The sequence below is a fragment of the Peromyscus californicus genome, unplaced genomic scaffold (genome assembly GCF_007827085.1).
Source record: "Peromyscus californicus insignis strain IS unplaced genomic scaffold, ASM782708v3 Scaffold_15__1_contigs__length_86483966, whole genome shotgun sequence".
In the NCBI taxonomy this organism is placed as follows: Eukaryota; Metazoa; Chordata; class Mammalia; order Rodentia; family Cricetidae; genus Peromyscus; species Peromyscus californicus.
In genome coordinates, this window is record NW_026294447.1 from 63,027,052 (window position 1) to 63,099,140 (window position 72,089).

Below are 72,089 nucleotides of genomic sequence, written 5' to 3' on the forward strand. Positions count from 1 at the left end.
CCACCATGACAAGCAGCATGTGAAGATGCCAGTAAGCCACGAGCCATGTGGCAAGGTATAGATTAATGGAAATGGATTAATTTAAGCTATAAGAACAGTTAGCAAGAAGACTGCCATGGCCATACAGTTTGTAAGCAATATAAGTCTCTGTGTTTACTTGGTTGGGTCTGAGCAGCTGTGGGACTGGCAGGTGAGAGACATTTGTCCTGACTGTGGGCCAGGCAGGAAAACTCTAGCTACAAATGTCACCCAACATGGGGCAAGAGTTTCCACCTAAAACCTGAGAAAAAAGATTCTAAAACAGAACTAAAAACAGTTCCTAGTTGTCTCTCTCAAGTCAGCGGGCAGCTTGCGTGTTTGAGCTACTATGGCAGGTTCCTGGCATGCATGCTGGACCTGCAGTATGGCCGGAATGAGGCCTCTGCAAGTGGCACATTAAGCTGCATGGTAGATTTAGCCTTTGCTAGTACAAAACAAAAAGGGGTTTCTGGGCTACACACTGCTTTGATAGAAGCATAGACCCACTATTTCTGAGAGTTGATGGCTCCCAGAGCTGGTGGAAAACGTACCACTGCCATGTTGGGAAGCTAAAGTGGGTGGAGCCAGCAGCCACAGTGCCGGTTCAGTCTTAAAATGCTGCAGTTTAAAGCAATAGGTTCAAGGTAATATAAAAAATAAGCCATGTAAAGTTGGCTATCACACAGAGAATCTGGATTATGTTTTCTTTGATATTCGTAACTGAAGAAAAACATTTGATTGCAAAAGCTGTTGAGTTATGCCAAAATATATATTTTAAAGGTACCTTGACTTCAAAATTTGGATATAAGGATATGTTGCTTTGGAAAGGAGGCTCTGCTTTTGTTTCCACAGAAAGCAAGAGGTTATGGATTTGTTCCAGATTAAGATACATTAGGTTTGACCAGCCAAGACCCCCTGAAAGGTCTCCGATGACACCATGGCCCAGATAATCCAACATCCAGATCAGATTCAAGGCAACTGGCTCAGACGATACACCCTCAGGGACTACTCCATAATCCTAAAATTTTCTTTGTGTTCCCATAAGATACAGCGCCCCCCCTCAAGCAGGAAGTAGTAAGAGAAGCTACGCCCAAATTCCCAAATATACCAAGCTGGCTTTGGAGATGTGTAAAAGTTAAAGCCTTCCTTTAAAAAAAAAAAGAAAAGGAGAAGTGCTGTGGGATGGTCTGCATGTCAAATACTCTGATTGGTAAATAAATAAAACACTGATTGGCCAGTAGCCAGGCAGGAAGTATAGTTGTCATCTGTTAGGGGTTAATTATAAGTTGTAATAGGGTTGGGGGTGGAACGATAAAGTTTACACTCAGAAATTTCTTTTGGAAAAGAAAAAAAGGGGATAGATAGGATAGGATAATAAAGTAGATTATTGTACCTACTTGTAAAGTAATTCAGCAACTATGAGGTTTAGATGATTTACATTGGTATGGATTCTTATATATTGATATACATGTAAAATTATTTTTCTATTTCTGTTTAAGTTAATTTATATATTGATAGAAATTCAAAACCATATTTGTCATAGTGTACATATGTTCCTACTTCTGTTTAAAATATCTTTGTATATTCATACAAATGTAATATTATACTTCTCATACTGTATGTATGTTCTATTTCTGTTTAGTATATTTTGTATATTGATACATATTAAGGATACTGTTTTCATATTACACTATACATTTGTACATCTTATTAAGACATTTTGTATATTGTCGCAAATTTGAGGTCATTGTCCTTATAATGCACATCTGTTTACAGATTGTATATTTTTATATGTGAAGCCTTAGTATTTAAGCTATTTAGTTTGATAATAATTGTAGGTTAATAGTCACCCATGCTTGTCATACTTAAATTCATGTTAGGTCTTCTAGATATACAGAAATACATATCAGGTGGATAGGTAATCTTTGAACCCTTCATAGATCTAGAGAATATATGATTTAAATGTTTTAATAACTTATAATTCTATTGATGTGAGACATAATTGCTCCTTGAAACACCAATATATTCCCGAGAGAATGTTGGGCATCGAACACAGTCCATATGGAATTTCTTCTTCTTGGCAAAATGGCCAGTTGGGTAAAGAACTGCCCTTGCCTCCACTGCTGACAGTAAGCAAGCTGTCCATTCAAGACAAGCAGGACACAGGGAAGAGTGACTACTGAAACTTGTCAAGACAGGGTAGAACAGTCTTTCAAAATTCCCTCCTTCTAAAAATGGTCTGGATCTGCCAGCATCCATTGGACTAAGAGGTGAGTCTTTGTTCTTCTAGCCAATCACCCCAGCCTCTAGGCTTTGGGCCCAGGGGCACAAACCCAGGCCTCTGCACCCCCACCTGGTGATGCCCCAGTTTCAGGCCAGTAGGCAAGTTTCCTACAGGCAGGCTGGACTACCACCATGCCCCACCAGACCCTTCAACCTACAAGCCCCACCCCATGCCCCAAACAGCTTCTCCCTGAGACACAGAGTCAACCAGCACAGATTGGACTAAAAGCTCCAATTGGACCAAGAGCTCCAATTAGACAAAAAACTCCCATTGAACCAAGAGTTCTGATTGTAGCAAGAGTGTCAATTGGACCAAGAGAGGCTCTCTCAGACACAGGCTCCCACCTGCATGAGTGGAGGAATTGGTAGGTAGATGCCAGTGCAAATATACAGTCAACAACATAAAGACCAATATGGCACCGCCAGAACCTAGTGTTTTTACATCAGCAAGACCTGAACATCTCAATGCAGAAGAAGGAGATGATATCAACCTTAAAAATGACTTTAAGAAGATGATAGAGGCCTTTAAAGAGGAAATGAAAAATTCCCTTAAAGAAATTGAGGAAAAGACAAACAAAAAATGGGAAGAAACCAATAAATCCCTTAAAAAAAGCCATGAAAAAGCAATTAAACAGGTGAAGGAAACAGTTCAAGACTTGAAAACTAAAATAGAGGCAATAAAACAGATACAAACTGAGGAAATACTGGAAATGGAAAATCTGAGTAAACAAACAGGAACTGCAGATGCAAGCATAACCAACAGAATGCAAGAGATGGAAGAGTGGATCTCTGGCATTGAAGATATGATAGAGGAAATAGATTCATCAGCCAAAGAAAACACTAAAACCAACAAAGTCACAACACCAAACATCCAGGAAATCTGGGACACCATGACATAGCCAACATAAGAATAATAGGTATAAAAGACGAAGAAGAATCCCAACTAAAAGGCACAAAAAATATATTTAACAAAATCATAGAAGAAAACTTTCCCAACCTAAAGAAGGAAATGCCTATGAAGATACAAGAAGCATACAGAACACCAAATAGACTGGATCCCCCCCCCAAAAAAAAAAACCCAAACCCAAAAAACAAAACTCCCCTCACCACATAATAATCAAACCACTAAACATATAGAATAAAGAAAAAAATATTAAGATCTGCAAAGGATAAAGGCCAAGTAACATATAAAAGCAGACCCATAAGAATAACACCTGACTTCTCAATGGAGACTCTAAAAGCCAGAAGGTTCTGGACAGACATTATGAAGACACCAAGAGACCATGGATGCCAGCCTAGACTATTACACCCAGAAAAATTCTCCATAACCATAGATGGAGTGATCAAAATATTCCATGAAGAAACCAGATATAAACAAAACCTATCCACAAATCTACTCCTACAGAGAGCACTAGAAGGAAAAATCTAACATAAAGAAGTTAGATGCACACTTGAGAACACAGGTAACAGATAAACACACACCAACAAATACCAAAGAATGGAAACACACAACACTACCACCAAAAAATAACAGGAATTAACAATCACTGGTCATTAATATCCATTAACACCAATGGACACATTTCGCCTATAAAAAGACACATGGTAACAGAATGGATACAAAAACAGGATCCATCTTTCTGCTGCATACAAGAAACATACCTCAACTTCAAAGACAGACATTACTTCAGAGTAAAAGGCTGGGAAAAAACTTTTCAATCAAATGCACTCAAGAAGCAAGCTGATGTAGCTATCCTAATATCTAACAAAGTAGACTTCAAATTAAAATCAATTGAAAAAGATCAGGAAGGACATTACATATTTATCACAGGAAAAATCAATCAAGATAAAGTCTCAATTCTGAACATTTATGCCCCAAATACTAGGGCACCTACATTTGTAAAAGAAATGTTACTAAACTTAAATCACACACCAAGCTCCTCACACTAGTAGGAGATTTCAACACCCAGCTCTCACCAATGGACAGGTCTGCCTGGCAGAAATTTTATAGAGAAATAAGGGAACTAGAGATATTATGACTCAAAAGGACTTAATAGATATCTACAGAACATTCCACCATAACACAAAAAAATATAACTTCTTCTCAGCACCCCATGGAACCTTCTCTAAAACTGACCACATACTTGGTCATAAAGCAAATCTCAACAGATATAAAAGAAATAAAATAACCTCCTGTATTTTTTATTTGTATATTTAGTATTTATATATATATTAATTTAATTTAATTTTATTTTACAATACAATTCAGTTCTACATACCAGCCACGGATTCCTTTGTTCTCCCCCCTCCCACCCCCTCCCCTTCCCCCAGCATACCCCCTATTCCTACCTAATCCAGGGCAAAGCCTCCCCCGAGGACTGAGATCAACCTGGTAGACTCAGTGAGGCAGGTCCAGTCCCCTCCTCCCAGGCCGAGCCAAGCGACCCTGTATAAGCCCCAGGTTTCAAACAGCCAACTCATTCAATGAGCACAGGACCCAGTCCCACTGCCTGGATGCCTCCCAAACAGATCAAGCCAATTGACTGTCACACCCATTCAGAGGGCCTGATCCAGTTGGGGGCCCCTCAGCCATTGGTTCATAGTTCATGTGTTTCCATTTGTTTGGCTATTTGTCCCTGTGCTTTATCCAAACTTGATCTCAACAATTCTAGCTCATATAAACCCTCCTCTATCTCGCTAATTGGACTCCTGGAGCTCCACCCAGGGCCTAACTGTGGATCTCTGCATCCAGTTCCCTCAGTCATTGGATGGGGTTTCTAGCATGACAATTAGGGTGTTTGGCCATCCCATCACCAGAGTAGGTCAGTTCGGGCTGTCTCTCGACCATTGCCAGCAGTCTATTGTGGGGGTATCTTTGTGGATTTCTGTGGGCCTCTCTAGCACTTTGCTTCTTCCTATTCTCATTTACCATGGTCTCCTATTCCTTGTTCTCCCTCTGTTCTTGATGCAGCTGGGATCTCCCGCTCCCCCAAGCTCTCTTTCCCTCAACCCTCACCCTTCATTACCCCCACTCATGTCCAGATTGTTCATGCAGATCTCATCCATTTCTCTGTCATTGGGTGATCCCCGTGTCTTTCTTGGGGTCCTGCTTTCCAGGTAGCCTCCCTGGTGATGTGAGTAGCAGTCCAGTCATCCTTGTTCCATATCTAGTATCCTCTTATGAGTGAGTATATACCATGTTTGTCTTTCTGAGTTTGGGTTACCTCACTCAGGATGATTTTTTCTAGATCCATCCATTTGCCTGCAAACCTCGTGATGTCATTGTTTTTCTCTGCTGAGCAGTATTCCATTGTGTATATGTACCACATTTTATTTATCCATTCTTCAGTTGAAGGGCATCTAGGTTGTTTCCAGGTTCTGGCTATTACAAACAATGCGGACATGAACATAGCTGAGCAAGTGCTCTTGTGGTATGATTGGGCATTCCTTGGGTATATGCCCAAGAGTGGTATAGCTGGATCTTGGGGGAGATTGATTCCAAATTTTCTAAGAAAGCACCATATTGATTTCCAAAGTAGTTGTACAAGCTTGCATTCCCACCAACAGTGGAGGAGAGTTCCCCTAGCTCCACATCCTCTCCAGCATAAGGTGACTTCAGTGTTTTTGATCTTAGCCATTCTGACAGGCGTAAGGTGGTATCTCAGAGTCATTTTGATTTGCATTTCCCTGATAATTAGGGATGTTGAGCAATTCCTTAAATGTATTTCAGCCATTTGAGTTTCCTCTGTTGAGAATTCTCTGTTTAGTTCTATAGCCCATTTCTTAATTGGACTGCTGGGCATTTTGATGTCTAATTTCTTGAGTTCCTTATATATTCTGGATATCAGCCCTCTGTCAGATGTGGGGTTGGTAAAGACCTTTTCCCATTCTCTAGGCTGTTGCTTTGCCTTGTTGACTGTATCCTTTGCTCTACAAAAGCTTCTCAGTTTCAAGAGGTCCCATTGATTGATTGTTTCTCTCAGTGTCTGTGCTACTAGTGTTATATTTAGGAAGTGATCTCCTATGCCAATGCGTTCAAAACTACTTCCTACTTTCTCTTCTAGCAGGTTCAGAGTAGCTGGATTTATGTTGAGGTCCTTGATCCACTTGGACTTAAGTTTTGTGCAGGGTGACAGATATGGGTCTATTTGCAGCCTTCTCCATGTTGATATCCAGGTATGCCAGCACCATTTGTTGAAGATGCTTTCTTTTTTCCATTGTACACTTTTGGCTTCTTTGTCAAAAATTATATTCATAGGTGTGTGGATTAATGTCAGGGTCTTCAATTCGATTCCATTGGTCCACATGTCGGTTTTTATGCCAGTACCAAGCAGTTTTTATTACTATAGCTCTATAGTAGAGCTTGAGGTCAGGGATCATGATGCCTCCAGAGGTTGTTTTATTGTACAGGATTCTTTTGGCTATCCTGGTTTTTTTGTTTTTCCATATGAAGTTGAGTATTATTCTTTCCAAGTCTGTTAAGAATTGTGTTGGTATTTTGATGGGGATTGCATTGAATCTGTAGCTTTGCTTTTGGTAAGATTGCCATTTTTACTATGTTAGTCCTGCCTATCCATGAGCACGGGAGATCTTTTCATTTTCTGACATCTTCTTCAATTTCTTTTTTCAGGGACTTAAAGTTCTTGTCACATAGGTCCTTCACTAGCTTGGTTAGTGTTACCCCAAGGTATCTTATATCATTTGTGGCTATTGTAAAGGGTGATGTATCTCTGATTTCCTTCTCAGCCTGTTCGTCAATTGTATATAGGAGGGCTACTGATTTTTTTGAGTTGATCTTATATCCTGATATGTTGCTGAAGGTGTTTATAAGTTGTATCTTTGGGGTCACTCAAGTATACTATCATGTCATCTTCAAATAGGGAAAGCTTAACTTCTTCCTTTCCAATTTGTTTCCCCTTACTCTCCTTATGTTGTCTTATTGCTCTGGCTAGAACTTCAAGGACTATATTGAATAAGTATGGGGAGAGTGGACAGCCTTGTCTCATTCCTGATTTTAGTAGAATTGCTTTGAGTTTCTCTCCATTTAATTTGATGTTGGCTGTTGGCTTGCTATAAATTGTCTTTATTATGTTTAGGTATGTTCCCTGTATTCCTGATCACTCCAAGTCCTTTATCATGAAGGGGTGTTGGATTTTGTCAAATGCCTTTTATCCATCTAGTGAGATGATCATGTAGTTTTTTTCTTTGAGTTTGTTTATATGGTGTATTACATTGATGGACTTTTGTATGTTGAACCACCCTTGCGTCCCTGGGATGAAGCCTACTTGATCATGTTGAATAATTGTTTTGATGTGTTCTTGGAGTCTGTTTGCCAGTATTTTATTGAGTATTTTTGCGTCAATATTCATGAGGGAGATCGGTCTGTAGTTCTCTTTCTTTGTTGTATCCTTGTTTGGTTTAGGAATCAAGGTAATTGTAGCCTCATAGAAGGAGTTTGGTAATGTTCCTTCTGTTTCTATTGTGTGGAACAATTTAAAGAGTATTGGTATTAACTCTTCTTTGAAGATATGGTAGAATTCTGTGCTGAAACCATCTGGTCCTGGGCTTTTTTTGGTTGGGAGACTTTTAATGACTGTTTCTATTTCCTCAGGGGTTATTGGACTATTTAAATAGTTCATCTGGTCTTGATTTAACTTAGGTATGTGGTATCTATCCAGAAAATTATCCATTTCATTTAGGTTTTCCAGTTTTGTGGAGTAGAGGTTTTTGAAGTATGACCTGATGATTCTCTGGATTTCCTCAATGTCTGTTGTTATGTCCCCCTTTTCATTTCTGATTTTGTTAATTTGGATGCTCTCTCTCTGTGTTTTGGTTAGTTTGGATAGGGCTTGTCTATCTTGTTGATTTTCTCAAAGAACCAACTCTTTGTTTCATTACTTTTTTGTATTGTTCTCTTTGTTTCTATTTTTATTGATTTCAGCTCTCAATTTGATAATTTCCTGGTGTCTATTCTTCCTGGGAGACTTTGCTTCTTCATGTTCTAGAGCTTTCAGGTGTGCTGTTAAGTCACTAGTGTGAGATTTCTCCAACTTCTTTATGTGGGTATTTAGTGCTCTGAATTTCCTTCTTAGCACTGCTTTCATAGTGTCCCATAAATTTAGGTATGTGCTGTCTTCATTTTCATTGATCTCTAGGAAGTCTTTAATTTGTTTCTTTATTTCTTCCTTAACCCATTGGTGATTCAGTTGAGCATTATTCATTTTCCATGAGATTGTAGGTTTTCTGTAGCTTTTGTTGTTGTTGAAATCTAACATTAAACCATGGTGGTCTGATAGAACACAGGAGGTTATTCCAATTGTTTTGTATCTGTTGAGATTTTCTTTGTGGCTATGCATGTCATCGATTTTAGAGAAGGTTCCATGGGGTGCAGAGAAGAAGTTATATTCTTTTTTTTTTTTTTTTTTTTTTTTTTAGGACGGAATGTTCTGTAGATATCGATTAAATCCATTTGAGTCATAACATCAGTTAAGTCCTTTATTTCTCTGTTAAGTTTCCATTTGGGAGATCTGTCCAGTGGTGAAAGTGGGTTGTTGAAGTCTCCCACTATTAATGTGTGGGGTTTTATATGTGGTTTAAGCTTTAGTAATGTTTCTTTTACATATGTGGGTGCCCTTGTGCTTGGGGTATAAATGTCCAGAATTGAAACTTCATCTTGGTGGATCTTTCCTGTGATGAGTATGTAATGCTCTTCTTGATCTCTTTTGATTGATTTTAGTTTGAAGTCTATTTTGCTGAATATCAGGGTGGCTAAACCTGCTTGTTTCTTAAGACCATTTGATTGGAAAGTCTTTTCCCAGCCTTTTATTCTTAGGTAGTGTCTATCTTTGAATTTGAGATGTGTTTCTTGTATGCAGCAGAAAGATGGGTCCTGCTTTTGTATCCATTCTGTAAGCCTGTGTCTTTTTATAGGTGAGTTAAGTCCATTGAAATTAAGGGATATTATTGACCAGTGATTGTTCACTCCTGTTATTTTTTGGTGGTAGTGTGTGTGTACTTCTTTTCTTTGGGTTTTACTGCTGTGGTTTTATCTATTGCCTGTGTTTTTGAGGGTGTATCTGACTTCCTTAGGTTGGACTTTTCCTTCTAGTGCTTTCTGTAGGGCTGGGTTTGTGGATAACTATTGTTTAAATCTGGCTTTGTCTTGGAATGTCTTGTTCACTCTGTCTATGATTATTGAAAGTTTTGCTGGGTATATTAGTCTAGGCTGGCATCCATGGTCTCTTAGTGTCTTCATTATATCTGACCTGGTCTTTCTGACTTTCAGAGTCTCCATTGAGAAGTCAGGTGTCATTCTGATGGGTTTGCCTTTATAAGTCACTTGGCCTTTTTCATTAGCTGCTCTTAATATTCTTTCTTTATTCTGTACGTTTAGTTGTTTAATTATTGTGTGTCAAGGGGACTTTTTTTGGGGTCTAGTCTGTTTGGTGTTCTATAGGCTTCTTGTATCTTCATAGGCATTTCGTTCTTTAAGTTGGGAAAGTTTTCTTCTATGATCTTGTTGAATATATTTTCTGTGCCTTTGAGTTGGTATTCTTCTCCTTCTTCTATTCCTATCATTCATAGGTTTGGTCTTTTCATGGTGTCCCAAATTTCTTGGACATTTTGGTTCATGACTTTGTTGGTTTTAGTGTTTTCTTTGACTGATGAATCTATTTCTTCTACTGTATCTTCAACACCAGAGATCCTGTCTTCCATGTCTTACATTCTGTTGGTTATACTTGCATCTGATGTTCCCATTCATTTACTCAGATTTTCTATTTCCCACATTCCCTCTATTTGTGTCTTCTTCTTTTTTCGATTTCCCTTTTCAGGTCTTGGACTGTTTCCTTCATTTGTTTCATTGCTTTTTCATGATTTTCTTTCAGTGCTTTATTGCTTTTTTCCAGGACTTTATTGTTTTCTCCTGCTTTATTTGTCCTTTCCTCTAGTTTTTTATAGCGTTTTTCCCATTTTTTTTGTCTTTTCCTCTATATAAGCCTTTACCTTCTTCATGATGTTATTCATAAAGCTGTTTTCTTCTGCTTCTTCCAATTTTTGATGTTCAGGTCTAGATGTTTATTGTATACAAATTATATATATTGAAATTGATATTGTTAGAAAATGCTATATGTATATTTCTAATTGTACCATTCATTTAACAATGTAATGCAATTTTCTGATTCTTGAATGTTGTTATTACCAACTATTAGGATATAAAGAAATGTAAGTTAGTAGTTAGACATTATAATAGAACTTGTAGTTATATTAGGTATATTTTCAAGATTGAGTAGATACATTTTAGATAGACAGGTTATCTTCAAACCCTTCAGAGATCTACAGAATATGGCATTTAAAATGTTTTTATAACTTAGAAAATTTTTCTTTTTTGTTATGACTATGAGACATGTCAGCTTCTGGCAGTACCAATCTACTTCAGAGAAAATATGGGCATTGAAAAAACTGCAATTGGAGTTAACTTTCATTGTGGCAAAAGTTAGCCACTGGACAACAAAGTATCCTCAAATCAACTGCTGACAAACAGGACAGACAGGACACGAAACAAAGGACTGATTCTTGTAAAAACAAGTGTGGTTATGGCTTTATCAAAAGGCATCTTCTGAGGTCAGGACAATATGGCACCATCCCTGAAGTGGCTTTCGCAATCCGGGAAAGGTACAGTGCCCTTTTCTTCGAAGGCAGCTTAACAGGCCATGGGCCGATGGCTTCTGATGTGCAATGGGAAGGTAGTTGAAACACTTATTCTTTTTTTTTTTTATTAATTTATTTTGCAATACAATTCAGTTCTACATATCAGCCACGGATTCCCTTGTTCTCCCCCCCTCCCGTCCCCCTCACCTTCCCCCCAACCCCCCCCCATTCCCATCTCCTCCAGGGCAAAGCCTTCCCCACAGACTGAGGTCAACCTGGTAGACTCAGTCCAGGTAGGTCTAGTCCCCTCCTCCCAGGCCGAGCCAAACAATCCTGCATAGGCCCCAGGTTTCAAACAGCCAACTCATGCAATGAGCACAAGATCTGGTCCCACTGCCTGGGTGCCTCCCAAACAGATCAAGTCAATCAACTGTCTCATCCATTCAGAGGGCCTGATCCAGTGGGGACCCCTCAGCCATTGGTTCATAGTTCATGTGTTTCCATTCATTTGGCTATTTGTCCCTGTGCTTTATCCAACCTTGGTCTCAACAATTCTCGCTCATATAAACCCTCCTCATTCTCGCTAATTGGACTCCCAGAGATCCACCCGGGGCCTAGTCATGGATTTCTGCATCCAGATCCCTCAGTAGTTGGATGAGGAAACACTTATTCTTGAAGAGTAATTAAGCTCACACCTCTCAATAGTAGAATGGCACTTAATAGAGGGATGTGGAGAAGAACGGGATGCTGAAATGAAGCCACATACACACATAGCCAAGAAGAATGGACAGCTGCATTCAAAAACCATCAACAATTTCCAGAATTTAAAATCCTGAATCACAACATGACACTAGTGGAATTCAGGTGTTTCTGGTATATAGACTGCTCTCACCCAATGTGAGGTTGAACTGTTGACCTTGTGTACATCCTACTTAACAAATGAGTCTGTCAGATACGTTAAGCCTATAGGCTGAAGATGATGCCCCAACACTGTGGAGAAACCTCAGATGATTGTCCAGGCACCTGGCTGTTTCTGTCAACTTATAATTTTTTGGAAGTTGCTTGCATATACTTCCTGTTTTTTTTTTTTGTTAGCTAATATTATTTCCTTCTTGGGTCTCTGAGGGAGTTGAAGATTAGTTGGTTATAGCTGAAGATTAATTAGGATAGAAAGTGAATTAGATACAATAGGATAGATAATGGAATTATTTTCTCCGAATTTGTCAAATACAAATGAACTAGACATTGTTTAGGTATTTATTACTTGTATATATTGTGTATAGTTATTGTACTTTTGTATATAGTTTTTCTTATATTAGTTATAAGCTTTTTCTTTTTTCCTTTTTATTAAAATAGAAAAGGGGAAATATGGTGATATTTTATTTGTATTAAAATGTTATTTGTATGTTAATAAATAAAGTTGCCTGGGGGTCAGAGCTATTAGCAAGCCATAGGAAAGGAGGGCAGTGGTGGCATACGCTTGTAATTCCAGCACTTGGTAGGCAGAGCTGGGTAAGTCTCGGTGTGTTCAGGGATACAGCCATTATTGGATACACGTGCCTTTAATCTCAATACCAAGCATGGAAAACCTGGATATCTATACAGACAGGCCGTGATGAGGCGGTCATGTGGTTGGGTTTACAACCAATGAGAAGGCAGAACAGGAACTCTATATAAAGACTTTAACACAGGGGTAGCTCTGGTTCGGGGAGGTAGGACCACTGCAGGAGGAAGGGTAAGGTTTTAGCTCTTAGCTCTGACCTCTTGGCTTTCTTCTTTGCATTGGTTCTGTGTTTCTTATTTAATAAGAAGGTTGGTTACATCTACAGATGTTGGAGGAGGGCTAGGTTCTGGTGATGCTGTATTGCTCTTCATTTTGTTGTATGTACTTCTGCCTTGATGTCTGCCCATCTCCTTGTGGATTCGTTCTTGGTCTTATCAGCACACTTGGTTCAGACAGAGCTGACAGAATCAGGAAGTCTCTCTCTTTTGTCCAGATGGGAGCTCTCTTGTCCAAATGGGAACTCTGGGGCAGGATGGGAACTCTTGTCCAGACGGAAAGTCCAGAGCAGGATGGGCGCTCTTGTCCAGAAGGGAAGTCCAGGGCAGGATGGGAGCTCTTGTCCAGAAGGGAAGTCTGGGGGCAAGATGGAAGCTCTTGTCCAGAAGGGAAGTCCGGGGGCAGGATGGGAGCTCTTGTCCAGAAGGGAAGTCTGGGGGCAAGATGGAAGCTCTTGTCCAGAAGGGAAGTCCGGGGGCAGGATGGGAGCTGGGGGCTGGTCTCTTAGTCTCAGGAAGTGGCTGGGGTCTCTGGCAGATGGGCGTGGGGGCAGGACGTGGAGATTGCAGGGTCTGCCTGGGGTCTTGGAGAAGTGGAGCCTTCCTGGTAGGGCTAGAAGGGAACCTGCCCGGTGGCTGGAGCCTGGGGCCAAGTTGGGCAGGTCTTCCCTGGAGTGGCTGGTGCCCAGGGATGGGGTCTAGGCTGAACCTGGACACTTACCTTGGTCCAGAAGGGAAGTCCGGGGCAGGATGGGAGCTGGGGGCTGGTCTCTAAGTCTCAGGAAGTGGCTGGAGTCTCAGGTGGATGGGCGTGAGGGCAGGGCATGGAGATTGCAGGGTCTGCCTGTGGTCTTGGAGAAGGGGATCCTTTCCAGTATGGCTAGAAGGGAACCTGCCCAGTGGCCAGAACCTGGGGCCAAGTTGGGCAGGACTTCCCTGGAGTGGCTTGTGCCCAGGGATGGGGTCTAGGCTGAGCCCTGACACTTACCTCTGGTCTAGCAACCACCTGTATTTTATCAGACCACCATGGCTTAAAGTTAGATTTCAACAACAACAAAATTTACAGAAAGCCTACAATCTCATGGAAACTGAATAATACTCAACTGAATGGGTCAAGGAGAAAATAAAGAAAGAAATTAAATATTTCCTAGAATTCAAGGAAAACGAATGTACAACATACCCAAACTTATGGGATGCTATGAAAACAGTGCTAAGAGGGAAATTCAGAGCACTAAATACCCACATAAAGAAGTTGGAGAAATCTCACACTTGTGACTTAACAGCACACCTGAAAGCTCTAGAACAAGAGGAAGCAAAGTCACTCAGGAGGAATAGACTCTAGGAATTAATCATTGATAGCTGAAATGAATAAAATAGAAACAAAGAGAACAATTAAAAGAATCAATAAAACAAAGAGTTGGTTCTTTGAGAAAATCAACAAGATAGACAAGCCCTTATCCAAATTAACCAAGAAGCAGAGAGAGAGCATCCAAATTAACAAAATCAGAAATGAAAAGAGAGATATAACAACTGACAATGAGGAAATCCAGAGAATCATCAGGTCATACTTCAAAAACCTGTACTCTACAAAATTGGAAAATCTAAAAGAAATGTACAATTTTCTGGATAGGTACAACATACCAAAGTTAAATTGAGACCAGATAAACAATTTAAATTGACCAATAACACCTAAGGAAATAGAAACAGTCAGTAAAAGTCTCCCAACCAAAAAAAAAAAAAAAAAAGAAAAAAAAGAAAAAAAAAAAGCCCAGGACTAGATGGTTTCAATGCAGAATTCTACCAGATTTTCAAAGAAGAGTTAATACCTATACCCTTCAAATTGTTCAACAGGATAGAAACAAAAGTAACATTACCAAACTCCTTTTATGAGGCTACAGTTACCCTGATACCCAAACCACACCAAGATGCAACAAACAAAGAGAATTACAGACCAATCTCCCCCATTAACATTGATGCAAAAATACTTAATAAAATATTGGCAAGCCGACTCTAAGAACACATGAAGAACATTATCCACCATGACCAAGTAGGCTTCATCCCAGAGATGCAGGGATGATTCAGCATACGAAATTCTGTTAATGTAATCCACCATATAAACAACCTGAAAGAAAAAAAACCACATGATCATTTCATTAGATGCTGAAAAAGCCTTTGATAAAATCCAGCACCCCTTCATGATAAAGATCTTGGAGAGATCAGGAACACAGGGAACATACCTAAACATAATAAAGGCAATTTACAGCAAGCCAACAACCAACATCAAATTAAATGGAGAGAAACTCAAAGCAATTCCACTAAAATCATGAACAAGAGAAAGCTGGCCACTCTTCCCATATGTATTCAATATAGTACTTGAAGTTCTAGCTAGAATAATAAAACAACAAATGGAGATCAAGTTAATTCAACTTGGAAAGGAAGAAGTCAAACTTTTCCTCTTTGCAGATGACATGATAGTATACATAAGTGATTCCAAAAATTCTACCAGGAAACTCCTTCAGTAATGTGGCAGGATATAAGATTAACTAAAATACATCAGTAGCCTATTGTGATATTTTCTTTGTGCACCCCAATAAAGCTCATCTTAAGGATCAGAGGAAAAAGCCAGCCCCTACAGTAGGCAATTGTAGCACATGCCTTTAATACTAGCATTTGGGAAGTAGAGATCCATTTGGAGCTCTGAATTCAAAATCACACTGGGAACAGAGGCAGGTGTGTTGGCACACTCCTTTAATTCTAACACTAGTTAGTTATAAAGGTCTTGAGGTCTGTACAGACAGACAGGAAGTGACAGAACCGGGCAGAAAGAAGAAATGAGAATGCAGAACAGAAAGATATATAGGCATGGATATATGGGAAGTAGGTCTCTTTGGAAGCAAAGAGTTGGTAAGGTGAGGTTGGTTTTGATTGTCCTATTCCTCTGATCTCTCAGTTTTAACCCAATATCTGGCTCTAGGTTTTTTTTTTTTATTAATAAGACCATTTAGAAATTCGTCTTACATCTGGTGGCCCAACGTTTGTGGTAAGAATTCATTAAAAAGCTGCTTGCCTGGGGCTCAGCCCTGTGCTGCACATGGCTAGATGAAAAAGCTGCCTGTGGCCTTACATGCCCAGCCTCGGGCCTAAAATGCACTCAGCCAAGGTTGCCACCCCACATGGGCCAGAGTCTCTTTGGCTTTTTATCTCCTGGTGGGTGATGAGCTCTCTCTGGATCCCCATCTCTGATTGCTACCACACTAGGTAACTGTTTTCAAATTCCCTCAGACTTCTGCTGTTATTTGCAGTCACCAAACTTGGTGTGTGAATTAAGATACCTTAAAGGGCAGAATTAGTTAAAAGAGAATTTTTTCCCATGTTAGAAAAAGAAAAACATTTTTACAATGGAGAGATTTAGTCTCTGTTTGATAACACATTAGGCAGTCTAAAAAATGGAGCCATTAAATGACAGGATAATTGATGCTAATGGGATTTACATACTATCAATTAAGAATATTATTTGTCTGATCATGTGTATTTTAGCATTAAAATGGTTGGTCAATTTGAGCGCCAAGATAAAAGTTTTTGAAAAACTTGTTAAAATGAATTGTAGAGAAATTCAGACTCAGACAGAAGAATTTAAAGGTGAACCTATCTCAACACTGAATTAGATTGTCACAGAGAAACAGCCTAAGATTTCCAGACAGCAAACATTAATCTAGCCAGTAACCTTACAGCACCAGCCAAATGCTCAAGACTGTGTACAAGCTAACTGGACTCCAGTGGAAATGTTAGATTTGAGGCGATTTAAAGAAGCTATAGTCTCATATGGTATGCATTCTCCATTTGTAAAGCAGATGTTAAACTTGTGGTCAACTTGTAACAGAATTATACCTCAGGACTGGAAAGATTTGGTTACAGCTGTCCTAGAGGCTGGTCCATAGTTACAATGGTTGACCTGGTAGAAAGAGAAGACAAAGACTATAGAACAATGAGGTAGGGCTAGATGTATAGAAATTTCTCAAAATCAACTTCTCGGAGAAGGCTATTATGCTGATATACAAAGACAATCTTTATATAATGACTATACCCTAATTTTATGCCAAATGTCAGCCCTAAGTTCTGTGGGACAGAATTGAAGAAGTAGGAAAGAAAACTGAGTCATTTATGAAAGTTATACAGGGCCCAAAAGAAACCTTCATGGATTTCTTACAAAGGTTGTCTTTAGCAGTAAATAGAATGATACCAAATTCAGAAGCTAGACAGATAATAATTGAATCTCTGGCTTTTGAAAATGCCAGTACAGCATGCAAAAGGGTGATTAGGTCATTAAAGGCACAATCAGCACCCTTGGAGGAATGGATCAGAGATAAAATTAATACTGAATCTCATGACCATGATGACACTTGGATAGGAGAGGTGATTTCCAGAGGCTTGAAGAAAAGTCATAATGTCAGATGCTTTAATTGCAGTAAACAAGGTACCTAAAAAGGGAGTGTACACAGGGCATTCCTAGAAACAATATTTCTTTAAGGAACAATGACAACAGAATGCCCCTACGTTCTGGATTATGCAGAAGGTGTGGTAAAGGCAAACTTTGTACTAATGAATGTAGATGTACAAGGGACAGACAAGGTAATCCTTTCCCTTTGCCATCAGGAAAGTTCCTGAGGGGACTCTTGCAGGCTCCCATGGCAAATTCAGTTCAGTTCTTTCCTGTCATTGTAGAAGAAACCCCATCTCAGAGCAAATAAATAACTAAATGCCTACTGTAATAAACCATACTGCTCGGGGTGATAGAACAGCTATAGCAGAGAGAACAAAAATTCAGGAGCAAGCATAAAGTGAATTTTTTGGCAAACTTCAATAAAGGAACAAAGACCAAAACTAAAAATATGAATAAATGATGTTCTCATGGAAGGTCTTGTAGACACAGTTGTGGATGTAACATTAATTGCACCAGAGTGGGAGTGTAAACTTGTACATGCCACTCTGGAAATCAGTATGGTGACTTCTCAGAAAATTGGGAATCAATCTAACTCAAGGCCCAATGATACCACTCTTGGGCATATACATAAGGGATACTCAATCCTAACACAAGGACACTTGATCAACCTAGTTCATAGCATCACTATTCGTAATAAGCAGCTCAAAGTTCTAAACCTAATTCCACAAACTCTCTCTTTCAGATGCTAATTGGGCTAATGATCCACTTCCTCATCAAAACATCCACTACTACCAGATTGTCCAGTGCTGTATGAGCAGAGATGCTGACCCTGGGCATGGAATTTGGGCCCTCTACTTCAAACTCAGTGTGTTTGCCTCAGAAGGTCCTTAATTGGATCTTAATACCTGAAGAGATGATTGCTCCTACTCTGGAACACATTTTTCCCATTGGACAGTTACCCTCCCTTTAAATAAAATAACGTGTCTGAGCCTTTGAATATCACACACACACATACACATGAGCACACACACACACACACACACACACACACACACACACACACACACACACCTTTCCAGTCTTCTTTATTTTCTCATCTAAGTCCTCTGCCTTAGGACTCTATCACTGAAGAATGGCCTGGGGGTTCATGTCAATTGGGACCTTATAAGGAAGGGGTGGATATTGTTTATGACTCCCTCAGTAAAAAATTCTCACAACAGCAGGGTCCCCTGTGGTCAGTCCTTGCACATCTGTCACAACTTCTATGGCTCTGCTTAGTGGTCATTATGCTAGATGAGGTCTGCCTTTCTCGAACATTGGAAGAGCAATATTCACTCACTTAGCTACTAAGGCAGATACATTCTGCACACCTATATATGTAGGGAAGAAAAAGGACTAAGGTGAACTTCCTATGGTCTGGTTTAAACCAGTTAGTTTTCTTCACAGACTCCAGAGGGAAGAATTTCAGACTCTCAACCCGCTCAGGGGGCACCACATTCACACCAAAACAGTCAATCCCATTATCCTGCTTAATCCTCCTTGTTTGGTGACCGAGTGGTGGCTGTTTGGCTGCTAGAACTGTCTTTTCTGGGGTTGAGAATCATTAGGGAGTGCAGGAGCATGGGTCAGAGCAGCAATATCATTCCTACAGTATTGGGGTGTAAATTATCTTCTGTCAGTGTGGGAGGGAACCTGGGGATGAACAGAGCCTAAAGGAATGAGGTGACCTTCAGTCTAATGCTGCAGACAACTTTTCTTCATATTTAGTGTACTTTTGTATGTTGATGCAACAAAGGAGGCAGTGATTCAAGGAAGGTTATTTGAGTTCAGAAAAACATGTGAATGAAAGTTAATTGAGCACATACCAAATATTAACAGAACAGCCCTTTCCCTGAGCACAATTGTCTGGCATGTACTACAGATTATATCTCAGGGAACACTAAAGCAAGAGAGAAGGTCATATCCAGATTTAGGGCACACTGAAGACTGATTCTCTGTCTATTGCTGCCTTGCAGGGGGCAGCCTCCAGCAGCACAGGGCTCAAAGAGAACCCGCAGAGTCAGCTTGTACTATGACTTCCTTATCTGAGGGGGTAAGGAAAAAGACACCCATACTCTCTCTTGATGATTTCCTTATTGACTCTCTCTATTCTTCTACTGTGTACTTCTTTTCTATAGCTTATGTACCAAAACAAAGTTTTTCCAAGCAATATGGCAATTACAATGTGATTACAGTCTATTTTTCAAGTGAATAATTATAACAAATACAAATAAAAAAACATCATGTTTTCCATCTCTTACATGATTGAACATTTCACATATTACAGGTGAAAAACAAATTATCTCAAGAACCCATGTATGTTCCTTCCCAAGCAACTTGTTACAGATTAACAGTGTGTAAGCAAGGAAGATATATATAATATATATTTACTGGCAGTCTGTGTTTTGTGGTTAAAAGAGAGGACCAATCACTTTGTTACTTATCTTGAAAGGTAATCTTGTAAGGAATCTTAAAGGAATCACAAATTTAAGCTTTTATATATGAAAAAGAATCAGTCAGCTCTCCTTTAAATCTTCAGGATATATACCCAACCGTCAATAGTTTTTTTTTTGTTTTTTTTTTTTTACATCAGGAGATTAAGGGCAAAAATGGGTAGAAGGAAGTAATCATCATCTTTGGCAATCAACCAATCCTAGCAAGAAAGTACTCAGCTAATGGTAATTGGGCTTCTTCGTTATTGTTTCTTGACCTTAAAGAGTTCTTACTCAACTATAAGCCTTTCTAAAACTTTAGATTGTCTTCTTGGGTTTTTCACCTCAAAGATATTTGACTAAAACATCTTAGTCTAACATTAAGTTATTTTCAAAGCTTTGTTTCAGGTGGTATTTTATTTGTACTGAAATGTGATTTTAATTGTATGTTAATAAATAAAGTTGCCCAGGGGTCAGAGCTATTAGAGCCATAGCAAGAGTGTGGCGGTGGTGGCGCACACCTTTAATCCCAGCACTTGGTAGACAGAGCCAGGTGGATCTCTGTGTGTTCAAGGATACAGGCAGCATTGGAGACACACGCCTTTAATCTCAATCCCAACCATAGAAGACCTGGAAGTCTCTACAGACAGGCAGTGATGATGAGGCAGTCATGTGTTTGGGTTTACAACCAATGAGAAGGCAGAACAGAAAGACTATATAAAGACATACACACAGGAAGTAGGACCCTTTCGGAGAGCTCTCTTGGCTGAAGCAGGAAGGGTAGGGCTCTTAGTTCTGACCTCTTGGCTTTCTTCTCTGAATTGGCTCTGTGTTTCTTATTTAATAAGACGGTTGGTTACATCTACAATGATGCACTCTGAATCCTGTGAACACACCACCCTACATTAAGATTAGAAGAATTCAAACTAGCTGGGCTACTGGGACTCAATTATTTTTCTTAATTATTAGCCTAAGTCACAGTCTATATGGCTCCGCAATAGAATCTCATGTGGTCTAGCTGTGTGAAACTTCCTTGTTTTATTATCATCAAAACTCTTTTAAACTAACATTATTATCAACTTGACAGTATAGTTTAAGAAGAAATCATCTTCATAATAATCCACAGGTAAAAGGGCCCAGTAGAACAGGATGTTTCCATGAGATAAACATATTACAGGCAGTGGGGACCACCTCGCACCCATTCCCACTTTGCCAAATACCAGGGAAAGATGGCAGCCTCAAACATGTAAAGGCACAGCGGAGCAGAAGACACTCTGGAAGTCTATGGTCTCAGGGCCTTGCCGATCTGAAATTCACCCATCAGGGAGTTTCCTCTTGGTGGCTGACCCCTGAACTTCAACTGCCATCTGCTGCAGCTCCTACATGGCCAATGGCATCTGTCCTGTGCCCTCAGAGCCTTCCTCTAGGAGACTCAGCATACCCTTCTCCAGATTGGGTTCTTTGTGATATTCTGACAGTGGGGCCTTGGGAAGGTTGTTTCCATGAGGTTGTGGGTAGTATGCTTAATGAGCCATGGATCTGTGTTAACGGTGATGTTCTGAATATCAGTTCCCTGGCTTAGTATGAGGTGATGCTTCTGTGCTCCTGTAACACACCCTCAACTGGATCCCAAGTCTGCCTTCACTCCCTCCATTCCTCTAACCATGTCCTTGAGAATCCTGTCCACAAGCTGTGGGAGAGAGGGCCACTGACAAAGATGGTGACAAGGGGTGGGAGAGAGTCAGTGCTCAGGAACCGCACTTTACAGAGTCACCCTAGATATGTTCTTAAAAGAGATGCAGACAACTTCCTTTAACCAGAGACCAGAGACCTAAGACCCAGAGCAATCCTGGCTCAAGGGCTTCTTCTACTAACAAGGAACAAGCTTAGGGCAGCTCCTAACAACTTATAAAAAGTGCAGATGACACCAATTTGCAATGTTGAAAGATTTATTCCAGTGTGAGTATCAGCAACATATCAAAGACAGATGGCCTCAGAATCCACACCTCCCGTGGCCGCACAAAGTAGACTCAGGCTCTTCAGAACTGTGCTCTTGAGTTTCACCTTGTTTTCTTACTGACACTCATATTTTCCTTTTATTTCTCTTTATTTTACAGGGGCCAGGAGGCTAACTCAGTTTTTACTTTGGCGCAGTGGCTGCAGTTCCATGCCGAAGTAAAGCAGCTTGCAAGTCTTCAAACTTGATAGGCTTTGTAGCTGCTACACGAACAGCCATCCCAAAGAGCAATGAGCCTATAAATACATAAATACGAGCAAAGACCACTCTTACGTATATCACTGGTAGTTGTCTCTGTCTTACTGTGCGCATTTTATGTGGAGGGGGTCCACTGTTTACACTCCCTCCAGGTCCTTCTCCCACGCAGTTTGGAGGGTCCCAACCTACATGACAATGGCAATTCCGATGATTATTGCATACTCCTCTAAAATTGCACTTTTCCGGGGTGCAGTCATAATTCAATTTAGTAAGAGTTCCATTGCAAGACCCTCGATCACAGAAATTAGTTTGGGAACATGGAGTACCATGTCTCACCCGTCCAGCATCTGTTGATTCTGTTGAACGATGCTCATCGAGCCCAAAACAGGAAAACCCAGAAATAAGTGACTGATGGAATGAAACATGTTCCTGCAAGTGTGGAAGGTGGGTGACATTGGTACACTGCAACCTTCCACACATCTTATCTCTATCAGCACAAGGTGTGAATAAGAGGCTTTCTTCTGCTCTCTGACAATGTCCAAATCGATACTGTTCCTTATTGATGTCATAGCACTTTTGATTGCCCTCATGAGCACTTGCACCAAAGATTTCCTTGCAATGCATATTGCGATCGGTGCAGTTTCCTTGATAGCAGTAACCCTCTTCTGAGCATGGTGTTCCATCTTGCAGATAAAAGTCTGTTGGGCAATGGAGTCCATTCCCACTACAGTACTCTGGAAGATCACATATGTTGTGGACACTTCTGCAAAGTGTCCCAGCAGGACTGTAGGTGCAGTTTATACAGCACGATTCTCTATCACAAATGCTACCTCTTGTGAAACTGCAATTAATCAGGCAGCAGGAATCTGTATAACATGCCTTGTGTGAGCCACAGTCACATTCCTCACCTTCATTTAGTACCGCATTTCCACAAATACCATAGGTCTTTGATTTATTATAATAAGTATGACGGTCATAGAAAAGACATGGCATGATACCGGGGGTATTGAGTATTTGGTTTAGCTCTACAAGGGAACAATTGCTGTAAACATCTGTTAGCAGAGGTCTCCTGAACATAACACAGGTGCGCCTTCTCTGGCAAACACAGGAACTCTCATCATCAAAATTCATACCTAAATTCCTCCCTACACGGTTGGCTACTACAACAGACACAAATATATAGTAGCGCGAATTTTGACCAACCCAGGTTAGAGCATTGGAACTACAGATACTCAGTTCAACTGGTCTAAAATTTTCATCTGGGGGCGAATCCCTATTAATTATACTTGAAGCGTCAGGCGTAAATCTGTTATAAAAGTTTGCGATATAGTATCTGTGAGACTCACTTCCTGGTACTGAGGGGTCGTGATTAAATGGATCCTCTACGTTATACACAGTCAAGAGAAAGGCATAGTAGCGCATATGGATATTTCTCATATAGGTGTCCATTAAACTGATCAGTGAAAACAAATATACGCAAATTCTATCAACATCCCAGACTCTACTATATACAGAATGAGTTGATTGAAAATGGCCTTTTACAGCAGCTGGATGTGTAGCATAGTCTCTACTAGATATTCTGGGCGCCACAGTGAAATTTGTTTTGGAGTAGAGGGGGCCTATGCTATGGTCCACATGCTTCCATTCATTCATAGGCCCGACTGTTTCAGAATCAGCCACTATCTGAGAAATAAAGTGCTCGAACCTGTGTGAATCATTGAGGGGCTTGATTTCATAGGCAAGGTCATCGAACATTATGACCCCATTCAGGCCCCCATAACAAGTATCCAGAGTGACCATGGATTGAGGGATCCCCTCCAGGTAGCCAATATAGTAACAATCTGCAGGAAAAAAGGGATAATCCATCTGTAAGGCTCCTTGGTCATCCTGAGTTGTCAGCAGCAAGTGCCTGGGCCAAATAAGTGTCTTTCTTCTCAGGTGGATGGTGTGTCTCTGGCCCCTGAAACGCAAGCTGTAGGAGAGCCGTCCTGGTGGTTGAAATCCCTTACCATGGTATGTCTCCTTCCGAGGAATGACCACCTCTGATGAGATAAAACGCCATGTGGGACGGCCTTGAAAACAGTGGCTTGGAACCAGGAGCAGCACCCAGAGTGCTACCAGCAACAGGGGGAGCCTGGGAGTCACAGGTCTTTCTACCAGCTTCATGCCCCAGGTCCGAGATAACATCCTGGATGAAGCTAGGCTAAAACCCTCTGCTGTGGCCATGCCTGGTGTAGGAGTCACTGATGGTGGGCAAAGGGCTTCTTCAGGCTCCTAGCACTGCTGGTTACCCAGACAACTTGAGGAGTTAGATAACAATTATTGGGTGTGGCAGGAGTGAGCCTGGTGATGTTAGCTGAGATGGAGGTGAAGCGGGGTCCAAAGCAGCGTCTATGAAGTCCACCTAGGAGAGAAAAGGCAGAAGAAGCAGAGGTGTCTCCTCTGGACAGGCTCTGGGCATACAAAATATCATGACCACATTTTCAGTCATCTGAGTTTATTTGGTTTCCAGTGTTACTCTGGGTCTGTTTCTACAAGTCAGTTTTTCTTTTTATTTTGCCTCATATTTCTCACATTTCTGGAAGTTGGAGGTAAATACTGTGAATATTACCCTTTTAGCTATGATTTATTTTATTCTTCTAACATATTTTTACTTGAGTTTTTAGTTAAGTATTTACAAATGGTTTTTCCTTTTTGGGTTTTATTTGGGAGTTTCGGGATTTCCACATGTTGAATTCTTTGGGATACTGCTGTGGGATGTTCTGTATGGCAAATGTGTTGCTCTGATTGGTTAGTAAATAAAACACTAATTGGCCAGTAGTCAGGCAGGTGGAAGTATAGGCGGGACAAGTAGGAGAATAAAGCTGGGAAGTGGAAGGCTGAGTCAGAGAGACACTGCCAGCCGCCACGATGACAAACAGCATGTGAAGATGCCGGTAAGCCACGAGCCATGTGACAAGGTATAGATTTATGGAAATGGATTAATTTAAGCTGTAAGAACAGTAGCAAGAAACCTGCCACGGCCGTACAGTTTGTAACCAATATAAGTCTCTGTGTTTACTTGGTTGTGTCTGAGGGGCTGTGGGACTGGCGGGTGACAGAGATTTGTCCTGACTGTGGGCCAGGCAGGAAAACTCTAGCTACAGGATACTGTCTGAAACACCTCGGAACTCTAGAATTTTTAAAAATCCCATCTCTTGTGAGCATACTTTATCTCTGACCCTGTCTTGGTTCCAGGTGTTGGTCCCCTCTAACCCTTAGTATATTTCCTTCTGGACCATTGGGATTACTTCAAACATGCAGGCTGATCAGTTCTAAGTGGGGGATACCAGCAGCTGTCTTTTGGATGAATGTGCAAGAAGTATGTCACACACTTTTTCCAGGTTGTCATTAGGGCTTTCATATCTCTTACTTTTGTAGAAGGAGAAGCATCCTCTGGGTTTCCTCCAAAAATCTCAATAGGGAAAGGGGGCAATAAGTGACACCACCACAGAGTCTCTGACAGGCCCTGTCTCAGACACATGACTAAAATCCACAGCCACAGAGACAGGTTGTATGGCAGCAGGCATCTTATATGACATGAGCAAAACATGGGGTTTTATCAGTTTACCTCCTCTCAAAAGTCTCCATCTCCCCTAAGTGTACAGGCGAAAAAATCCTCTGCAGGACCACTGGAGTCAGATTGCACTTTCCTACCCTCCCAGCCCAGTCTTCAGCCTTCTGACCAGCCAGATTCCCATAAATAAGCCTCTGCTGCTGCCCTGTGGTTACAAGCATCACTGCACTTAATGCCCATGGGAGGTTCTTAAGAGTAGGGAGGGAGGAAGTGGTTGGATCCCTGTCTGGTTGTGGTAACAGGAGATGAAAGCCCTGTTAGACATTCATCAATTAGGGTGAACGGGATCATGTGCTCTATCATTAGTGACCAATTTGGGGACATGGGCTCATACTGCAGTTTGGGAAAGGCTTCTCAAGGCTCATGATCCCTTGTGGTTACTCTGAGGCTCTGCATGCCACCAGGCTGGACTCCCAAGTCCTATGTGGACAAATGACCACACCAAGCACAGCGGGGTTTTATGTCTAAAGTGAAGGGTGTAGATGGGTATCTACACAACTAGGGAGTCCAGAGCCAGCCTGTCCAGTCTCTCTCTGTCTGTCTCTGTCTCTCTCTCTCTCTCTCTGTCTCTCCTCTCTCTCTCTGTCTCTGTCTCTCTCTGTCTCTCTGTCTCTGTCTCTGTCTCTGTCTCTCTCTCTCTCTCTCTCTCTCTCACACACACACACACACACACACACACACACACACCCACACACACCCACACACCCACACCCTTCTCCTACACTAGGCCCAACCCTGTGGGTGGTCAGAGCATCTTGGAGTCAGGTCACAAAGGCAGGTCACTTCATGCCCCTGGCACAGATCACAGAGCAGATCTCAGATGCCTCCTGGTGACCAGATTCATCTTGGCATGCTCTGCCTGGACAGCTCCAGGGAACTGGCTCCCTCCAGCCAAGTGGACTCTCAGGTGCAGGTGACAAAAACAGGCAGAGAGAGATGAGAGGTGAGAGGAGGGAGAGGGACAGAGACAGGGAATGTTAAATATTTACACAGCTGTGTTCCAATCCCTGACCTCTGATATCCACAGCACGAGAGTTCAAACATCACATTTTGGGGTTGGGCATAGGCAAGTGTAAATATGGTGGAAATAAAGGATCTGAGATCTGGAGTTTTCATGATGGCTTCGAAGTCTCAGTACTGACCCAACCCCTTCACTGGTCCATTTCCAGCTCCCTTTCGACATGTCCTTGTGTAATTCAAATACATCAAGCTCCCTGCTTGTTTAGAAAGATCTCCCCATTTGTGCTCCTCATCTTCCACTGCCCCACATAGGCTCTGGTCCTCCAGACCCTGATGTCTTCTCAGTGATTCAGGCCCTGCCTGTTCCACAACCACAAACCCGTACCTAAATGGTCTCTCTGTTGAGCCATGGTCTTGAATCAATCCTCCTTAAGCAGGCGTTTTGATTGTTTTTCCTCTGCTTCCGTACTGCAGAAGAGGAGTGGGCAAGCAGAAGCTGAGGCATGTCACATCACTCCAAGTACCCTCTCTCAGTCACTAATATGCCCCCTTGTTTCCTACACTGCAGACTCAAGAATCTTTAATTCACTCGTCTAAGATGGCCACAGGTACTATAGTGTTATGAGATGAAATATAATTCATTAATTACTCCCAACAAGCCCCATAAACTACTACCATTTATCAGCGATCCCCATGGAAGCGCTGGAACATCCTCCTACTCTATTCTTGGCCTTACCAGGGCACCTCTGAGATTACAGAAGCTCTCTTGTTTTCCAGCCAGAAAAACCTCCAGTCAGTCCACAGAAAGGCAGAAATATGCAGAATCTTTTAGAAGAGCAGCCCTTGACTGACTTCAGCAGGGCAGCCTAGGCACCCAGCTTCCTCGGTGCCCAGTTCCTGGCAGTCACACTGGTCATGCCTGACACTGTGGCCAGTTAACACTCCCACAGGGCTCACCCAGTGCAGAGCTGATGGCAGAGGCAGCAAGAACCTCTAGGCAGACAGTGCAAGAGCTGCCTGCAGCAGCAAGGTTCTAATTATGCTGTAGTCTCAAAGCTCATCAGCTTTGCACCAGTCTCCACACAGGCAACCGCAACCAACGTAGCTGTCGACCTCCAGTATATATACTACACAAGAACTACTTCCAAGCACTGGGGAGCAAGTTTTAATGACATATTTTATTTGTAATAATTTGCATGTTTCTGTATAGGTAGTATAGTGCTCATGGTAGGTAGAACAGTATTTATGGAGGCCAAGAGAGGGTACTGGTTCCTCCAGACTTACAGGTGGAGCTGCCAATTGTGATTGTCAGAAACTGAACCCCATTCTCTGTGGGAACGGAATGCTCTCTGAATCACTGAGATGTTTCTTCAGTGCCTGTAAGAGGGACCATAACCTTCCCTATCATATTTGCTGCAGCTTTGTTCACAATGGTGTAAAGATGACTTTGAGCTGGATGAATGTAGAGAGCTGCTGGTAGCAATGGCTTTACCAGAGGCTGTCACCATGAGGTGACAACTAGTGTTCAGCAGGTTGACCCACCAGGCGAACAACTCTCTGATCGGGAGGCCCACTTGGTGAGACCATGGGGTCACTGACTGAAAACGACTGGTCGCTCCTGTCTGTGATGTCACCTGTGCAAATACAGCTGCTATCTCCCCATTATCATGCATTGTCATGAAATGTGGAGATGCAATCTCATGATTACAGCTCCATCTTGTGGGCACTGGTGTTTGTGCATGGTCAGGAGAACAACTCCTCCTTACCCTGTGTTATTCTGGCATCTAAAACAACTCTCACAGTACAGCCTTTGTTCCACATTACAGTAAGAAACTTAGAAGCCCGTTCTCTATAATTAGCTTACTGACAGAGCAATTTGGCTAGACAAGAGTCTCTGTGGATAGATCACAAGTAGGACTTTCACAGATTAGCCTCAAGGATGAAATTACAAAGTGTCTCGCTTTGTTGATTCAAGGTCCTTCAGAGACTGAATTGCCCTGAGCTTCCTCTGCTGGCAGCTGATAATGCATTCACAGAATTCACCTGCTCTGACCCTTTAGCAATTAATAATTTGTACTAATGTTCTAACCTCAGTTTATGATATAAAACTCAAGTTTCAATTAACTAAATGTTTATTTACTTAGGTCTCAAATAACAACTAATCAATTAACCAAGTCGAAAGGGGGGAAAAATTTTTTTTGTCCAGCTGACTGTGGATGTCACAGGCTGGGAAAGTGCCAAGCACCTTGTCCCTTCCTATGTGTTGCCGTGGCAAATGGCTTTGCACCTTATCCTCTCAAGGAATGTGCATTTGAACTTGAGAGGGCTTTGTAACTTTTCTTATTATGACAAAGTGTCTCCTGCTAGAAAGATGTGTTTAGCTGTGTAGAGAAGAGGAGCTAGGAAAAATGAGCTGAAAAGAAGCTGTAGAATCAGAGCTGAGGAAGATTAAAAGAAAATGACCCTTAGAATGTGTATGGATCTTTTCCTTTCAGATAGATAGAAACTGATTTGTAAAGACCATCTGATTAAAAAAGTCTGATGCTCTAGACATACCCTCAGATAAGAAAATTCTAGATTAGATTTCACTGTGCTGTGGTTTATTCTATGAACCCTGTTATATCTGTGGAGCTGGACTCCATGGCATACTTTAGATGAACCTCAAGGACATTTTATGAGTGACAGCCAGGCACCAAGAGAAGAAAAGGATTTCATATCAAGTGGAACCTGAAAAAACTGACTTCAAGTTAACTACCACTGAGTGAAAGTTGACCATGGCTTACACACTATAGAGTGATGTCTAAACAGTTATACTGGAAGGATTAAACGGTGAGTTGTATGTATTTTGACCACAGTTAATATGATATTATATTCTTCATATATGGAGAGAGTTGAGATATCCCCTCAAAACAATAACTGTGTAGTCACTGAGCAAAAAATATGTATGTAAAAACATAATGTATGACAATGGGTTTCTTTTTTTCTTTATTAAGAAATTTTCTACTCACTCCACATACCATCCACAGATCTTCATCTTCCATCCCCACCCCGCCCAGACCTTTTTCTCAAGCCACCCCACATCCCCACATCCCCCAAATTGAGGTCTCCCATGGGGAGTCAGCAGAGGCCAGCACACTGAGCCTAGGGAGGTCCAAGCTCCTTCCCACTGCACCAAGGCTGTACAAGGTGTCACACCACAGGCACCAGCTTCCCAGAAACCTGCTCATGCACCAGGGACAGATCCCAATACTCCTGCCTGGGTGCCCCCCAAACAGTTCGAGCCAAACAACTGTCTTCCGTATCCAGAGGGCCTAATCTAGCCCATGGGGCCTACACAGCCACCAATCCACAGTTCATGGGCTTCCACTAGTGTGGCCGGTCATCTCTGTATGTCCTCCCATCATGATCTCAATGTCCCTCACCTGCGGTATCTCTCCTCTCTCTCATTAATTGGATTCTTGGAGCTCGCTCAGCCTGGTGCCTGGCCGTGGATCTCTGCATCTGCCTCCATCAGTCACTGGACAAAGGCTCTATGATGACAGCTAGGTTATTTGCTAGACAAGTCACCAGAGTAGACTAGTCCAGGCACCCTCTGGACCATTGCCAGCAGACCAAGGTGGGGTCATCCTTGTGGATTCCTGAGAGCCTCCCCAGCACCCTGCCTCTTCCTATTCCCATGATGTCCTCATCTAGCATGATATCTTCCTCCCTGCCCTCCCACTCTGTCCCTGTTCCAGCTCAGCTCCCCCATTTTCCTATATTCTCATCCCCCACTCCTCACCCTCTGCCACTCCCACCCCCCACACCCAGTCTGCTCATGTAGATCTCATCCACTTTTCCTTCACAGGGTCATCCATGTGTCCCTCCTAGTGACTTTCCCTGTTAGATAGCCTCTCTGAAGTTAGGGTTGCAGTCTGGCCATCCCTTCCCTCATATCTAGTATCCACTTATGAGTGAGTACATACTATGTTTGTCCTTCTGAATCTGGGTTACCTCATTCAAGATGATATTTTCTAGTTCAATCCATTTGCCTGCAAATTTCATGATATCATTGTTTTTTACTGCTGAGTAGTACTCCATTGTGTATATGTGCTACATTTTCTTTATCCATTCTTCAGTTGAGGGGCATCTAGGTTGTTTCCAAGTTCTAGCTATTATGAATAATTCTGATATGAACATAGCTAAGCATATGTCCTTGTGGTAAGATTGGGTATTCCTTGGGTATATGTCCAAGAGTGGTATAACTGGGTCTTGAGGAAGAATGATTCCCAATTTTCTGAGAAACTGCCATACTGATTTCCAAAGTGGCTGTACAAGTTTGCATTCCCACCAACAATGGAGGAATGTTCCCCTTGCTCCACATCCTCTCCAACAGAAGCTGTCTTCAGTGTTTTTGATCTTAGCCATTCTGACAGGTGTAAGATGGTATCTCAGAGTTGTTTTGATTTGCATTTCCCTGATGACTAAGGATGTTGAGCAATTCCTTAAATGTCTTTCAGCCATTTGAGATTCTTCTGTTGAGATTCTCTGTTCATCTCTGGATTTCCCTCACTGTCTCTAGGACAGTAATACATGGCTGTGTCTTCACTTTGCCAACTGCTCATTTAAAAAAAAACTTTGCTCTTGTAGGTGTCCCTGCTGATTCTGACTCAGGATTTGAGAGCTGAATTGTAGTTGTTGCTGTCCAAGCCTGCAGTCAGGACCCTGTGTCCACATCTTATAATTCGTTCTGAAGACATGTATTTCTGTGCATTATGACAGATCCTAGACCTTCATGTCAGAGTGTCCAGGAAGTTGAGAGTATGTGGGGATTTGAGGATTTCCTGTTGGTAAGGGGTACCAAAGAGGTAGCAGGGTGTTGTTACCTGGGCCTCTCAGGCCTATGGGTCAGTTGGAGTACTCTGACAGGTGGAGGGTGGCAGCATTCATGATTTTTATGTTTTATGTATTTGTTAAAAGTACATTTAATTAACATATACATGGTATGTGATGATTTTCAGCAAAGTGGGATACAAAGATGTTTCTCAGTAGAGATTCCTCACTTTTGAAGACACACACAGGTAGGCTGAAAGTGACAGGTTGGATAAAAACTATTCACTAGTATGGAAAACAGAGTGGCCAGGAAATTTTGCTTACATTAGGAAAATTCAGTCAATGTCTATACAAATGGAACAAAGAACACTGTCCAATGAGCAATGAGTGAACTCATGAAGAGCACAACCATTGTAAGCAAATGTTCCCCAAGTTGGATAACATAATCATATGAGGCAATCATGAAGGGGCCTTCAGAGAAATAATGACTGTTTTTCTGTCTAACACTATAATAATATTTTCATTGGTATAAACTCACTTGAAAACTCTTCATAATGTACATATTAGTATGCATAGATTACTATATTCCCACATTAGCTCAATAATTATTTTTAAAAAGTTATCCAATGTAGCTTCTGTCCCACTTTTACTCATGGACAGTTGCCATGCTGACCACACATAAGTGGAGGATCATGGGATGCGAGAGCTACAAGCACAATTTACTGAGGGTGTCTGTGAGACCTCACACCTCAGGCTTCACTTACAGAGAATCCAGCAGTGAGAGACAGTGCAGCAGTGGGATATTGACATCATCGTGGAAATTTGATAAACTATTTTAATTGAAAATGTCACTTTCTGTAACTACTCACACAGAAGTGAGATTGATTGGTCACATGGTCTCAGAAATGTAATTCTTTGAGGGACCTCCAAACTTTACACAGCACAGGAACACCTTCCTCTTCCTCTTCACAACACTTATTTTCATTATTTCCTTTAGTAAATGGCATTCATATCATTGGATGGAAGATAATTTATCATTTGGGATTTAATTTCCATTTGTCTGTAGATTAGAGATGTTGGCTTTATGCAGCCTCTTCTGCCCACATGCATGGGCCAAGGTGAAGGATTCCTGTCAGAGGATGGAGGTTAGAATGATGGCTGCTGACAAGGCCATCACTTTTCACCTTCATATCCCCTGAGCTATGTGTTATGTTGATGACTCAAATATCAGATAATTGATAGAAATGAGTTCTACTTGAGAAGAAAAATGAAACTGATTTCTTGGATGAGACAAACATTATCCTAACCGTTAACAGGAGTAGTGATGATTCAAATAGAATATTTATTAATCAAAATGAGGAATGTATTTCTGAAATATTAACATTTGAATCAAAGCCTCATTTATACTACAGAAATTCTCACACTGAGTTAGCTCCCAGCACTGGAAGTGAATATTTCAAATATTTTATTTTTAATTATGTGTATATGCTTCTGTGTATTGTAGTGCTAATGAAGGCCAAAGAGGGTCTCAGTCCTTTGTATTTACAGGTGGGTATGAGGTGACCAATGTGAGTGTCAGGAACAATAATCCTTCTTAACCACTGAGCTGCTTCTCCAGCACCTGGATTATCAATCATAACCTCACCTCTCATGTTTGCTGCAGCTCTGTTCACAAAGTGCTGAATATCACAAGAATCTGGATAAACACGGAGGACATTTTATAAATGACAGCCAGAAAGCAAGACAACATAAGGACCTCTTATCAAGTGGAACCTAAAAATCTGGTCTCAGGCAAAGTCACATTGAGAGCAGAATGACCCTGGCTTAGACGTTATAGAGAGTAGCATAATCGATTCCATGGGAAGGATTATTACAAATATTAAGTTGAATGGATGTTGACCACAGTTCATAACAACAAATTTTGTTTTTAAAGATGGAGAGAATAGATCTTACTAAGTATGCCCTTAAACAATAAAGTTATGGTCATTCAACACTGGACAAGCATTTGAAAACATCCTGTAAGACAGGGTGATTACAGACAACTTCAACTTCATTTAAGTAACATAAGGAGTAGTTCATGTTAATATAATTGCAGGAAGGAAAGGAATGAACCCATTACCAAAATCTTTTTGGGGGTCCTAACTCACACAGTGCTCCACTGAGGTTCTTGGAAATTTTCAGTTTAAATTCTTGTTTTTTTTTTAACACTCTTAGATTATGGGGGCATTACTATATTTAAACTTCCTAAAATGTAAAAATAATGTATATTACATAATTGTTTATTACACTGCTAGTTTCATAACTATAAATTGGATATATGATTTACTAAATTTCTCGGGTCCTTCTAATTAACTAAAATACTGTAGAAGTCTCAGAAGTTTAAATTTTGTCTGACATATAAATAATGAATAAGTTTATAAATCACTTAAACAACTGACAATTAAGAATGCCAATAAACTGATTTCAAGTGGGAAAAGATAATAACAGATTTGAAGCTACCAAGCACTGTTGAATTTCATTTTTGCATCTTCTATGTCTGTATCAGGATCAGGCACTTTATGTGGAACCACTGTCCTGACCAACTGAGAACTGGTGGAGTCCATCACTTATTTATTGAAAATTCTTTCACAGAAAAATTTAGCCATGTTTTGTAAAATAGTTATTTATATTTATTTAGTTGACACTTCTCACTAAGGTGATATTTACTCACCTGACAGAATTAGGGAAAGAACATCAGAGGGATCCCAGTCACATGCCATTTTTGTCACATACTATCAAAGGCACATGGTATAAGAACCCTAAATCTTGTGTTTTGGGGTGAGGCAGTGTGTGCCAGATTTTTGCACTCATGTCATCTGGGTGTCTCTTTTTTTATGACTCTAGAAATAACCAAGGACATGCTCAAGAAGAGAAATCCCAAGGACATCTCCATAGGTTATTGGTACATCTGTCATACTCTAGAGGTAAACGCTTGTCTGCAATTATTTGATCAGTCATTTCTTATGTCAGTCTGGACTACAGAAGGTTCTTTTGTACATGGTGTTAGAATCTCAACTGCACATCGTGCATTTTCTTGGTGAAAACTAAAATCATTGGAAATTAGAGCCAAAGACCTTGCTTAAAAGATTTTTCCCTGCTAATCATGTTTCCCCTGAGCTATTTAGGCTGCTCCTTGGCTTAACCCAAGATAAAATAACTATGGTCCTTTTCTCTCATCATTGTGTGGAGTTGTTCAATTCACTGTTACGTGTCCTTATCACAGGAATCTAATGACCTAGTCAACTTGGTCTCAAATCTTAATCTTTCACTATTAGTATCACTGCAAGAGTTTCCAGAGAAGCATCCACTTCAGATGAGGACATTCTCTTTTTCTTTTTAGAGCTGCCTCAAGTCGATGATCCATTAACGTGGATCCCACAGTCAATACTGCTTCTCTGAATGACACTTCTCTAGTTCACACAGGAGACACCAGGCTCTTCCAGTCAGCATCAACAGAGAGTGCCAGAGGAGTAACTCTGGGAGCCTTGGTAGGCAACAAAAGAACCAACAACTCACAAACTGAAAATCATAGAACTCAATTTCCTATGGGAAGGGCAGAAGAGAGATGGAACCAGAACTGGATCTGACACCAGCTGGGATGTACACACCGGTGGCTAAGAATTTTGTAGGTTGAGGACACAAATATGACTACAGAGGAATCATTACTTGGGACTATGGGTACAACTAATTTTTACCAGATGAAAATGTTTAAAAATAGAATTGTTCACAAGTAATAACCAATTATATTCTTTTAAGTTCTCTTGGTTTAGAAGAAGGAGATACTGGATATTTCAGTTTCAAATCTACCTTTGCAAAATGCCAATATTTCTAGGCACTTGCAGTATCTCTATCACATGTTCAAAAGCAAAGAGGACAAATTACAAATTACTCCATTTCCCAAGTTTTCTCAGTGAACTAAAGTCAATAAATGTCATAATTTAGGACTCAATTTTGAAATATCTATTGATACACACAGACAATTTGAATATATAAAATTAGGTGCTATTCTGTCTGGTAATCAGAAGAAATTGGATAGCTTAGATGGTGTGTGGGAAAAACAATTTGTTCTAATGTGTGAACACATAGAAGGTTGAACAGACTATGAGAGTTGACAGGGGCCTCTAGAGAATAACCTTGGCTTGAAGAGGAAACCACAGGTTCTGACATTAAAATTCATGCTCATTCAGCATAGTCTAGAATTTCTTAGCTTCTGAAAAGAACCTCACTTGTCCCGGCCAGCGGGATCTTCAGCAGAGACCCTAGAAGGGGGAATGGCGAATGACGGGACAAGAGACACAAAGAATTGACAGCAAGACAGTATTCTGATCAAGCTGCAAAATTTTATTTTTCTCAGGTAGGTTTTATAGTAAGCAGACCAGGAAACTTTCTTTGGGAAAAGATCAGGGGACTGTTGAGTTGCCAAGCAACCCAACCAAGCAACCTAACCACAAAACATTGTTACTAATGGTCACTGTAGCAGAAAGATAAGGAAATGTTATTTTCTAATAACTCAGGACTTGTCCAGGCATGTCAAAAGTTTCTGGTTAGTGGCTCAATACTGGACAACAGAAACTTAACTCAGGCAGGCAATATGGCATGGCTCTTGAAATTGTCCTCGGCACTCACTGGTGGTCCTCAGGAGTCTCTGCTGGTACTTAGTGCCCCCTATTGGTGCTGGGTGTCTCTGTAGGGAGGTTTTTGTGCAGGCTCACACTGGAGTTCTTTCACTGTGTCTCTGGCACAGTAATAAGTGGATGTGTCCTCAGTTTGCAGATTGTTCAGTTTTAAGAACACTTGGCTCTTGGAGGTGTCCCTGGTGACGGTGATCTGGGATTTGAGAGCTGAACTATAATCTGTACCTCCACCCCACCATATTCCTCCCACCCACTCCAGACCCTTTCCTGGAGGCTGGCAGACCCAGTGTACACCATAGTCAGTTAATGAGAACCCAGAGACAGTGCAGGTGAGGGACAGGGTCTGTGAGGGCTGCACCAGGCCAGGTCCTGACTCCTTCAGCTGCACCTGGGACAGGACACCTGAGGACAAACAACATCACCATCAGTCATATGTCCCATAGATGACATGCCTGGGTCCCTCTCCTGAAACCCTGACCCACTTACAGCTTGGAAAGGTCACCAGGCAGAGGAGCAGCACCAGGACAGCCATGCTCTGCTGGAGGCTCTAGTGAGAAGGAGATGGGGCTTCTTAGCTGGGCCTGGGCTTTCATCCTGAGCCTGAGGGCTGCTTTGCATTGGGGGAGGTTCCTGAGAGGATAAAAGAGAGCACAGGGCAAGGCTTCCACTCTTCCCTCAGGTGACTGAGATTTGCCTTGTGCTTCTTAGAGGACCTGGAGATGGAAACTCAGGAATATTTTCCTGGTTTTGTCTGGAATTCAAATCCCTGATAAACAGGGAGTAGTATGAGTCACACTTGCAGGCCTTAGATGCAAAACAAGTGAGTCCACATTTATGCTGTGCAAACAGAAGAGGTTACCATGTCCTCAATGCCCTTGTACATGCCTGTAAATTCCAGCAAGGGGTTGAAATTTAGTCATACAATGCACTTTGGGCTACTAGTGATGTGAAATCCAGATAAAGGAACTAATAGAAATCTTTTCTCTTAGTGTCTGTTGAGTTAATCTTATTCTTATCACTCATCTAGAAAATCCAACTAATGAGGGAGCAAATCACAAACATTTAGTACATGTGATTTTAATATTTGTCTGTTGGTCTAACTATCTGTCACTATGTACTTGTATATTTCTCCCCTTTTCTCTTTACCACATAAAGGACATTACAAAACCAGGTTCCTAAATGTGATTGTTGTATTGGTGAGGAAGGGAAGGTCAGCTGTTCATAACACCTCATAAAATAAATAGCGTGCAACCAGGCTTGAGGGTTATGTTAGCTGAAGTAATAAGAAGACAGAGAATCCTAAGTGATGACAAGAAGTGGAGAGGAGGGCATGCTTCAACAATGGGAACTGTTTGTCCTGTGGTGAGGATCACCATAGAGAACAGGGATTTCGGGGCTTTCTCCATGCCTTGGTAATGTATATCACCAGGGAAGGGATGAGAATAGCTTAAACCAACCTGTTCAGTAAGGACACAGAGAACATCCTCCATTTCTTTCTCAATAGACACCCCGTATGTTGTGTCCAGTATTCCTTTGTGCTTACTCTTCCTACTGTGAGTGGCAGTGGTGGAGATGGGTCTTAACATTGGGGAGACAGCCATCCTGTGAAAGCTCTATGGGCACCCAGTGCTATGAGTGCTGTTTTCCCCTTGCTCACATTGCTGTGAGGATTAGAAGAATATATTCCAGACATTATGCTCCATGTGTTACATCTTGGGTTTGCCTGATTTTTCATGGTGGTTATAAAATCTTGGGAAAGAATATCACAGGAAAAATTGAACAGCTCTTACACCATATTGGAGAGGTTCTATGAGATCCCTTACTCAATAATTTTTGGTTTTGGGTACCTCAGGCATAGTTTCTGTCTGCATTTTATGCTCTCATGCTTGTGAATTTTCCTTCTCCCTGAAACTCTCTAGAAAAAAGTCCTGAGAAAAAGTCACTTTTAATGCAAGTGTGTTCAGGGTAAAGCTGCACATTATTTATAATAATCTTCTATTTGAGAGTTGAATCCTTATACTAAAGGGCTTGTTTAGTCATTTCTTCACTTATGTCTAGTGGACACATGGACGCTCAGTGGTCATGTTACACTGACAGTACGAGACTGTATGTGTGTAGCAAGTTGCTGCTGCTATGTGTTCATAATTGTAATGGATTTACTGTATCTATAAGACCATGCCCAACTCTACAACATTCCCAACTGTCTCCTGCTACATTTCTTGGGTTTCAGTAGGTACATCGTGTGTGTGTGTGTGTGTGTGTGTGTGTGTGTGTGTGTGTGTGTGTGTGTGTTTGTGTGTGTATGTGTGTGTGTGTGTGTGTGTGTATTAGAATGAGTATTCAGTAGTCACTTATTCTCAATACTATGGCAGTCATGGATCCCTGCTTTAAATGTTATGCATTGCAAAAACAGGCTTCTCTGACCAATGCTGAGAGCAGCACTAATCTTTGGGTACAAATATAGAAGACAGTTTAAGTATATGTTCCTTGGCAAAATACCAGTAGTAGATTTCCCCATATGGATGTGACCTTTGTAATGTAGATTTTTGACCATTTCTGTGTTGTAAATTTTAAAAATCATTGTAAAATGTTTTGCTTTTAAAATATACTTTGTACCAATAAAAAGTTTTGAGGACCCCAGGTGGGTAAGGGGGGTGTAGGGAAAGGGGGGTGGCTAAAGAAACCCACCCTGGCCCTGGAGCCCAGAAACAGGGAAGGAAACCCACTCTGGATCTGGGATCTGAGCCAGAGAAAGACACAATTTATCCCCAAACCCAGAACCACAGAAACATCCTCTGACTCTGAAACCAGTACCAAAGAAACACACTTTGTCCCTAGAACCAGATCTAGGAAAAAAATATGCACTGGCCTTAGAATTAGAGTAAAAAAGCTAAGAAAGGCCAGTGAAAGGAATAGTTTGGTTCTGCAATCAGGGCCACCTTTGCTCCTAACCCACAAAACTAACCAATCCTTGAGCAGAAAAAACTAACCAATCCCTGGACAGAAAATCTTCTCCCTGGAGAAACTCCACCCTCAAAGATCCTATAAAAAGCACCCTGTCTATTCAGTTGTTGGCTGTTCTTTCCCACCCTGGTATAGGCAGCCACTCTCCTGGATGCCTCCTTCCCAAATAAATCACTTCCTCAACAGATTTTGGGGTGTGAAGACCTTCATCTGCTGGCACAGAGAAGAAGAACCTTGCTAAGATGTCCTTTAGTGGACTGAGCAGAAAAAAACCTTGCAGAGACCTTCCCTTAGGGGGGCTGAGCAAGGCAGAACAGAACAGAAGAACCTTGCTGAGACTGCCCTTAGGGGACTGAGCAAGATGGAGCTGAAAAGTAACAACTTTTTGCTGGAGCAGGAGGAGATTGCTACATTTCTGCAGGGGTTTCCCCTTTAGCAGAGTGAAGCAAAAGAAGCAACATCTTAGGCCAGAGAAGAAGAGGAGCTGGGCTAGGAAGCCCCATTAAGTGGGGACTGAGCAAAACTCAGCTGTAGCAGCTCTCCAGGAGAGGAGCAGGATTACTATATTCTGCAGGGAGACCATCCCCCACCACACCAGTTATAGCCTGACTCTAGAACAGTCAGGATACCTTTCCCTGCTGAGCTGTCCTAACAGCTCCAGGCCTGACTCTCCTGAGTAGTCAGGATATCTCTCCCTCCAGAGCTGAGCTGTTCCATTGCAGCTCCAGCTGTCATAGCTGTCTTAGCAGCTTGAGGTATCTGGGATACCTTCCCCTCCACTGCTGAGGTTTCCCATTGCAGCTTCAGCTGTCAGAGCTGTCCTAGCAGCTTCAAGTATCTGGGATACCTTTTCATCCAGAGCTGAGCTGTCCCATTGCAGCTCCAGCCGTCAGAGCTGTCCTAGCAGCTTGAGGTATCCAGGATACCTTCCCCTCTAGAACTCAGCTGTCCCATTGCAACTCCAGTTGCCAGAGCTGTCCTCGCAGCTCAAGGTGTTGCCTGACACTCAGAACAGTCAGAATACCTTTCCCCCAGAGTTGCAACACTGCTTACAGGTAGGGTATGTGAAAACACTCTCTTTCCCATGCTGGTCCACTTAACTGGCTTAGTTTTGGACTTGTCTTGTAGAGGGAACCATAGTTATTGTGAGTTCATGGGTGTAATATAACCATGTGATGTCCAGAGGCCACCATCTCATAGCACTCCTCCCCACTCCCCAGTACTTACATTCTTTCAACCAACTCTTCAATAATGATATTTGAGCCTTGTGGGAGGCATAGGGAGGGGTAGTGGAGTGGAGGATGGGGGAGCTTTGATATAGATATTTTATCTGTAGATAAGCACTCACATGGTTGTTTATTCTCAGCTGTGAACAGTCATAGACTCTGTAAATTCAAAGATGGCTGCTGGTGGATGGAGAGTCACTTTTGGGGATGTGACTATTGATTGATTGTCTTTGTCCATTGGTTGACTTCACACCCACAGGCATATTGGTAGCACTATTGGAAGTTATTTGGTTTAAAAAAGAAGACATGAATTTGGGGAAAAAATGTGTCGGGAGGACCAGAGCTGAGGAAATTGGGGAGAAGGTGTTGAGTGAGGATATGGCCACGATATGTTGCAAATGCATATGATTAAAAAAATGTTGAAGAATAATTTTCAAAATAGTATGGTTTATTAAAAGTCCTTAGAACATTAAAGGCCTCTTATTTCAATAATCTAACGAGCATCTGGTTTACCAGCTGTGGCTTCCTCCCCTCACAAATTGAAGTCCTTTAAACGTAGACTGTGTCCATGAGCGCTGCAGTCATCCCCATCTTACTGCTTTTATTCGACAGCCCCTGACTGTGCAACTGTTTGTGTGGAACACAGTGAGCTCCTCAGAATCACTGGGAAAGTCCAGTTCTCATGGAACGTGAGCTCCTCAGAATCACTGGGAAAATCCAGTTCTCATGGAACATGAGCTCCTCAGAATCACTGGGAAAGTCCAATTCTCATGGAACGTGAGCTCCTCAGAATCACTGGGAAAATCCAGTTCTCATGGAACGTGAGCTCCTCAGAATCACTGGGAAAGTCCAATTCTGGGGGCAGGATCCATTTTAGCCCCTGTACCTTGAGGACAGGGACTCCCTTAATCATCTCCTAGAACTCTGTGAGAAACACAGACTGTAGGAATGTTCCTCTCTCTTTCCTTCCCTCTGCTTCAGTCTGTCACTCTTTCTTCAGACGCTCACAGCTTCTCCTACCTCTTCCTCTTCTCTCTGTATTTTTTTCTCAAATGAAGCAGTTTCCTTAGAAAGGGACACAAATCTAACATATAATTTTGTCTTTGCTTTTGAGAAGATCCATCTCCTTAGCAAAGATATGAATAACGTAGATCATACTTTATTAAAAATAGGATTTAAATATTCAGATCCAGGACCTGAGCCCGTGATTTCAGTATAGAAACTACACATCACATCCTCATGGTAACTGATGCAAAGTCAAGGTATGTGAAGAAGAAAGTTTAAGGGAAAAAATGAATATGTGTTAAAAGGAAAATTCTTTAGTGCTTGTGAATTTAGTGAAGTGTACTGAAAAAGCATACAAATAAATATATAAAAGGAAAGGTGAAAAGAGAAATGATTCAGACACACGGCAGCTCCTAGTATCCCCGAAGATCCTGTAAACTTCAAACAGCAGAGTGATCCAACAGCTTTCTTAGAAAGGGAGGTGAGGCACAAAGATACTTTACCTGCTGAATAGGACAGATACCTGAGGCTCAGATGATGTCAGCAGCTGCACTGTTGCCCTGGTCTCCATGCAGGAGCCTGCTGTGGGATAATGCTTTGTTCATTGGTTTAATAAAACACTGATTGACCAGTAGCCAGGCAGAAAGTGTAGGCAGGATAAGCAGACAAGGAAAATTCTGAAAAGAGGAAGGCTGAGGAGACGCCAGCTCGCCATCCAAGGAGTATCATGTAATGACACACAGGTAAAGTCATGGAAAATGTGGTGACATATAGATTAACAAAAATGGGCTGAGTTTAAGTATAAGAGCTAGTCAGTGGTAGGCCTGAGCTAATGGCTGAGCAGTTTTCATTAATATAAGCTTCTAAGTGATTATTTTATAAGCAGGCATCAGGACTGCAGGGGCTTGGTGGGACACCCCCCCCCCCCAAAAAAAAAAAACACCTTCCAACTACAGGGGCCTTCTCAGGATCAATGGCTTTCCACTCATCTTATTGCAAGCTAGAGAACTTAATGTTTATTCTGATGTGCACACATTGTGTGAGGACTATGGTGAGTGTGAAGGTCACTAGGACTCATGGTTCATTGACCATGCCTGCTTTTATTTTTAATTTGAATCTTATACTGCTTCAATCATGAAACTCAGCTGAGGCTGATAAACTCCTTCAGGATTGTGGAAGGATCAAAGATTAAAAAAATCAGTAGTCCTCCTATATACAAATGATAAATGGGCTGAAAAGAAATCAGAGAAACAGCACCCTTTACAATAGCCACAGAATTATTTCTTTTTACACCTCTCCTTTTATGTACAGAGATCTTGATTTGGATCTACCCAATGTCACCAAGGAATTCAGCTTCCAAAAGGATCCTAGCATGTGTTCATCAGAAACAGTTATACAGATTTGGGGCTGGAAGCTCTTGAAGAAAAAGAAATAATGCAACTGACTCATAGAGGAAGAAGTGAGAAATAGCCTTGAATGCATTGGCACAGGAGATCACTTCCTAAATATAACACCAGTAGCACAGACACAGAGAGCAAAAACTCCACATCTGACAGAGGGATGGTCTATAAATATATAAAGAATTAAAAAAAACTAGACATCAAAATACTGAACAATCCAATTAAAAATGGGCTACGGAGTTAAACAGAATTCTCAACAGAAGAATCTCAAATGGCTGAAAGACATTTAAGGAATTGCTCAACATCCCTAGTCATCAGGGAAATGCAAATCAAAACAACTCTGAGATACCATCTTACACCTGTCAGAATGGCTAAGATCAAAAACACTGCAGACAGCTTATGCTGGAGAGGATGTGGAGCAAGGGGAACTCTCCTCCACTGCTGGTGGGAATGCAAACTTGTACAGCCACTTTGGAAATCAGTATAGCAGTTTCTCAGAAAATTGGGAATCAATCTACCTCAAGACCCAGCTATACCACTCTTGGGCATATACCCAAGGAATGCTCAATCATACCACAAGGACACATGCTCAACTATGTTCATAGAGGCATTATTTGTAATAGCCAGAAACTAGGAACAACCTAGATGCCCCTCAATAAAAGAATGGATAAAGAAAATATGGCACATATACACAATGGAGTAGTATGCAGCAGTAAAAACAATGATATCATGAAATTTGCAGGCATATGGATGGAACTAGAAAATATTCTGAGTGAAGTAACCCAGACTCAGAAAGACAAACATGGTATGTACTCACTCAGAAGTGGATACTAGATGTAGAGCAAAGGATAACCAGAATACAACCCACAGCTCCAGAGAAGCTAGCTAGCAAGGAGGACCCTAAGAGGGACACATAGATAGCCCAGTGAAGGAGAAACAGATGAGATCTACATGAGCAAACTGGGTGTGTATGTGGGGTAATGGAAGGCAATGGATGGGGGATAAGAACATAAGGGAATGGGAGGTTCCAGCTGGAACAGGGACAGATTGGGAGAGCAAGGAAGGAGATACCATGATAAACAAAGACATCACGGCAATAGGGAGAAACAGGGTTCTAGGGAAGTTCCCAGGGATCCACAAGGATGATCCCATCTTAGACTACTAGCAATAGTTGAGAGGGTGCCTGAACTGGCCTACTCTGGTAATCACATGGCAGAATACCCTCACTGCCATCAAGAGCCTTCATCCAGTAACTGATGGAAGCAGATGCAGAGATCCATGGCTGGGTGCCAGGCTGAGCTCCAGAAATCCAATCAATGAGAGAGAGGATGGATTTTATGAGCAAGGCACCCTGAGATCATGATGGGAAAACATGCAGAGATGACCAGCCACACTATTGGAAATGCATGAACTGTGGACCAATAGCTGAGGAGCCCCCATGGTCTTGGACTAGGCCCTCTGGATATGGGAGACAGTTGTTTAGCTTGAACTGTTTGGGGGAACTGCAGGCAGGGGAATTGGGATCTGTCCCTGATGCATGAGCGGGCTTTTTGGAGCTCAGTGCCTAAGGTGTGACACCTTGTGCAGCCTTGGTGCAGGAGGGAGGGGCTTGGACCTGCTTCAACTGAATGTACCAGGTTCCGCTGACTCCCCAGAGGAGATCTTGCCTTGGAGGAGGTGGGAATGGGGTGTAGGTTGGGGGGAGGGAATCCTGGGGGATGGGAGAAGGTAGGAGGGGTATCTGTAGTTGATATGTAAAATGAATAGAAAGTTTCTAAATAATAATAATAATAATAAAAAGAAATGTCTTTAGTTTTAAAACATGGTCAAATCATTAAAAAGCATGAGGATCTTATGTGAGTGGGGCTTGTGCAGCCCCACTTCTTTCCATGCTAATATGTTTAAATGGCTTCATTTTGTGCAGCTCTTGTGTAGGGAACCATAGCTACTGAGAGTTCGTGTGTGCAATGGACATATCCTGTCCAGAGAGCAGGATCTCACATCACTCCTCCTCATTCTCTGGTGCTTACATTATTGCCATTCATTCTTTGATGACGTTATTTGAGCTTTGGTGAAAGAAAGAAGGAGGGACAGACAGGTGGGGGATGTGCCAGTATTCTGTCTGTGGACAAGCACTTACAGTTGCTTATTCTTAGCACTGATGTGTCATAGACTCTCTGCATTCAATGACGGCTGCTGGGGATTGAGAATTACTTTTGGGGGGTATGTGGCTATTGGATGGTTATTTTTGTATGATTCCACACCCACCTGCATATGAGCAGCAGTATTTGGATATAGTGTTTTAAAAAAAGAGGATATGAGTTTGGGAGAAAAATATTTTAGGAGGACCAGAGTTGAGAGAATTGGAGGGAGTGCTGGGTGTGGCTATGACCAAGGTATGTTGCATATGTATGTGAATTTTCAAAAAACATGATGAGTAAAAGTGTTCCGAATAGTGCACATTATTAAAACTCCACCAGCATAGAACATTAAAGACCTCCTACTTCATTGTTTTGGTGAGCAACTGGTTCACCAGCAATAGCTCCTTTCCATCATACATTGAAGTCCTTTAAAGCTTGACCTGTATTCCATGAACCATGGAGTCAGTTGCATCTTATTGCTTTTTCTTCAAGAGCCACTCCCCAAGTCTGTGTGACTGTTTGTGATAAACACATGCTCAGATTCTCTTGGAACCTCAACTCCTCAGCAACATCGGGAAGACCGAAATCAAGATCCCTATACATAAAAGGAGAGATGAAAAGATAAATGATTCTCACACCAGGCATCCCCTACCATCACAGGAGATCCCGTGAACTCCAACCAACAGTGTGATCCAACAGCTTTCTTGGGGCACAAAGACACCTTATGTTATGAATAGGCCAGGAGACTCCTACACCTCACTGAGGTCCAGCTGTAGTCACCATATGTATTGTTCTAGTCTTCATGCAGCACCAATGACTTTCCACGTAAATTTTTATAAGCAAGAATCCTTGGTAAGAATCTGTTTTGAGTTTCACCTGTTGTTTGAGTACAATGTTGAGAGTGAATGTCATCAGGACTCATGGGCCAATGGTTCTGCCTCACCTCCTGTTTACTCTAACCTTAGTCCTACACTGCACCAGCTAAGAAACCCCACCAAGGCTCTGTCGAGTCTAGAGGGAACACTCTTCGGGGTCCCTGTAAGACCTCAGGATCACGTTCTCCTGTCCACAATAGATCCAGTTCTGCTCTGTGTAATGTTCTCCATCTTGTTCAGGCCCGAGTGCATCCTGCACTTAAAAATATAAATTACATTGGAAAACACTGTTTTATATTTGTACAAGTCAAACACAACTACACTCCACACTTGAGGAGTTCCCTGGGAAATCTGTTCTGTGATGTGCAGAGGAGGCAAGAGAAGTCCAATCCTCATGCCCCTCTGCTTTTGTTCAAGGTGACTCCAATCTGTCCCTTTCCTCCCTGTCCGCCTGTGTTCATGAGGACACAAGCAGGAGTTTTTGTGTCTAGTCTCAGATTTAAGGCTCCTCATTGTGCATCTTTTGCACAATAATACATGCCTGTGATATTGGCTTTCAGACTGTACATTTGCAGGTACCAAGTGCTCTAGGAATTATTGCTAGAGATGGTAAATTGGTCTTTTACACTGTATTTTACTATAATGCCACTATGACTAATATGTGAGAACCACTCCAGCTCCTTCTCTGGGGCCTGACAGACCTAGTGCATGTAGAAATCACCAAAGGTGAATCCATATGTCATGCACAAGTGTTTTTGGGATGTCCTAGATTCCAATAAGCCCCCCATCAGACTCTACCAGCTGCACTTCGTTGTGGACACATGTAAACACAGAGAATTCTGGTCAGAAAACAGTGGCAGATAGTTACCTTCTCTTTCACCAATGTCACCTCTCACACTCAGTGTCCTTTGTTCTTCATAAATCTCTATGGGAAAGAGAAGGAAGTAAAACCTAGCTCAGCCCAGCTCCATGGTGAGTGTTCTGTCTTTAGTGCTCATCACTGAGTGGCATGACCTGGGAATTCAGGCCTGAGATCGTTGGACAGAAGTTCAGGGTCAGAGCTGAGCTGCTTTTCAGGAGCAGAGGGATGCCTTTTTTCATATCTTCCTGCTAAATATGTTCTCTGGACCAGGGCTCATAGGGAAGGATATGCTCTGGGTAGATTTAAAATATTGGTAGATATCAAAAGAATGATAGAATTCAAGAAAACATGTGCTATAAAGTGATTGTATGTTTTAAAGATTCAGCACACTGCATTTTATTTTATTTTATACACTTACATAGAGCATGCATTTCATTCAGTATTGCTATTTACTTTTGTAAAAATATAAAATATAAGTGTGTTACACCCAGTTGTATTTCTGGCTAGTGTTTTCATGTGCCATTCTAAATTTTGGAGCGTGTGTCTGAATTGTCACAGCTTTTAAACAGGTTTAGACATACCTGGTATGGTTTGTAGCACTCCTTAGTGTGAAGAGAAATCCCATTGGATGTGGGCAAATAGGAGAGTCAAATGAGAAGAAATCAAATTCATTTTTTCACCTTTTACATTTTTGATTGCTGCAATAATGTCCCTCCAGGGTTGTAATATTGGTTCATTACTTTCCCCAATAGAGGCAGCTCTAATGGCTTTCATTTGGCCATTTCTTTCAGAATGGAACCTTGATGTGAGATGTCTTTCTGTATGCTGTGAATATGTGTTGCTCTCATTGGCTATAAATAAAGTTGTTTTGGCCTATGACAAGGCAGCTTAGAGATAAGTGGGAACTATAAGAGAGAGAAGAAAGGCAGAGGCAGGAGAGACTTGAGCCAGCCACCCAAGGAGCAACATGTAGTGGGACACAGGTAAAGCCATGGAACATGTGGCAATATATAGATTAAGAGTTATGGGTTGAGTTTAGTTATAAGAGCTAGCTAGCAAGAAGCCTGAGCCACTAGGCCATACAGTTTGTAAGTAATATAAGCCTCTGTGTGTTTATTTGGGTCCAAGTGGATGTGGGAATGGGTGGGACACAGGAAAACTTACAGCTATAGATCCCACTTTGCAGATTAGGAACCTGTATGGTAGATCTCCCTACACACATATCCATTAGACTTCTTCATGTATGGATGATAAATTTCAACAAGTAACTATGAATTGTGGTGAGTGTGAATTATGTGGGAAGGGTTAAGGAATTTTAAGTCACCTATGAATTAGCCTTTATTTTGTAGAAATGCATGGATGAGAAAATTCAAGAATTTTTTCAAGAGTGTGGTGTACTTATCATGGGTCATATTGTACCTCACTTGTAGCAACTGCTGTGACCTAAGTTTGTTTATAGGTCTATAGTCAACAATGGGTGGTGACTGTTGGTCCTGAATGTACTCTGATTTATTTTGTAGTAACCCCTTCACAGAAGAACATTGTTTCCACAAAACACAAGGATCATTCTCAGACTATGGGGCAGAGGGTGATACTACAGGGTGTGTGTGTGTGTGTGTGTGTGTGTGTGTGTGTGTGTGTGTGTATACAAAATCCTTGACAAATAATTTTAAAGTGTGAAAAATATAGAACATCTTTTTATAGATTAGTGAGAGGTAGTTCAAGGAGTGTGGTTGATATCAACACAGGTCATTACTCAGATTTTCAGAAAGCTGTACATTTCAAGTAATATTGAAAGAGGATTATTCTTGACATTTCACAGTGAAAAATAATTTTACCAAGTTCCTGAATATTCAAACCCGAATTTGTAAAAAGCAAAGGCTACTTGTACCTTATTTTGGGATAGAATTGGACTAGGTGTCTGAAACATAGTTTATGTCATATTCTAGCCCATCTTTACATTGTTAATTCAGGTAAGATGTAGTTCTATTTTACATTTGTACAAAATAAAGGATAACACATAGATGACTTAAAATTTCTTGAGCCTCACATACTTCAACACTCACCACAATTCAGATTTATAGATACTTGCTGAAATATGCTGAGTTTGATTCTCATGGCTACCAAACAACAGGGAAAATGTCAAATATGTAACTTAGACCCTCCATAGGGAAATAATGTTGTGTTAAAAATTGAACTACCTGAGATTTTCACAGAATATCAAGTTTCTTAAGAGGATTTCTAAGGATGAAGATGGAACCCCATGTTACAGCATTACCAGCCATAGGTATGGCATGTCCCTGCTCATCAGATAAAATCCTGAGCTTCCTGAGATCTGAGGTGTCCTGTGCTTGTGTAGAATGTTCTATAGGGAAGCAATGTCTGAACTCACACTTGTGATGAGCACATTCTCAGAAGCCTTTGTCCAATGACTAAGCCTAGCTCTTCAGAGTCATGACAGGGAGATGGGTCATGTGATGAGAGCCTGTCTTGTGGACAACTCAGCCTGATTATGGGACCTCTCTTGGAAACACAGGAATTTAGTAACAATTGCCTCCTCTCTTCATTTGCTTTTGTATTTCAATCTTCCATCCTGTGCTCTCAGCTCCTGGAGTCTTTTTCCTGTGCATTGCTCTCCAAGGATGCACATCTACATTACAAATGTAGAGAAGTTATAAGAATTTTGGTGTTTGGATCTCATCAGATATGCACTACCAAATATTTTAGAATCTGTTAAGCTAAATCTGTTGAAAAATTAGAAGAAATCACAGAAATTGTCAGTCTCAGGCATCAGCCTGTCTGGACCACAGTTTCCAGTTATCCATTCATTAGCTAGTCCAGTACAGTTTTGGTCATGAAGCAGTTGTGGGCATAATGTTAAAGCCTCAGCTACCTCTTAGGAGCATTTTCCTCACATGTGTAGATGGAGCTGAAGCAGGCAAAGCAAGACAGAGAAGGTGGAATCACTTTATAGAAGCATCTGTGGCTCCGGCCAGCATCTTCCAGATCTCTGCCTAATGATTGAAACTATGAATATAAAGCCCTCTCCATGCCATTGCTCTAGAACTCACAGGTCATCAATGTGTTGCAGACACAAGTATGCCATCATCACAGCAACACAACTCCATGACAATCTGAACAACCTAGATCAGTTTCAAGGTAACATCATGCTTTGATTAAACAAACCTCATCCCCTGCCTTCCAGTCCCTACCTGCTCTTACAAAATGACACTCCTATCATCCCTGATGCTGTCATGAAGAATGCTTTATTCTGGTTCCACCTTGGAAATCAATATGGCACTTTCTTAGAAAATTGGGAATCAATCTCCCCCAAGATCCAGCCATACCACTCTTGGGCATATACACAAGGAATGCTCAATCATACCACAAGGGCACTTGGTCAGCTATGTTCATATCAGCACTGTTTATAATAGCCAGAACCTGGAAACAACCTAGATGCCCTTCAACTGAAGAATGGATAAATAAAATGTGTTACATATACACAATGGAATACCACTCAACAGAGAAAAACAATGACATCATGAGGTTTGCAGGCAAATGGTTGAATCTAGAAAAAATCATCCTGAGTGAGGTAATCCAGACGCAGAAAGACAAACATGGTATGTACTCACTCATAGGAGGATACTAGATATAAAGCAAAGATGACTAGACTGCTACTCACAACTCCAGGGAGGCTACCTAGAAAACAGGACCCCAAGAAAGACACAGGGATTGGCCAATGACAGAGAAATGGATGAGATCTACATGAACAACATAGACGTGAGTGGGGGTAATGAAGGGCAAGGTTCGAGGGAAAGAGAGCTTAGGGGAGCGGGAGATCCCAGCTGGATCAAGAACAGAGAGGGAGAACAAGGAATAAAAGACCATGATAAATGAAGACCACATGAGAATAGGAAGAAGCAAAGTGCTAGAGAGGTCCCCAGAAATCCACAAAGATACCCTCACAATAGACTACTAGCAGTGATTGAGAGACAGCCTGCACTGACCTACTCTGGTGATAGGATGGCCCAACACCCTAATTGTTGTGCTAGAAACCCCATCCAGTGACTGAGGGAACCGGATGCAGAGATCCACTGCCAGGCCCCAGGTGGAGCTTCAGGAGTCCAATTGGTGAGACATAAAAGGGTTTGTATGAGCGAGAATTGTTGAGACCAAGGTTGGAAAAAACACAGGGACAAATAGCCAAACTAGTGGAAACACATGAACTGTGAATCAATAGCTGAGGAGCCCCCAAATGGATCAGGCCCTCTGGATAAATGAGACAGTTGATTAGCTTGACCTGTTTGGGAGGCATCCAGGCAGTGGGACCGGGTCCTGTGCTCGTGGCATGAGTTGGTTTTTTGGAACCTGGGGCTTATACAGGGACACTTTGCTCAGCCTGGGGGGAGGGGACTGGACCTGCCTGGACTGAATCTACCAGGTTGAACTCAATCCTCAGGGGAGTCTTTGTCCTGGAGGAATTGGGAATAGGGGGTGGGCTGGGGGCAAGGGAGGGTGGTGGGAGGGGGGAGAGCAAGGGAATCCGTGGCTGATATGTAAAATTAAATTAAATTATAAAATAAAATAAAATTATATATAAAAAGAGAAATGGGCAATTAAAAAAAAGAAAGAAAAATTCAGCCAAAATATTCCATTATCTATCCTATTTTGGTGAATCCAAAACGTACCTAATTCACTTTCTATCCTATCTTGTATTACTAACAGGAAACTATCTTACAGTGTCTTTCAAATTCATGTACTTTACAGTTGTTAGTGTCTTTTCTGAAATTGTTAACAAGGAAAACTGTAACTACAACTATCTAATCTTCAACTCCCTCAGAGACCCAAGAAGAAAATAATATTACCTAGTAAATCAGGAAGTGCAAACAAGTGACTTTCAAAAAATGTGAATTATGACAGAAACAGCCAGCTGCCTGGACAGTCATCCGAGGTTTCTCTGCAATGTTGGTGTATTATCTTTGGCCTACATGCTTAGCATCTCTGACAGAATCATTTGTGAAGCAGGAGGAATACAAGGCCTACAGCTTGACCCCACATTTGGTGCAAGTATTTCATGTACCAGATAAACTTGAATTCCGACAGTGTCATGTCATGATTCAGGATTTTAAATTCTGGAAATTGCTGGAGGTTTTGGAATTCAGCTTCCCATTCTTCTCAGCTTGTGAGTGCCTTCATTTCCTTTATTAAATACCAGTCTACCATTGAGAGGCCAGACTCTGTCAACCTATTTACTCCTTCAAGAATGACTGTTCCAGATACTGTTCCACTGCACAACAGGAGCCATCGGTCCACTGCCTGCTCAGCTGCCTTCAAAGGAAGGGACACTGTACCTTTTCTGGATTGCAAAGCCACTTCAGCGATGGTGCCATATTGTCCTGGCCTCTGAGGATGCCTGTTGCCAAAGCTGCAACCACACTTGTCTTGGCAAAGATCAGCAGGTGTTTTTTTTTGTCTGTCCTATTTGCTCATTGTGAACAGCATACTGTCAGCAGTCGATGCGAGGGCACTTCCTTCCCAGTGGCTGATTTTTGCCACAGTGAAAGTTAACTACATATGGAGGTTCTTTTTTTTTCATTTCTATATCTTCTCTGAAGTAGATTGGTGCTCCCAGGAGCAGATATATCTCATAGTCATAAAAAGAAAAAAACTATGTTATTAAAATATCTTAAATACCATATTCTGTAGATCTCTGAAGTGTTTGAAGATGACTTGTCTATCTAAAATATATCCCTGCTTGAACTTTAAATTTGAAAACATACCTAATATGACTACAAGTTCAAGTGTAATGTCTAACTACTAACTTTCATTTCTTCATATCCTAATAATTGGTAGTAATAACATTCCAGGATTAGCAAATTGCATTACATTGTTAAATGAACTGTATAGGTACAATACTTAAACAAGATTAGAAATATACATACAGTATTTTCTAACAAAATCAATGTCAATTTTATATCAATATACATAATTTGTATAAAATATACAAAAATCCAATACAATGTAAAATGTTTAAAATTAGTAGTTGCCTTTCAAAAGTAGATTCAATAATCTACCCTTTTATCTGTATCATATCTATTTCCTCTTTTTTTCTTTTCAGAGTATATTCATTAATCTACCCTTTATTCTATCATTTCTATATTTTTTCAGAGTAGATTCAATAATCTACCTATGATCTATAGCTTCTTTTTCTTTCTTTTTTTCCAAACAAGAACCTTTAATCTAATCTCCTTTATTTAGTCTTTTTCCTCACCATTAACAATAACAACTTGTAACCAACTATCCTAGACAATGACAATTATCCAAAACCCATTGAAAGACCAAAAGCCACCCACCCCACCTCTTGAGAAGATGGGCGTCATGTTCTTAAAATTGGTGCCTGCTCTTTGGGGGTAAAGGCATTTTTAGGGGCTACTAAAAAGAAAAATTTGTGGCTAATTTTCAAGTCCTGGGAGAGGTAGCTGTATCATTTGTTTTCTAGTCTCTGCATAATGCAAAATTGCAGGGCTTATCTCAAGTCCTTGTTCAAGTGGTCTGTGAGGCTGGATTATCTCAGCTAGCCATCTCAAAATTGTCCTGAGCAGTTTGTAGTCTGAAGCTGATCTTTGTCAGCTTATTGGTATGATTATTGTCCATGTGGAATTGTCATTGTGGGGCCCCATCATGTTTTTGGAGACTTCAAATTTGCTGTTAAGTCTGGTCATGATTCCCTGCAGAAAACTGATAGAGACTCAAATACAAAAAATTTGTATAGGCAACTAAATGAAGCCTTTTTTCTAGAATTAGTTAGAACTCTATGTGGCCATTAATATCATAACAAAAGTTTAATATATAGGTATATCTTATGAATTTTGATATAAAATACCTTAAGAAAAGTTGAAAGAATCAAAATAGAACCAAAAAATTGAGATCAACGGCAATAAAAATTCCCTTAATATGGTTTTCTTCTGTCTCATATCAGATGGCTCTTCTAACAAGATACAGAGATTTTGCATTTTCCTTTTAACAAACATGCTTAGGTTTAGAGAAGGAGAATGCCATTCTCCAACTCCAAAGCCAGCTTTAATTTTTAGTTGAACTGGGAGTACAAAAAGACCATTTGTGCTTGTAGAGAAGAGCAGGAACAAACATTTAGGAAGACTTATGAAACTGTATATGTAATACACCAATAGGGCAATTTATTCTTTTTCTTGGGACATTTTTCTAGAAGATTTGTCCTTTTTCTTCAGATGTCTCATTTGTCCAGTGTTCTTAAGATTCCTTAGCCTTTATTCTGCTGAAAGACAAAAACAAAAACCCTTCTCAAAGCCTACCTTTGGGGAGGTTCCTCTTTGGCAAGTTATATCTGATTAAATGAAAAGCATTTGTTAGTGGTATAAGTTAATTTTAAATTGGATGGTAATGCTGGTTGATGAACTATCACCTCTTCTAATTAAGAGGTCCCCTCTCTCTTGTTCAAATCAAACCTTTATCAATTTTGATGGTATCTATAGCTTTTCTTCTCCTGTAGAAAAAAAATCAAAACCACGTCTCCAACATAATATGCATCCTGGTTTCCATTCTGAGATCAGCACATCCTTAAAGTATATAGGATGATTTAATTCTGTATTTTTTCTATTACCCAGTGTCTCTCTGCAGCTGTTGTTCCTTTCTCATTAGCACTGAGAAAATTCAAAGTTAATAGAGCATTATGTAATCCATTTCCAGGGGTTTGTGTTATCCCTTTCTGTTTATTTAGCATATCCTTTAGAGTTTGATTTGATTTTTCTATGACTGCTTGGCCTGTAGAATTACGTGGTATACCTGTAATATACTTTATATTGTAATAAGCAAAAAACTATTTCATTTTTACCAGAGATATATGCTGTAGCATTGTCAGTTTTAATTTGTACAGCTACACCCATGATGGCGATAACTTCTAGCAAGTGCATGATTGCCGAATCAGCTTTTTCAGAACTCAGAGCAGTTGTCCATTGAAATCCTGAATAAGTATCAATGGTGTGGTACATATTTTAATTTTCCAAATTCTGCAAAGTGAAACACATTCATCTGCCAGATTTCATTCCTCTGAGTATCCTTTGGGTTACATCCTACTGGTAGAGGAGTCTAATTGTAAAAATAACATGTAGAACATTTCCTTATAATTTCCTTGGCTTGTTGCCAGGTTATGGAAAAATCCTTTTTAAACTGTACTATTGACATGATGTTTTTTAATGAAATTTTGAGACCTCTGGCACATTTCTTATTAATAGTTTATCAATCTCATCATTACCTTGTGCTAGAGGACCTGGAACCCATATGGGATTGGATGTGAGTTATATAAAAGGGATGCTTCCTATACCTAATTCTATCTTGTAACTGAATAAATAACAGTTAATTTTGAACTATCAGGGATAAGTTCTTCAGTCTCAATATATAAGACCACTCTTTCAGCATTGAGAGGTTCCCCAAAATCCATTAATACCATCAGAGTAGCATACAATTCCAATTTTTGAACTGAATTATAAGAACTTTGAACCACTTTACTTAAATTTTCTGATTTGTAACCTGCCTTTCCATGTCTGTTTGCATCTGTATAAAATATAAGGGCTCCAGATATGGGTGTTTCCCATACAATGTGAAGCAGAATCCAATCAGCTCTCTTTATAAGTTCAATTTTATCGCTTTTGGGATATTTGTTGTTAATCTCTCCCCAAAAAATTACTGCAAGCTCTTTGCCAAGTTTCACTTTCTGCCCATAATTTGTCAATGTCATCCTTAGTTAAAGGTATGGCAATTTCTGCTGGGTCTATTCCTGCTGACTGACAAAGTCTCAATTTTCCTTTTAAAATCAAGTCAGAGACATTTTACACATAGGTTTTTAATTTTTTACTTTGTTTATTTAGTAGAAATATCCATTCCAATATAATATCTTCCCTCTGCATTAAAATTCTTGGAGGAGAATGCTTAGAGGGTAAAATAAACAAAATGCAATCGAGCTTTGAATCCACACAATCCCCTTCCTGTACTTCCTTTCCCACCAAGGCCAATTCTCTCTCAGCTTCAGCTGACAGTTCTCTTGGTCTGTTTAAGTCCTTGTCACCTTCTAAGGTTTTGAACAAATTACTCAGTTCATCATTTTTTTTTACCCCAACAACAGTTTGTAGATTGGAAATGTCTACAAATAATCTTTGAAAGTCATTAAGAGTCTGTAATCAATCTCTCCTAATTTGCACTTTTTTGGGGTCTAATTTTTTACAGACCTATTCTATACCCTAAATAATTAATAGAATCTCCTTTTTGTATCTTTTCAGGAGCAATTCGTAATCCCCAACAAGGCAAAATTTTCTTTACTTCTTCAAACATTCTTTCTAAAGTATCTGCATTTGAATCAGCTAGTAAAATATTGCCCATGTAATGATAAATTATAGATTTATGAAATTGTTTATGTATTACTTCCAATGGCTGTTGTGCAAAATATTGCCACAGGGTTGAGATATGTAACATTCCCTATGGGAGAGCCCTCTATTGATATCTCTTAACTGTCTGAGAATTAGTATAAGTAGACACCATGAAGGCAAATCTTTCTCTATCTTTTTCTTGTAAGAGTATTGAGAAGAAATAGTCTTTTAAATTGATAATTATAAGAGACCATCCTTTAGGTGATAAAGTAGGCAAAGAAATTCCAGACTGTAGAGAGTCTATTGGCTATATTACCTTGTTAATTGCTCTTAGGTCTGTTACAATTCTCTATTTACCAGATTTCTTTTTAATAACAAATACAGAATTCCAAGAGCTGGTTGATTCTTCAATATACTTGAGCATTTAACTGCTCTTTTACCAGCTCTTTTAAAGCCTGCAGTTTCTCTGTTGTTAAAGGCCATTGCTGGACCCATACAGACTTGTCTGCTAACCATTTTAAAGGTAGAGCTGTTAGTGTCTTTGAAAGATCAGCAGTTGCTGTGCCCTATTCTTGTACAATCTGTATGGCCAGTGACTGTTCTTTATATTAATACCTCCTAACATTTCTCTCAGAAACATATGTTAGTTTGTGGTTTGTTTCTGAGTTCAGGGGAATGTTAATCTGGGTATTCCATTGTTGTAATAAATCATGGCCCCAAAAATTCATAGCTATATTGGCCACATATGGCTTTACTTTTCTTCTCTGTCCTTCTGGCCCTATACAATTGACCCATCTTTCACTCTGTTTCACCTGAGATAATGTTCCAATTGCTAACAGCTGAAAATTTACCTCCTGAAGAGGCAAATTTGGATGTCAAAATTCTGGTGCAATTATTGTCACATCTGCACCTGTGTTTACAAGACTTTACAAGAGAATGTCTTTATTCACATTTTTAATTTGATTTTTGTTCATTTATGGAAGTTTGCCAAAAAATTCACATTACGGTTTCACCTAAGTTTCCTGTTCTCTCTGCTACAGCTGTTCTATCACCCCCAGCTGTTGTGGAATAATGCTTTTGTACACTGATTTAATAAAACACTGGTTGGCCAGTAGCCAGGCAGGAATTATAGGCCAGATAAGCAGACAAGTAGAATTCTGGGAGAGGAAGGCTGAGACAGGAGATGCCAGCCTGCCATCCAAGGAGCAGCATGTAATGGCACACAGGTAAAGTCATGGAACACGTGGTAATAGATTAACAGAAATGGGCTGAGTTTAAGTGTAAGAGCTAGTCAGTGGTAATCTTGAGCTAATGGCAGAGTAGTCTTAATTAATATAAGCCTCTGTGTGTTTACTTGGGTCTGAGCAGCTGTGGGACTAGTGGGTTAGAGAGATTTGTCCTGACCGCAGGCCAGGCAGGACACAGGAAAACTTTAGCTACAAATGACACCAAAACATGGGACCTAAAACCTGAGAAAGCTTTAAAAAAAGATTCTAAAATGAAGCTAAAAACAGCTTCCTAGTTCTCTCTCTCAGGCCAACTGCAGCCTGAAGTCTTGAGCTACGCTATGGTGGGTTCACTGCCTGGGGGTTAACCTGCAGCATGAGGATTCCTGCCAAGATACACAGAGGCATCTCCAAGCCATATATTATACTGTGTGGTGGATGTAGCCTCTACTAGTACAGACAAAAAAGGAGGTTTATGGGCTACATGCTGCTTTGAAAGAAGCATAGACCCACTGCCTCCCAGAGTCAGCTGAGAACATGATTCCCCCAGAGCTGACAGTAAATATAGTTCTGTCATGTTGGAAAGCTGAGATGGGCAGAGTCAGAAGCCAAAGCTGCCATTTCAGTCCTAGTCATGCTGCAGTTTAAAGCAATAGGTTTGCAATAAGACAGATTCAGATGGGATAGTTTGCAATGTGTGTGAAAATGTACATAGGCTTGGAAGAGAGAAAAAGGAACATATGCAGCTACATAAAGAAATAGATAGTTTTAAAAAATGAAGTCTTTAAAGAGATAGTAAAGGTAGTATAAAAATTAGCCATGTAAAGATGGATATTACTCAGAGAATCTGGATTGTGTTGTCTTTGATATTTTTAACTGCAGAAAGACATTTGATTGTAAAAGCTGCTCAGTTAAACCAATATGTATATTTTAAATGTATCTTGACATCAAAATTTGCATCTAAGGATATGTTGGTTTGGAAAGGAGGCTCTGTTTTTGTTTCCACAGGAAGCAAGAGGCTATGGATTTGTTTCAGATTATGATGAATCAGATTTGATCAAGCCAGACTTCCTGAACCTGAAAAGATGATACCTATCAACAAAGGTTATAGTCAGTCTTCCCAGGACTTGACCATTATCTCAAATTTTCTCAGGATTCCCATAAGACTACCAGCACCCCCTATCAGCAGGAAGTAGCCTAGAACACTGCACCCACATTCCAAAAAAAATTGATTATGGATGTTTCTCTTTGTTTTGGCTGTTGGTTGCACATTGTTATTGGTCATAGTCAATCTCTTTCTAAAAGAAGAAAGGAGGATTTGATATAGAAATATAGAATATAGATATGGCAGAATGAAAGGGTAGATTATTGAATCTATTTTTAAAGAGCAACAACTTGTTTCAAATGTTTTACATTGCTATGGATTTTAGTTTGTTGATACAAATTTAGAGTTGATTTTCCTCTCGTTTAAGGTATTATGTTTATGTAACTCATTTAAATTGTAATGGATAATTAAGAAATACAGATTAATAATTAGTCTTCTATGGTAGTCAAGCTTAAAGTCATGTTAAGTTTTCTAGGTATACATAGATATAATTCAGTTAGATAGGTAATCTTCAAATACTTCAAAGACCTACAGAATATGTCATTTTAAATGTTTTAAAAACTTAGACTTTCTGGACTGTGAGACATGTCTGCTCCTGGCAGCACTGATTTATTTCAAAGAGAAAGATCGGTGTCAAAGACACTCCATATGGAGTTTATCTTCTTCTTGGCAATAATAGCCATTTGGGCAAGAAAATGTTCTTGCCTGGACTGCTTGAAAAAATGTTGTATCTACTGAACATGCAGGACCCATAGGAAGGTAACAACTGAACTTTGCAAGGCAAGATGGTCCTTCAGGTTCCTGATTCACAGAAGAAACTGCCAGACATTCTACAGGACACAGAGAAATGTGACTGAGAGACTCTAGGCCTGTAGGCTAAAGAATGGATGACCCAACATTGCAGAAAAACTTTGGGTAACTGTCTAGGTAGCCAGCTGTCTTTGTCATTCTAGATTTTTGGAAGTTGCTTATAATGCTCTTCCTGTTTACTTAGGTAATATATCCTTCTGAGGTCTTTGATGGAGTTGAAGACTAGATAGTTTTAATTTTCCTTCCTTATGATAAGGTAGATATAAAACCTTAGACTCACAAATACAGGATAAATAGGATACCTTCCTTAAATTTGCCAAATATAAAAGACTAGATATTGTAACTGTAATTCTTGCTTGATAACTGTTTTGTTATATATAATTTTAACTATGCTAAAGTTAAAATTTTCCTTTATAATTAAACAGAAAAGGGGAAATGCTGTGGGATAATGCTCTTGTACACTGGTTTAATAAAACACTGATTGGCCAGTAGCCAGGGAGGAAGTATAGGCCAGATAAGCAGACAAGTAGAATTCTGGGAGAGGAAGGCTGAGTCAGGAGATGCCAGTCTGCCGTCCAAGGAGAAGCATGTAATGGCACACAGGTAAAGCCATGGAACACGTGGCGACACATAGATGAATAGAAATGGGCTGAGTTTAAGTGTAAGAGCTAGTCAGTGGTAGTTCTGAACTCATGGCAGAGCAGTTTTAATTAATATAAGCCTCTGTGTGTTTACTTGGGTCTGAACGGCTGTGGGACTGTTGGGTGAGAGAAATTTGTCCTGACCACAGGCCAGCAGGACACAGGAAAACTTCAGTTGTACCGAGCAGCCTGGTTTAATCCAATAGGCATTTGAATATTTAATTGCTCTGAGAAGGGGTTTCTTCTATGGTAGCAGGAAAGGACTGACCTGAATTTGCCATGGGTGCCTGTGAGAGGCCCCTCAGGGAGTTTCCCTATGGCAGAGGCAAAGGATCACCTTGTCTGTCCCTTGTTGATCTACATTCCTTAGTCCAATATTTACCTTTACCACACCTTCTGCATAATCTAGAAGGGATAGGCATTCTGTTGCCATTGTTCCTTGAATAAACATTGTTTCTAGGGATGCCCTGTTTACATTCCCTTTTCAGGTGACCTTGTTTACTGCAATTAAAACATCTGGCATTATTATTTTCCCTCAAACTTTTGATATCACTTCTCCCATCCACATATCATCATGAGACTCAATACTAATTGTGTCCCTGATCCAATTTTCCAAGGGTGCTGATCTGGTCTTTAACGGCCTGATTACTCTCTTGCATGCTGCATTTACATGCTCAAAAGCCAAAGATTCAATTATTATCTGTGTAGCTTCTGAATTTGGTATTATTCTATTTACTGCTAAAGACAGCCTTTGTAAGAAATCTGTAAAGGATTCTTTGGGGCCCCGTATAACTTTTGTAAATGATTCAGTTCTCTTCCCTGCTTCCTCAATTCTGTCCCACGCAGTCATGGCTGCCATGCAGCATAGAATGAGGGTTTGGTTATCATATAAACATTGTCTTTGTATATCAGCATAATTGCCTTCTTCAAGAAGCTGATCCTGAGAAATTTCTACAACTCCAATCCTACATTATTGTTCTAGTGTCTTAGCCTCCTCTTTCCACCATGTTCTCCACTGTAACTGTTTTCTGGCCTCTAGAACAGCTGTAATTAATTTTTTTCAGTCCTGAGGGATAATTCTATTACAAGTTGACTATGAGTTTAGCATCTGCTGTACAAATGGAGAATGCATGGCATATGATACTATAGCTTCTTTAAATCTTCTTAAATATAAAATTTCCACTGGAGTCCAGTTAGCTCATACACATCCGTGAGCATTTGACAGTTTGTGTAAGGTTACTGGATAGATTAAGTTTGGTTGTTTGAAAACATGCTATTTCTCTGCAATTGTATAATTCAATCCTGAGATAGGTTCACCTTTAAATTCTTCTGTTTGGGTCTGAATTTTTCTATAATTCATTTTCACAGATTTTTCTAAAGCTTTTATTTTGGAACTCAAATTGACACTTTTCGCTGAGGTGATATTTGCTATTCCATCAGAATTAGGGAAAGAACATCATAGGAATCTGAGTCACATGCCATTTGTGTCACACACACTATCAAAGGCACACACTATAAGAACCCTAACTTTTGTGTTTTGGAGTGAGATAGTCTGTGCTAGGTTTTTGCACTCAAGTCATCTGGGTATCCCTTTTCTTTATGACTCTAGAAATAACACAAGGGCATGCTCAATGGAGGAGAAATTCCAAGAATATCTCTATAAGTTATTGGTACATCTTTCATACTTTAGATGTAAATGCTTGTCCGCAATGATTTGATCAATCATTTCTTATGTCAATATGGACTACAGAAAGTCTTCTTGAGAATCTTAGTAGCACATCATGCATGTTCTTGGTCAAAATTGAAATCATTGGAAATTAGAGTCTCTTGATGTTGGTTCTATTTTATCCAACAACCTGTTTAAAAGATTTACCCAACTAATCATGTCTTACTGTGAGCTATTTAGGCTGCTCCTCGACTTGATCCAAGATAACATAATTATGGTCCTTTAATTTCATCATTGTGTGGAATCATTCAGTTAACTGTCATGTGTCCTTATCTCAGGAGTCTAATGATCTAGTCAACTTGGTCTCAAAACTTAATCATTGACTATTAGTGTCACTGCAAGAGTTTCCAGAGAAGCCTCAGCCTTAGATGAGGACTGTCTCTTTTCATTTTTAAAGCGACTCAAGTCCATGACCCGTTCATATGGAGCCAACAATCAACACTGCTTCTCTGAATGACACTTCTCTAGTTTACACATGAGACACCAGGCTCTTCCAGTCATCAGCAACAGAGAGTGCCAGAGGAGTAACTCTGGGAGCCTTTGTAGGCAACAAAATCACCAACAAACCACAAACTGAAAATCATAGAACTCAGTTGTCTATGGGAAGGGAGGAAGAGAGATGGAACCAGAACTAGTGCTGACACCAGCTAGGATGTGCTGGCTAAGAATTTTGAAGGATGAGGGCATACAGATATGCCTATGGAGGAACCACTACTTGAGAGTTTGAGGTGCAAACTAATTTTTAACAAGATGCAAATTTTTAAAACTATAATTTTTCACAAATAATAACCAAGTGTGCTGTTTTAAGTTCTCTTGATTTAGAATAAAGAAATAATGGATATTCCAGTTTCAAAACTACCTTTGGAAAATGGTAATATATGGTGGTATTTTATTTATACTGAAATGTGATTTTAATTGTATGTTAATAAATAAAGTTGCCTGGGGGTCAGAGCTATTAGAGCCATAGAAGAGCATGGCGGTGGTGGCACATGCCTTTAATCCCAGTACTTGGTAGACAGAGCTAGGTAGCTCTCTGTGTGTTCAAGGATACAGCCAGCATTGGAGACACACGCCTTTAATCTCAATCCCAACCATAGAAGACCTGGAAGTCTCTACAGACAGGCAGTGACGATGAGGCAGTCATGTGTTTGGGTTTACAACCAATGAGAAGTCAGAACAGAAAGACTATATAAAGACAAACACACAGGAAGTAGCTCTCTTTCAGAGAGGTCTCTTGGCTTAAGAGGCTAGCTGCAGGGTAAGGCTCTTAGCTCTGACCTCTTGGCTTTCTTCTCTGAATCAGCTCTGTGTTTCTTATTTAATACGACAGTTGGTTACATCTACATTTGGCGCCCAACGTGACAAGAATCCATTAAAAACTGCTTGACTTGGCTTGGCAGCAGGTCTGGTTTCGCACCTGGGTGGCTGGCTCCCTAGCACGGGCCCAGGTCAGCTTGGCCTCAGGCTGGACTAACCTTGAGCTACTTGCTTAAATCTGGTGCTACAAACAACTCAGGTCTGCCCTGCCGAACAGGGTCCCTGCCTGTAAAGCCAATGCACATGGTTGGAGCTTAAGGAAGCCAGAGCCAAGCCTTGACTCAACTCAAGAGGGAACACGTGGCTGGATTTAAAATTTAGCCGGCTACGCTTTCTTGCATTCTCTCTCTCTCTCTCTCTCTCTCTCTCTCTCTCTCTCTCTGGATTCACACCTCAGACACTAGGTGGCTTTTTTGAAATTCTCTCGGATTTCTACTGTTCTACGCAGACTTGGTAAGTCACTTAACATATCAGATATTTTAAAGGAAACTATTTAAAAGAGAATTTTTCCCACATTAAAAAAAATGGGATTTCTGTGTACATTGGAAGAAAATTGGGCTTTGTTTGCAATTTTAGGCAGTCTGACAATGGAACAACTATATGAGAAGATTAATGTTGATTGAATTATGCAGTTTATTACTATGCTTATCCTCATTTTACTATTTAAAAAGATAGTCAATTTAAGTGCCAGGATGACAGCTTTAGAAAAACTTGTTAAACCTGCAAAAATTCAGACAGAAGAAATTAACAGTGAAGTTGTTTCAAGATTGGATCATAAGGTTACAGAAAGAAAGCCTGTTTTCACAGTCACCCTTAATTTATCCAGTAACCATACAGCAGCTGCCTAATCAAATGACTACACAAAATATTTGGGCTCCAATTGAAATGTTAGATTTACAAAGGTTTAAGGAGGCAATAGTATCTTATGGCATGCATTCCTCATATGTAAAGAAAATGTTAAACTCTTGGTCAACATATAATAGGATTGTACCACAGGATTGGCGGGAGCTGGCACAAGCTGTTCTTGAACCCAGTCAAAGGCTTCAGTGGCTAACTTGGTTCAAGGATGAAGCTAAAAACAGAAAACAATGGAGGGATAAAGGAATACAAGTCTGCCAGGATCAGCTTATTGGAGAAGGCCAATATGCTTCAGTACAAACACAATGTTTATATGATGTCCAAACCCTAATTTTATGTCGAACAGCAGCCTTGAATGCATGGGAGAGAGTTGAGGAACCAGGAAAAAAAACCTGAGTCATTTACAAAGGTTATACAAGGCCCAAAAGAATCTTTCACAGATTTTTTTTTACAAAGTCTGACTACAGCAGTAAAGAGAATGGTCCCGGATTCAGAAGCTAGTCAGATAATAATTGAATCTTTGGCCTTTGAGAATGCAAATGCAGCATGCAAAAGAATAATCAGGCCATTAAAGGCAAGATCTGTACCTTTGGAAGATTGGATTAGAGACAATGGTTAATGTTGAGGTTCATGACCATGATGCTATGTGGGTAGGAGAAGCAATTTCAAAAGGTTCGAGGAATGTTAGATGTTTTGGATGTGGAAAGCAAGGACATTTGAAAAGGGACTGTAAACAGGTCATTCCTAGAAACAATGTTTCTTCAAGGAACAATGGCAACAGAATGCCCCTTCTTTCTGGAGTATGCAGAAGGTGTGGTAAGGGAAAACACTGGACCAATGAATGTAGATCAGTAAGGGACAGACAGGGTAATCCTTTGCCTCAGTCTTCGGGAAACTCCCAGAGGGGCCTCATGCAGGCCCCCATAGCAAATCCAGTTCAAACCTTTCCTGCAGTGGTAGAGGAAACCCCTACTCAGAGCAATTAAATAACCAAATGCCTATTGAAATAAATCATGCTGGTCAGGATGATGAAACAGAGAGAATAGAAAATTCAGGAGAAAACATAAAGAAAATATTTTGGCAAACTTCTATTAATGAACAAAGACTAAAATTAACGATAAAAATAAATGGTGTTTTGTTGTCTGGTCTGGTAGACACAGGTGCGGACGTTACCATAATTGCACCAGAATTTTGGCATCCAACTTGGCCACTTCAGGAGGTAAAAGTTCAACTGTTAGGATTTGGGACATTATCTCAGGTGAAACAGAGTGCAAGATGGCTCGAATGTATAGGTCCAGAAGGACAGAGAGCAAAATTAAAACCATATGTGGCTAACATAGCTATGAACCTGTGGGGTCGAGACTTGTTGCAACAATGGAATACTCAGATTAATATCCCTCCAATCTCAGAAACAAATCATAAACTAGCACATGTATCTGAGAGAAATACTAGAAGGCATTATTCTTAGTGGTCACCAGCCATCCATATTATACAAGAACAGGGCACAACAACTAATGATCTTCCAAAGACACCAACAGCTCTACCTTTAAAATGGTTAACAGACAAGCCTGTATGGGTCCAGCAATGGCCTTTAACAACAGAGAAACTCCAGGCTTTAGAAGAGCTGGTAGAAGAACAGTCAAATGCTCAGCATATTGAAGAATCAACCAACCCTTGGAATTCTCCTGTATTTGTTATTAAAATAAATCTGGTAAATGAAGAAAGGTAACAGACCTTAGAGCAATTAACAAAGTAATTCAGCCAATGGGCTCTCTACAATCTGGAATTCCTTTGCCTACTCTGCTACCAAAAGGATGGCCTCTTATAGTTATTGATTTAAAAGACTGTTTCTTTTCAATACCCTTACAAGAAAAAGACAGAGAAAGATTTGCTTTCACAGTGCCTACTTATAATAATTCTCAACCGGTTAAAAGATTTCAATGGAGGGTCCTCCCACAGGGAATGTTGAATAGCCCAACTCTGTGCCAATATTTTGTACAACAGCCATTGGAAGTGATACATAAAAATTTCCTAAATGTATAATTTATCATTATATGGATAATATTTTATTAGCTGACTCAAATGCAGATACTTTAGAAAGAATGTTTGAAGAAGTAAAGAAAATTTTGCCTTGCTGGGGATTACAAATTGCTCCTGAAAAGAGACAAGGAGGAAATTCTATTAATTATTTAGGATATAAAATAGAGCTACAAAAGATTAGACCCCAAAAGGTGCAAATTAGGAGAGATAGACTACAGACTCTTAATGACTTTCAAAGATTATTTAGAGATATTTCTCATCTACAAACTATTGTTGGGGTAAAAAATGATGAATTGCATAATTTGTTCAAATCCTTAGAAGGTGATAGGACTTAAATAGTCCAAGAAAATTATCTCCTGAAGCTGAAAAAGAATTGGCCTTGGTAGAAAAGAAAGTACATGAAGGGGACGTGGATCGCATTGATCCAAAGCTGGATTGCATTTTGGTTATTTTACCTTCTAGGCATTCTCCTACAGGAATATTAATGCAAAGGGAAGATATTATATTGGAATGGATATTTTTACCAAATAAACCAAATAAAAAATTAAAAACTTATGTGGAAAAAATCTCTGACTTGATTTGGAAAGGAAAATTGAGACTATGTCAATTAGCAGGAATAAACCCAGCAGAAATTGTCGTACCTTTAACTAAGGAGGACATTGAAAAATTATGGACAGAAAGTGAACCTTGGCAAAGAGCTTGCAGTAATTTTTTTGGAGAAATTAACAGCAAATATCCCAAAAGTGATAGAATTGATCTTATAAAGAGAGCTGATTGGATCTTACCTGGAAATGTATGGGAAAAACCCATATCTGGAGTTCATACATTTTATATAGATGCCAACAAACAAGGAAAGGCAGGTTACAAATCAGAAAATTTAAGTAAAGTGGTTCAAAGTCCTTATAATTCAGTTCAAAAATCAAATTATATGCTATTCTGTTGATATTAATGGATTTTTCAGAGCCTCTCAACATAGTAACTGACTCTCAGTATGCTGAAAGAGTAGTATTACATATTGAGACTGCAGAATTTATCCCTGATGCTTCAGAATTAACATCACTATTTATTCAATTATAAGATACAATCAGGAAAAGGATTCATCCTTTATATATAACTAACATTCGATCCCATACTGGTTTGCCAGGCCCTCTAGCACAAGGCAATGATGAGATTGATAAATTATTGATAGGAAATGTGTTGGAGACCTCAGAATTTCATTAAAAACATCATGTCAATAGTAAAGGTTTAAAAAAGGATTTTTCCATAACCTGGCAACAAGCCAAGGAATTAGTAAAGAAATGTCCTACTTGTTCCTTCTACAATCAAATGCCATTACCAGCAGGATGTAACCCAAAAGGTACTCAAAGGAATGAAATCTGGCAGATGGACGTGTTTCACTTTGCAGAATTTGGAAAATTGAAATATGTACACCATACCATTGATACTTATTCAGGATTTCAATGGGCAACTGCTTTGAGTTCTGTAATCACTCATTTGCTAGAAGTTATGGCCATCATGGGTATACCTGCACAAATGAAAACTGACAATGCTCCATCATATGTCTCTGTTAAAATGAAACAGCTTTTTGCTTATTACAATATAAAGCATATTACAGGCATACCACATAATCCTACAGGTCAAGCAGTTATAGAAAGATCAAACAGAACTCTAAAGGATATGCTAAATAAACAGAAAGGGGTAACAAAACCCCCCAGAAACAGACTGCATAATGCTCTATTAACTTTGAATTTTCTTAATGCCAATGAGAAAGGAACAACAGCTGCAGAGAGACATTGGATAATAGAAAAAACTACAGAATTAAATCTGCCTATATACTTTAAGGAGGTGCTGAACTCAGAATGGAAACCAGGGTATGTGTTACGTTGGGGTAGGTTTTGCTTTTGTTTCTACAGGAGAAGATAAACTGTGGGTCCCATCAAAATTGATAAAGGTTTGATTTGAACAAGAGAAACCTCTTAATTAGAGGAGGTGATAGTTTATCAACCAACATGAACATCCAATTTAAACTAACTTATACCAGTAACACATGCCTTTTCATTTAATCAGATAATAACTTGCCAAAAAGGAACATCCCCAAAATTAGTCTTGGGGAAAGGTTTTTGTTTTTGTCTTTTAGGAGAATGAAGGTTAAGGAATCTGAAGAACACTGGACAAATGAGACAACTGAAGAAAAGGGCCAAATCATCTATCCCAGGAAACAGAGTGAAACGGCGTATGGGTATATATTACCTAAAATATTTTATGTCTTCCTAAATGTTTGTTTGGGCTTTTCTCTAAAGATTTAACACTATTGGTCTTCTAATAGTCCCAGTTCAATTAAAATTTAAAGCTGACTTTGGAGTTGGAGAATGGCTCCCTCCTTCCTTAAACTCAAGCATGTTGTTAAAAGGAAAATGCAAACTCCCTGTATCATGCCAGAATAAAAGAGTCATCATCTGCTATGGGACAGGAGAAAAGCCAAAGTATTTAAGGGACTATCCGATTACTAATCTCAACTCTTTGATTCTATTCTGATTCTTTAAACTTTTCTTAAAGTATAAATTTTATATCAAAATTTACAAGATTAATATATACAGACATATATACATTTTAAACTTTGTTAAGATATGAATGGTCATATAGAGTACTAACTAATTCTAGAAAAAAGGCTTCAATTAGCTGCATATATATGTCTTTGTGTTCCTGTCTCTTATCAGTTTTCTGCAGGAAATCACGGCCAGGCCTAACATCAACTGAAGTTTCCAGGGAGAAGATGGGGCCCCACAACTACAACAATTCCACATGGACAATAATAATATCACTAAGATGACAAACATCATCTACAGATCAGCTTTAAACTACAAGGTGCTCAGAGCAATTTTGAGATGACTAGCTGAAATGATCCAGTCTCAAAGACTACTTGAATAAGGACTTGAGATAAACCCTGAACTTTGGCATTATACACAGACTGGATAATGAAGGATATAGTTACCTTTCCTAGAATTTGACAATTAACCTAAAATTTTTCTTTCAGGATAAAGATAACTTCGTCCATGCCCAGCAGGAAGCAATTTTAAGAATACGACACCCACATTCCCAAAGAAGTGGTGTGGGGCAGGTGTTTTTTTTGTCTTTTTAATGGGTTTTGGGTCTGGGATAATTTTCATTGTTTAGGGGATTTGGTTACAAGTTGTTGTCAAGGGTTAGGAAAAAGGCTAAGCAAAGGAGATTAAATTTAAGGTTCTTGTTTAAAAAAAAGAAAGAAAATAAATGAAAAGAAGAAAAAGACAATTACTAGTTTTAAATACTTTACATTGGATTGGATTGTTTTATATTGTATACAAATTATATATATTGAAATTGATATTGTTAGAAAATGCTATATGTATATTTCTAATTGTACTTGTACCATTTATTTAACAATGCAATTTTCAGTAGCTCAAACCTGCAGCTGCTGCTCATTTGAGAGAGACAATTAGGAACTGTTTTTAGCTCCTTTTTAGAATCTTTTCTCAGTTTTTAGGTGGAAACTCTTGCCACCACGTTGGACGCCATTTGTAGCTTGAGTTTTCCTGCCTGGCCCACAGTCAGGACAAATCTCTGTCACCCGCCAGTCCCACCGCCACTCAGACCCGACCAAGTAAACACAGAGACTTATATTGGTTACAAACTGTATGGCCGTGGCAGGCTTCTTGCTAACTGTTCTTACAGTTTAAATTAATCCATTTCCATTAATCTATACCTTGCCACATGGCTCGTGGCTTACCGGCATCTTCACATGCTGTTTCTCATCATGGCAGCTGACAGTGTCTCTCTGACTCAGCCTTCTACTTCCCAGCTTTATTCTCCTCCTTGTCCTGCCTACACTTCCTGCCTGTTAGGGACCGACTCCAGACAGCTGTGTCTTGAATTTTGTGTGACCTTCCTTACTTTATCAAACCTTGCAAAAACAGGTTCCTGGCCTAACCGCGGGCTGTACAACTTCCTGGAGTACATGCTAATCAGCCAGCTGCAGGGGCCTGGGACCAAAGCGACCTCACCCTTTTAGGAATTTTCCATTCTTCTCTCCTTTTGCTTCCCCTGCTCCCCCTCCCTGCCTGAAGCCCTGCTTATAAGCCTCAATACCCAGTCAATAAATGAGACCTTGACGCGACTCAGACTGACTCTGTCTTCCCTAATGCACCTGGTCTCCTTTCTCTCTCGCCCCCATTGATCTTTCAGGAGGTGCCTCCTCGGGTCTCCCCAATAACCTGGCCCGCAGGACGGGTCACCTGCCTAGCCAATGGCCAATCAGTGTTTTATTTATTGACTAATCAGCAACACATTTGCCATACAGAACATCCCACAGCACACACACAATCTTATATGGGATATATTAAAGTAGGTGCCATTAAGTATGGTAATCAGAAACAATTGGATGGCTTAGAGGGTGTGTGAGAAAAACAATTTGTTCTAATGTGTGCACACATAGAAAGTTGAATAGAATATAACAGTTCAGAGGGGCCTATAGAGGATATCCTTGGCTTAAAGAGGAAACCACAGGTTCTGACATTAAAACCCATGCTGATTGTGCATAGTGCAGAACTTTCTAGCTTCTGAAGTGACTCTTATTGGTGGTCCTCAGGAATCCCTGCTGGTCCTCAGTGCCCCCTACTGGTGCTCAGTGGGTCTGTAGGGAGGTTTTTGTGCAGGCTCACACTGGGGTTCCCTCACTGTGTCTCTGGCACAGTAATACATGGCTGTGTCCTCAGTTTGCAGATTGTTCAGTTTTAAGAAAAGTTGGCCCTTGGAGGTGTCCCTGCTGATGGTGATTCGGGATTTGAAAGCTGAATCATACTCTGTGTTTCCACTATACCATATTCCTCCCATCCACTCCAGACCCTTTCCTGGAGGCTGGCGGACCCAGCTTAGATCATAGCTGGTTAATGAGAACCCAGAGACAGTGCAGGTGAGAGACAGGGTCTGTGAGGGCTGCACCAGGCCAGGTCCTGACTCCTTCAGCTGCACCTGGGACAGGGCACCTGGGGACAAACAACATCACCATCAGTCATACATCCCATAGACGACATGTCTGGGTCCGTCTCCTGAAACCCTGACCCACTTACAGCTTGGAAAGGTCACCAGGCAGAGGAGCAGCACCAGGACAGCCATGCTCTGCTGGAGGCTCTAGTGAGAAGGAGATGGGGCTTCTCAGCTGGGCCTGGGCTTTCATCCTGAGCCTGAGGGCTGCTTTGCATTGGGGGAGGTTCCTGAGAGGATAAAAGAGAGCACAGGGCAAGGCTTCCACTCTTCCCTCAGGTGACTGAGATTTACCTTGTTCTTGTTAGAGAAACTGGTCGCAAAATAATCAGGAACATTTTCTGCTTTCATTTGGATTTCTAATTCCATATTAACAGGAAATTTTATGATTTACACTAGCAGACCTTGCCTGCAAAACATTGAGTCCACATTCATGCTGTGTATGCAGAAGAGGATACCATATGTTCATTTCTTATCCCTGTAAATTCCTATAGAAGATTTTGGATGCAAGTTAGTCACATGATGTACTTCAGGCTTTAGTGGTGTGAAATTTGAATTAAGGAACTACTAGAAATCTTTTCTGTTAGTGTCAGTTAATCTTATCACTCATCTAGAAAATACAGCTTGTGAGGCAGCAACTTACAAAAATTTAATTCACTTGACTTTAAATGTTTATCTGACAGGAGACCCAAGGGACTGATTTTGTGGCTGTGTTAGTGGTCTCAGAGCACTCACTTGCCCACTCATGGACAGCATACCTGAAGACAAGATCTCCTTTTTTTATGTATGTATGTCTGTCTCTCTTTCTGTCAGTCTCTCTCTATACCTGACTATCTCTATGTACTTTTTATTTCCCTCTTGGTGTCTTGACCATATGAAGCACATGACAAAACCAGGTTCCTAAATATGATTATTGCATTGGTGAGGGATGGGAAGGTCAGCTGTTCATTACACCTCATAAGAAGAAGTAGCTCATTACACCTCATAAGAAGAAGTATCGTGCAGCCAGGGTTGAGGGTTATGTTAAGTGAAGTAAAAAACAAACAAACAGAGAAGCCTGTGATGACAAGAAGTGGTGAAGGGGACATACTTAAACAATAGAAACCCTTTGTCTTGAGGTGCAGGTCACCACACAGAACAAGGGATTTCAGGGCTTTTCTCCATGCCTTGGTAATGTAAAGCAGGGAAGGGAAGAGAATAACTTAAACCAACCTGTTCAGTAAGGATCCAGAGAATAGCTTCCACTTCTTTAAAACTGGACATCTGACATGCTGTGTCCCTATTTCCTCCATGCATAATCTTTGTACTGTGAGTCTCAGTGGTGGAGACAGGTCTTAACACTGGGGAGACAGCCATCTGTGCCATCTCTGATGGGCACTCACCACTATGGGAGCTGTGTTCACCTTGTTCATGATGCTCTAAAGGTTAGAGGAATATTTTTCAGACACTATGCTAAGTGTGTCTCATCTTAGGTTTGTCTGGGTTTTCATAGAAGTTATAAAATCTTGGGGAAAAAAATCACAGGAATAATTAGACATTTCTCATACCACATTGGAGAA

At 40.5% G+C, this 72,089-nt stretch overlaps 1 protein-coding gene and 2 gene segments (V, D, J or C); all 3 read right to left on the minus strand.

Annotated features, from left to right (window-relative positions):
* Nucleotides 1-21,781: 21,781 nt before the first annotated feature.
* LOC128110359 (disintegrin and metalloproteinase domain-containing protein 20-like) lies at nucleotides 21,782-24,043 on the minus strand. The gene has a single exon (XM_052738138.1). The coding sequence runs from the start codon at nucleotides 24,041-24,043 to the stop codon at nucleotides 21,782-21,784; it is 2,262 nt and encodes a 753-aa protein (XP_052594098.1).
* A 53-nt stretch (nucleotides 24,044-24,096) lies between these two features.
* Nucleotides 24,097-36,449, minus strand: LOC128110361 (Ig heavy chain V region PJ14-like). The segment is given in 5 exon segments: nucleotides 24,097-24,260; nucleotides 32,890-32,940; nucleotides 35,510-35,542; nucleotides 35,996-36,319; nucleotides 36,404-36,449. Coding segments are annotated over 5 exon segments (618 nt in total).
* A 30,654-nt stretch (nucleotides 36,450-67,103) lies between these two features.
* LOC128111015 (Ig heavy chain V region PJ14-like) lies at nucleotides 67,104-70,662 on the minus strand. The segment is given in 3 exon segments: nucleotides 67,104-67,252; nucleotides 70,225-70,532; nucleotides 70,617-70,662. Coding segments are annotated over 3 exon segments (450 nt in total).
* Nucleotides 70,663-72,089: the final 1,427 nt, after the last annotated feature.

Bases quoted from the DNA above. Each gene is read 5' to 3' on its own strand.
- LOC128110359 (XM_052738138.1), bottom strand. From the start codon at position 24,043: ATGTTATCTCGGACCTGGGGCATGAAGCTGGTAGAAAGACCTGTGACT.